The following is a 60948-nucleotide window of genomic DNA, read 5'->3' as shown; positions in this document are numbered from 1 at the left end:
AGCTAGATGTGGAGTGACCTGAGCTATGTTGGCATCTGCATCCTGCCTTAGGCAAGCTACTGAAATGATGTTTAGAGGTCAGCTGAGAACCCCCCTTTTTCCTCACTCCTTTGTATTGACACTGCACACCCAGCCACTTACTGTAGGCTGTCCTTTAGCATGAAACTGACTAGCATCAGCATGATTTGTGGCCATCAGCTGCCAGACTCCCACCAAGAACAGTGTTTACTAGGAACTTCCTAACTCTGTTTCTCAGTTTTTTAAAAAAGCACTTGCAATATAATGCAGTTGGGCATGCCTGAACATCAGAGTGTTTGCTATGCAAGACTAATAAGCATAAAAATGTGTAATTGCTCTTCTAAAAATAAATCACTTCAGGAGGTGGCATAATATCCTGCAAAACTGAAGTCCAGATTAAACTGCACAGATGAAGTCATATGGGCAAGGTCCACTATTTACTGAATGTGATTCATGAGTTTAACTTAATACACCTTTGATATTAACTATTTGAACAATTACTATGACTGTTAGCAAGATTTTAGTGACTAATTATCTTGAAAATGCCTATTCTATCAAATCATCCCCCATGTGAATTTAATGCATCATTTATTTAGACTATGCATTTGAAGACTGTTGGCACTAGTCCTAATTGTAGCAGAATAGTTTTGTTCCAGTCAAAACTTTCTTAAAAGGGATGGTAGAACAGCTCAAACTTGACAGAGCCAGATTATAAAATGGCTTGGATGAAAACCTTCCGAGTTCCAAAATTCTGTAATTGTCTCCCACTACATACACTTAGAATATACAGGCAGCAGATTAGGTAACTCTGCCATTTTATAAAATAAAAATGAGTTTTAAAAGTTTTGATTCCTGATTGAGTAATTGTACTCCAGACACGCAGTTGTGCATGTGTGGCCTCTTTGGCAGTCAGTTAAATGGAGACTGCTTTCAGTTCACCCTTTCCACACATTATGTTTCTCCCTCCACCTGCACTTCTGGGACAAACAGCCCAAACATTTGTAAGTTTTGACAAAACTTCATGGCTAGCACATCCCAATGCCGCTCCCATTGTAAGGGTCAGACATAGACCTTTAATACCATAGTAGTAACACCATTAAAGATAAATTGCCATTTGCGTATTAAAAGAGGAAAAAATAGCTATGTAGAGCAGTGCTTCTCTGCTAAAACGCTTCTTTCCCAGATCAGACTGAATGGCAGGCTCGCTTCATTGCTTCCCCCAGATTTGTAACAAATGCCAAAGGGTCCAACAACTGCTCCAGTTGTGGTGAGAGAAGTGATGCGCTGACTGTTGTTTTTCAGGCCTGGGCTTCAGAAGTTTTGGGAACTGTGCTTTGGCTTGAAAGTACAAGTATTTGAAGGCCAGGAAGTAGACTACAACATGGGAGCAGCAAAAAGAGTAAGAGTTGATTTAGCGAAGAGAGATGAAAAGCTGTAACTTGTTTTTTTTTTTCCCCACTAAAATACCATTTATATGAGCACATCTTGCAGAATTGTTGGTTCAGATTTATTCCTCCATTGAGCTCAGCGGAATTACAGAAATTAACTAGAGCAGAATTTGGTTGTTTTTTGCAAGTTTTCATGTACAAAAATCTCAACTTTAAATACTTAATCATGACTATTGCCTGTAATTGTCAAAGATAACTAGACATGAGACACACTGGTAATTAGTTTAAGGATTCTGCCACTGAAACCCTGCATAGACAATCTCAACCAAGCTAGAGTCTCCACAGTAGAATGTAGTTTGGCCAAAGACCAAAGTTGGTACTTGTATCTCACCCTTCCCTCACTGACATCTTATTCATCTGAACATCAGCCAAACTGTTATTGTGGCAGCCTTCATTGATCATGACCTTTTACATTCACACACAAAAGGGGTAAATTCCTTGAGTTGCAAATCTAGGACTTCATTTGTCGACTAATGACCTTGAAATTCCAATTCCTCCAACACCACTTATTGGCAAACTTGCCAGTAGAAAAGCACTGGCTCCCAATCAATATATAATTGGTCATGTTCCTTCTTACAAGAAGTAGGCTGTTAACATTGGCTTGGTTTAGTAATGGAGTCTATTAAATGGAAAGGAATTTTGTGAGGCCTGAAACTCTGCAAGTAACATTTTAGATGCTTCAGTGGCTATGGTTTCCCCATTTTGGAGAATGTATTACTAGTAAATGCATTCAGGGTGCTCCTGGAACTCTTGGCTGTTTCAATCAGCCCATTTCTTTATTGACATATGTTTAGTTTCTTTCTACAAATCAATAAAAATACTTAATTCACTGCCTACTCTAGACACCATATGGTGCTTTGAATTATACACCGATGAAGGAAAGGATGGTTCTGAGATGGCAAACGTCCTGCTTGTTTTATCTACAGCTGGTTTTGTAATGAATAGCTGGCTACTGTGCCAACAAAATGAATGTAATGGAATACTAAACTGAGTTAAAAAAGAATAGTAAAGGTTTTGCTTTAAGTTAAAAGATTTTGAAAGAAAGTAGTACATGGCTGTTGAAGTTACTAAATTTTAAACACAGTTACTTCAAGATATAAATGCAGGCTCTCTTCTTTTTCCTGCTGAAGTGAGTTACAACATAGATACCCCACTAGACGTAGGAGGAAACAGTATTCCGCTAGATCAAAATGAAAAACATTAGCAAACTTTTATCCCATCCCATCAATGTTATACTCAACTGCTGCAGAAACTAAGCAACAAGTGAGAACACAATCACTGCATTTCAGGTGGAAGCTATCACAAAATCCATTTAGAATGGCAACAAGATCCATGTTAAGTATGCAGAATTTGTCACACAAGAAAACAGTCTTTTACAGTTGATGGATCAAAGCTTCCTCCTATAATTGTTTTGAATGGTATATATGACTTAGATTAACTTTTGAGGCTTGTTTGTCTACTCCAGTTTTTCCCCTGGAGGCCAGGCTATCTATATAATAGTTTTAAGAATGCTCCCTTACTTATATGGGAACTCCTTGAGAAATGGGGTTTCTGAGCAGTATTACTGACCACATGAACTTCTGATGTCTGAATTCCAACACTCATTTTGGCATGGATAATTGAGGAACAAGGTGATTGAGAAAATTACCAACATCTAAAATTTAACCAACCTGGCCCTTTTCCTTTAAGCCACATCTTGATAGCAAAAGGTTTTATTGAATGAAGCAATAACCCAAGTGACAAATTTAGGATTTTTTCTTAAGTGGAACTAAAAAATGGCTGTTTCTATACAGGCAAATCACAAAGGAAAGGTAGCAGGACAGAAAACAGCTGGCCAGCAGAAAGAAATGCAAGTCAAAGTTAAGTTTTGTTTGTTTTCATATAAGACAGTATCTTGGGAAGAGAGATAAGTGAGCTCATTAATAAATGAGGGGATGAAATTTCTGATGATACAGATACCAAATAGTGAACTGTTTAAATCCATTTTTAAACAAGAAAATAGAGTACAGATAGTTAGGAGATAAGACGTTATAAAATAAGCTAATATTTTATAAGGTAATACTTGTGTATTTTAATGTTTTCCAAGTCAGCTAATTTAGGATGATATGCTTCTGAGGGCATCAGCTAATATTTTTGGAACAAGGAGATATAAAAAGTAGTAGTAAATGTAGTACCAATTTCCAGATTAGTAGTGAGACTCAGGCCTGCTCTAAAATTAGATCTAAAAATTGGATCAATATAGCTACATTACTCCAGGCTGTGAAAAACTGTGTGCCCTGAGCACCGTAGTTACCTTGACCTAACCCCTGGTGTAGGTGCAGCTAGGTAGACAGAAGAATTCTTCCATTGACCTAGCTACTGCCTTGCAAAGGGGTGGATTAACTACATTGATAGAAATCCCCCTTCTGCTGATGCAGGAAGTCTCTCCACTATGGCACTGCAGAGGCACAGCTGCAGCACTGTAGCATAGACATGCCTCAGCTACTATCTTGAAAGTTTAACTTCTGCCTCTAGTAAAATAATGGAGGAAGTGTTAAGTCACCAAAGATCTACAGCAGGGGCTCAAACTTTTTTTTGCAGGGACCCCCTTTGAAAATATTTCAGGTTGTGAGATATCCCCCCCCCATCCCAAAAAGTGATGACGTCCCCACCCCGTCCCACGCCACCCTTATTGGCCATGCGCAGGGTTTGGCAGCACATGATTCCTTCCTAATGACCACTCAAGGGGTCATGAGGTTCTGAACCCATTTGAGAACCCCTTATCTAAAGGGTAGTGAGAAACCATGAGCAAGAAGCAGCATGAGGATAATTCTGCCAGACTGCCTTTTTATTTATTTTTCACAGCATCACAAAGTTATTGGATTAAGGAAATGGATGTAGTTAGCTTTGATTTTAGTAAAGTGCTTAACCATGCTTAATCAATTTGTGCTGGTTAAGACTGTTCAGATTGGGTAGAAACAGTCACAGATACACCTGTTGAAAGCTCAGACAAAACCATACTGTTTAGCAACAGTGTAGTTAGGTAAGTGTGGAAGGATAATCACATAGGTTGGTGCTAGGTCCAGATCTGGCAGAGGAAGTTAAAGAATTTCAAAAGTTAACTTACACGGGGAAGTGGAGATACAGAGGAGAGGATTAAAAAAAAAAAAAAAAAAAAGTTCAAAAATAGGGACAGAAGAAACTAATCGTACTTGGAAAATATGCAAGCTAGTGCATTAGGAGAAAAATCTAGAGACTGATGGAATGGAGAAATCTGTAAAGCAGTAGTGCTAAAAGATGTCAAAGACTAATAACAGAGCTAATGAGAAAAGTTTAGCATGAGATATAGTAGCAAAAAGACAAATACAATTGTGGGCTGCAGTCTGTGTCCCAGAGCAGGAAAACAGTAATTCCCATGAGGCTTGGGTGAGTGTACATATGAAATATTGCAGTAATGTGGTGCCCATAGTTGAAAGACAAAGGGTTGAGGTATCAGAGGACTTCAAGGGATTTAGAAGAGATTTTTTAAATTATACATGAATAGTTTGAGATTCAGGAGATAAATTTGCAGCAGTGGAATATACATCAGGCTTTTAGTGGCCAGGAGTATTACTTGGTATTTAAGTGCTTAGAAACGGTTGTAAAAAAGACAACAGCTATCAGCACAAGTAGCTTCAATAAGGTTTTGGAAGAACAACACATGACACAGGTTATACTTTGAGGATTATCTGTGCCTTTGAACTATTCATATGAATAACTAACTTTCAGGTATTTTCATGCAACGCATTAATATGTAAATACAAAATTAATTCACCTGAACAACTGATTAAGTATGTGTTACAGGTTTGAGGACATATATCCTAGCAAGACTGTCTGCTATAGTTCAGCCCTTAAAGTAATTGCATGGAATTGTTACAAATCAACAGTAAGTGGTTTATAAAATGTAATTTTATTTAATGTTACTTTGCTGTTACATAGGGCATAACATTTTCACAAGGCTTTTTTGGGACTACAATCAATGATTAGCAACACACAATAGTGGTCCAACTCTCTAAATAACAATCACTGGACAAACTTGACACCTTCTCACATGTGCACAAACCTGCATGGAAAAGTACTAATTTTATACTTGAACATGTGAACTTGAATAGGTTTTCCCATTCCAGTGTATTAAGAAATGACATGCACTTTAGTCTGCCAAAAAGCACCGTCTGTATTCCAGCAGTCCCATGCTGCTTTGAGTACATAGTAAAGTGAATACCAGAACTACAAAGGCAGGAGTGTAAGTGACTTTTATTGGGAAGGGATATCAACTTATAAACAGCAGCAACTGAAGACTGAGTAAGAAGAGACCCTCATTTTCACACCAACATACAGTAGCCCCTGCATTATATTACACAGAAGGCAACTCAATCTGTAATTCTCAATCTAGAAATACCAAACTTTACATCTGGCCCAACATTTCCATAACCCTCATGAAAAGAATATACAGTAGCATGTGAAAGTCAGTTACTGAAAGGAAACCCTGCAGAATAAGAGGGAATGTGGAGAATTAAAAAGCTATGTTGAACACTCTTTAGTTGCAATTAACTACATTTTAATATTTTTACTGTAATACAAAACACAGTCAACTTGCAGGAACTGGTTCAGATTTTTGTTTTTAAATACCAGGTACACTTTAGTCCGCTACATAAGTGTTTGGAAATTACTTATGTTTATATGAAATGAAGCTATTAATACTTTTCTACAGCAGTAACCGCACACAGGGAAGGCCAGGACAAACACAAATCAAGGAATGGAGTTTTCCCAAAGCTGCAGTGTGAAAAGACTATAAACTGATTTCCATACACATGGATGGGTTCTCTTTGCTATAGGAAATCCAAGTGGAGCTATAAGGAATGGAGACGTGTAAAAAGGTTTCTTGAGACGGGAAGAGAGAATGACACCCCATGTGCAGTTTAGTTTTCTGCACCTTCTGCAGCATCACATTCTTCTCCTGCACTGTCTGATGTCCATAACTAGAATAATAAGAAAAAAATCCAGATCAGCATGCAAACTTACTCACTTACCAACTTTGTTAGCACCAAATTACCTATTCCTAAAGTCCAGGACTAGATGTAAGGAGTTCTGTTGCTTTAACTTGCAGAGCTTCAACTAGCTTACTGTGAGCATCTTCTCATCCCTGGGGCACAGCTATGTACATAACTGTTTAAGATTTAACTAGCCAAAGTGGACATAATGCTAAACAAATACAGATCTGTGTGTTTAATATATGGCACCCAATTATACTATTGGCACTTAATACATAATCTGTTCGACTGGCACCTCCATAAAAAAAAACAATGTTCTCCAGAATGTGACGATATCCCTCTCTGGTTTCACTTTTAACTCACAAGTCAAGGTCACAATTCCTATTGTTAAGGAAAACTACAGTAAGAAATATTACTGGAGCATATAGCTGTCTCTTAAACAGTTAACATGGTATACAACTAGTGCACCTAAAAAGTTCATTCCAGTTTTAAGTATTAAAAGTCCCAGCAGTATTCCCCATTTAAGTACAGGGAATAGTGCTGGAACCAGTAATACCTTTAAGACAGCACTGAACTTTTTTCATTCGTCTTAATGACTGAAGATTATCATTTTTTTCCACCAGACTTATTGCCCTATCTACTAAATCAAGTCAGGTGCTGGTCTTACAATGAAGGTGAAGTTGTATTTAGCTATATGGAAATTGACTAACATGCTATTGTTTTAGTCAAAACCAAATTTGAAGCTGCCACAGATTAGTTTAATGCAATTTAGTATGAAAAATTAAGTTTAAATTAGACATCAACCTGTGTATGAGTGTAACTCTTCAATACAGCACATAATAGGCCTAAATATCAAGATGCTCAGTACTAGATAAAGACCATGTTTTGGTTTTAATCACACAAATGAGGTTTAAATATAGCTATTATGCAATTACAGCTAATGGAACAATTAGCACATAAAAGGGCAACTTACTGTTAGGTTGTCTCTAAGCAACTGCATGATGAGAGTACTGTCTTTGTATGAGTCTTCGTTCAGTGTATCAAGTTCTGCGATAGCCTCATCAAAAGCCTAGAATAATTAAGTTGTTTTTCATCTTTACATTGAGGTACTGATTATGAATATTCTTATATTAGTGTTACTAAGGGTGGATATTAAAGGGACAATTCAAAATTAATTTTAACCTTTTCTATGAAGACAGCTTTAATAAACAAGCATGCAGCACTGAAGAAAGTAAAAAGATTCAAGGCAAGAAACCTTAAAACAGCACAAATCTTGTATGTTTAAAATTCTTACAGTAATAAATTACTGTAAGCTAAAGTTGACAGTGTCCCTTTAAGTGAGTTGACAGTAGGCACTTGCAAATCAAATACATAAATAAAACAGGATTTTATTGTACAAGACATACTGATAAATGCACATTTAGATTAGCTTCCATTAATTAGAATTACCCCCCTTCCAAAAAAAAAAAAAAAATAAGAAGAAGAAGATACAATAACTTACTGTCTTAGCCAGTGTGCAGGCAAGCTCAGGATTGTTGAGGATCTCATAGTAAAATACAGAAAAATTAAGAGCTAGGCCCAAACGAATTGGATGTGTAGGTTGCATCTCTTTCTTGCTGATGTCAAATGCCTCCTGATAAGCTGCCTGTGAATTTTCTATTGTTTCTGTTGAGAAACAGGAAAATTTCAACATAAAAAACAGGATGATATAAGGAAAAATGCAAGCTGAGCCATACTAGCTTTAAATATTTTAAATACCTCCTTAACAAAATGCATACCCTCTCATTACTTAGGCTGAAACAAACAGTTGCATTGTCTTAATGAAGGTTGTGACAAACTGGTGCAACTGTGAATCGACATTTATAGGTTCAAACTAAACAGATATTACACACACAAAAAAGTTAAGATTAAGGTTGCAAAGTGAAGGACTCAGGATATCCCAGAATTAAAGTTGCCCATGTAACCTTAATTCAGCCCTCTCATGCATATGCATTATGAAACATTTTTTAATTATATTATCACATACCATTTTTCCATAGGACCCTGCCTCATTCAGTGCACAGGATGGATCTGCTCTGGGGATTCATCAGGGTTATTTATTAAAGGAGGTTGGTATCTACAGCACTCCTGCTTCATTTGTTGAATATGTTGGAAGGTGTGTGTAGTAAATAAAGCAAATGATTATAAGAAAAAGAGGAGGTTTTCATGATCAAGGCAGTTTAATACTGCCCTGGAAAATTGGATTCTATCCCTGCTACTGCCAGCATTTCTATGATGGTAGGCAAATCACTTAACCAAACTTTTCACAAGTGGTCACAAGAACTATGTTCCTCATTTTCTGGGTGCACAAACTGAGATCTTGTCATCTGATTTACAGAAGTGCTGAGCACTCATGTCAATGGGAGTTATGCTTTGAACATATGAAGTGCAGAATAATTCTAAGAACTCAATCGGGTATTAAGTGTATCTAACTGTGCAACAAAATTAGTGAATACTTTTGACCATAATCATTATGACTGTTCCCCATCACTAAAACGTGGATAATACTCCCTGCTCCTCCCATCTCACAGGCATGCTATGAAAATAAATTCAAACACTTGTGAAGCTCTCTACTACACACTACAGTGATAACTGCCAAAGAAAATCCCATGAGGAAATAATGGTCTTCAGAGCAGGGCTTGAATGGTGAGCAGTAAAGACAGGGTGCTACCCACTGAGCAACAAGGAGAAAACTAGAAACAGCTTCTCATTTGATGAGCACAATTCATTCTGTGCACTGAACGAGGGCAGAGGTCCTATGGCACAAATAATACGTAATCATGTAATTAAGACTATCATACTGGAACTTATTAGACAGTTTGTAAGCACCTAGAGGATAATAGGGTTGTGAGGAGTAGCCAGCATGGATTTCTCAAGAACAAATAATGCCAAACCAACCTAATTTTATTTTTTGACAGGGTACTGACTAGTGAATATCGGGGATGTAGATGGGATACATCTTGATTTCAGTAAGACTTTTGACAGTCCCACGTAACATTCTCATAAGCAAACTAGGGAAATGTAGTCTAGATAAGTTTGCTAAAAGGTGGATACATAACTGGTGAAAGGCCGCACTCAAAGAGTACACCTTTCTCTGCAGTGTGGGGCATGGGTCACTTGCTGGTTTGAACTCAAGTAAATGGTGAATTCTCTATCTTTAAAGTCTTTAAATCAAGATGTAAGGACTTCAGTAACTCAGCAAGAGGTTATTGTCCTATTGCAAGAGCGGGTGGATAAGGTTCTGTGGCCTGCGATGGGCAAGAGGTCACACTAATGATCACGCTAGTCCCTTCTGGCCTTAAAATCTGAGTAGTATCAATGGTTCACTGTGAAACTGGGAGGGGCATATTTGTTGAGATCCTGCAAGGTATCATTCAATATTTTCATTAATGAATTAGATAAAAGGAGTAGACCAGTGGTTCCCAATCTTTTTGGCTCAATGGCCACAAATTTTTACAACCCTGAAGGGCCACCAATCTATCAACTCAAAAAAATGTATTGACGTATACACCACTGAGGACTACAAATCACTACATATTTAAAGTAAACATTTTGTTGCTACTGTGCTCATTTTTACATTCACTATTTTATACCTACAAATTACTCACGGTGTGACTGTCACTACACACTGAAGCACATGGCCTGGCAGCTAAGTCACGATGGATGTCCTGCTAAGTGCAGGCCAAACCGGAGGGCACTGATTTTTAGGATCCTGCCCCTCTTCACGCATAGTGGGCCCTGGCTGCTCTGCCAGCAGCCCCCCCGCCCACTGCAGCCAGACAGAAAGAGTTCAGTGAGGAGGCTGCCTCCTTGCTGATCTCCTGTCCCCGTGGCTGCAGCAGGGAATCGCATGTGTCCTGTAACCCTGTGTGCTCCACCTGGGTCCCTAGGCAGTGGCTACCCTTCTGCAGCCAGGGGGATGGGAGATCAGTGCTCCCCTCCCTCTGGCTCCAGCAGGCAACTCAGGGCCTAGGAACCCAGGCAGAGTGCTTTGTCCTGCTTCCTGCTGCAGCTGGGGGGAGGGGGAAGAGAAGAAGTTCTGATACCCCATTCCCTTGGCTGCAGCAAGGAGCCTGTACTGGTCTTGTAGCCCTGCGGCAACTTGCTCTCAGCGGGAGGGGAGTAGCTGGCCATTTTGAAAAACCCTGTGGGCCCTGGGTTGGAACCCCTTGTAGTAGAGAGTAAGCTAATAAAATATGTGGATGAACCAAGTTGGGAGGGGTTACCAGCACTCAAAGTCAGGATTAGCATTCAAAATGATCTTGACAAACTGGAGAATTGGTCTAAAAATCAACAAGATGAAATTCAATAAAGGCAAGTGCAAAATACTTCACTTACCAAGGAAGAGTCAAGTGCACAGCTACAAATTGGGGAATAACTGGCTCCGCAATTGTACTGCAGAAAAGGATCTGGGGACTACAGTGGATCACAAATTGAATATGACTCAATGTGATGCAGCTACAAAAAAGGCTAATGTTCTGGGGGTTTATTAAGAGGACTGTTATATGTAAGACATGGAAGGTAGTTGTCCTGCTCTACTGGGCACTGGTGAGGCCTCAGCTGGAGTGCTGTTTCCAAGTCTGGGTGCTACACTTCAGGAAAGATGTGGACAAAGAGTCCAGCTACAAAAATGATAAAAGCTTTAAAAAACCTGAGCTATCAGGAAAAATTAAAAAACTGGGCATGTTTAGTCTTGAGAAAAGACAACAGAGGGGAGGGGGGGGGGAACCTGATAAGTTTTTATAAAAATCCTTAACATATTTAAAGAGAACAGCAATCAATTGTTCTCCACATCTACTGAAGGTAGGACACACAGTAATAGGCTTAATCTTCAGCATGGGAAATTTAGGACCAGATGCTGCACGCGGTGGAGGGAAGGGGGTGCGGGCGACGACCTACTGCAAGAGTAGTTAAAACTCTGGAATAGGCTTCCAAGGGAGGTGTTGAATCCCTATCATTGGAGCTTTTTAAGAACAGGTTAGACAAACCACTGTCAAGGATGGTCTAGGTATACTTGGTCCTACCTCAGTGAAGGGGGCTGGACTTGATGACCACTTGAGGGCCCTTCTAATGCTATATTTCTATGCATATGCACAGGCAACCTGAATTCCGGCATTAACTTTTGAGTGCTTGGCTTTGCAACCTTGGAAATTGTATTTTAACCATTTGTGTTTAATTTCCTTGTTTTTTAAAAACCAAACTAAAAGCAAATTCCACCCTGTGGCATCATATTGACACCCACATGGGTCATCAGCAGGAACCATTAGATTCACCACACACCTCTGCCACTTGAGCTAATGGAATAACTGATATGTATCAGTAATAGGTCGTCATCTCTGTGGACCAGCTCTAGAGGGGGATAAGACATTGCCAATAGGTTTCACAGGAATGAACTGACAGGAGTGGAATAGTGAGAGTCAGGAATTGTGCCCCCCCCCCGAATTTGGAGGTGTATGTGCTTTAATGGGCATATTTTTTTTCTTCCTGCTTCCCCTCTCCACCAAAGCTTGACCCCTTTTGCCACATACCCTCCAACCTGTCCCATCTCTTCCTCACACCTGGCTCCTTGTTCCAGTTCCAATCTCTTCACTCAGACCCAGTCTCCATTCTTCAGACTTTTCATCTCTCCCCTACTCCAGATTTCCCTCCTTGGCTCTCAGTGTGTCCTCATCCTGAGAGTTCCAGTCTTCCTCCCCATTCCTGCCAGTCTCCAGCCCCAGTCTCCTTGTCCCAATATACTTTCCCATGCCACCATTCCAAAGTTCTGGTTTTTGTCTCATCTGCATTATAGTCAGGCAGCTTCTTCCTCTATGCTGCCTGGGGCCATCAGGGGGATCACTGAGAGGACAGGAGACAGTTAACACTCCCATTTGAGGTGCATGAATCCAGGCTGGCATGCAGCAGCCCAGAGCTGCTGTTACAAGGAAAGGGCTGCTCAATCCCGGGCTGGAGCATACTCAATGCAGATGGAACCTTCAGTGAAGTTAGCTGTTAAAAACTAAACAGTCTCTATTGAACATGTGAGAAGTACAATTTTTCAAAGGCTTATAATTTAGCCAAATTTGGGTAGATAGTCACAGGGATGGGAAAAGGTACACCCCTGACACAAAGGCCACCTCCTGCCAAATTTCAAGTCGGTGCTCCAAAGCTTTTCAAAGAAAAGTCATCAGAATTTTATTGCATTGGCAAAGTATTTTTCTCTAGAATTGTTTCTGGAAACTGCTGAACCATTTTGGCTGAAAATTTCTAATTGAATTTAGCCTGAGGCAGACAACTGACACAGAAAATTTTAATCTAAATGGTTAAAGTTTGACAGTTATAAGCCACTGAAAACGGTCTTATTATGGGAAGCGTCAGGGAATGTTAATACCATAGGCACAGCTGGTGGCCTTGCCTATAGAAGTATCCACATAGGGATTTGCATCAGTTTAACAAACTGGGTTGTAAACCAAGTTAGAACCAGTGCAACTTCTGTGCTTAGACAAGCCCTTATATTAATTTTTGGAGATTAAAATGTAAGTCAGACTATCATCATGGAAGCTGAACAAAGATAGTGTTCACAGTTTGATCATCATTGAATGTAGCCTTATACAAAGATTTTTTCCTTGATACTATGTTGCTGGCTTTGACTTTCTGCTACAGTCCTGTTGGGGCCAAAGGCTTTAAAAGTTTTAGACTTAGTTCTCATTTACATTGAAGGCCTCTTTATACCATTTTACAGTTGGACCCACTTTGAAGTCCCTTTATACTGCCAGAAAAGTGTAATGAGGCCTTTGTGTAAACGATAATCAGCTCCACATCCTTTCCTCACAGCTGGTTTAAATGGATTCAGCTGCAACTGGCTGACACCTATCAGCAAGCCAGTCTGTTCAATGGCCAGTCAGAGATCTTGATAGCCCAGCTCCTGAGGGACTGGCAAACTCCCTTCTCTATCATGGCAGAACTGCAGGATTAGCTTTTGGTTTGAGTTGTGTGAAGTTAGCACTAATTCTTAATATCTGTCCAAGTTTTTATACTGTCCTTGCTGTGGCATCTAGGTACCTTACAGCATAGTTCTCTTACTCATTCCAACATGTCTTCTGAACATCTAGTTTAACTGTTATGGTGAACAATTTTCTATGGTCCAGAGAACAGGTGTTGACTGCTTACAGTGTCAGGATACCCTGTATCAAGTGACAGGAAGTTTTCTTACACCCAGCAGTAAGCCCTAATGGCTGCTGAGGTTTCTGAGGGGCTATGTTCCTTCAAGATCACCATAAGTAAACAGTACACTCCTTTTTTCATTCTAGTCTATCTCTATTAGCATGAGACAGCAGCTCACCATATATTTTCTTGACAGCGTATTGGATTACTATTACTCTAGTATCACTTTGTCCATTTAGATAGTAATTTTAAACATTTGTCATCTTACTCATGGTATGTCTACACTTAAAGCATTACAGCAGCACAGCTGACTGCTGTAGCACTTCACTGTAGACACTACCTACAGGGACAGGCGGGATTCTCCCATTTGCATACGTAATCCACCTCCTCAAGAGGGAGTAGCTAGATTGACAGAAGAATTTTCACATCCCTGAGACACACAGCTATATCAAAGTAAATTCTTAGTGTGCACCAGGCCTCAGCTGACTTAAGGAGTCTTGACTTGACAGTTAAGTTTTGCCCAATTAAAACTACTTCAAGTTGGTAGTGTCAACATTCCTGGAGAGAGAATCCAGACAGAAAGATTTAGCTTCCTCTTTCCCTATCTTTAGCCCACTTACCCCGGTGAAAAACAAAAATACAAATATAGCATAATTAAATAATTAAATTTCAGATAAGCTGTTTTTTCAATAGCTATTCACATGGGAGAAGGTGGGGGAAGGTAATACTACACTAAATTCCATTCCACCATATAATGAAGTCTTTCAGTGCAGAAAACTTCAGGTCCATTAAAAGTCACCCTAAACTTTGAAAATTGGCAGATATCAGATCCAAACCCTGTCCTCCCATTTTATTGGGTGCTATATGAGTTATGATTCGGTGCATTCTAGGTCCCCTTTCGTCTCCGCACCACCTCAAACAGAAGTAAGTGTTAACTACTGGAGCATGATTGAACACCATATGCTTACGTTTTCTGTCATCTCCACATGCAACTTCAGCAAGGTATCGGAAGTAGTCTCCCTTCATCTTCAGGTAGAAGACCTTGCTCTCTGGATTAGTTGCATTAGCTATTAAAAATTTGTCCAGCAGCTCCTAAAGCAGGAATAGGAGACATTAACATGTTGCATGCACTGCAACGGAAGATCCTCCAAATACAGATTTAGCTAAAGTATTTAGCTCAAAGAAAGAGTAAAAACTGGATAGTATTTAGAAATTCTTCAATGTCTTTTAGACAAACATTCACTTAATGATCACACTACTTGCATAGTAAACGCTAAAAAGGCTAGAAACATTTTATAGTCTCCAGTTTAGTGAACAGTCTAAAACGTTGTGGAAAGAGTAAAAGTAAGTTAGAAAAGTGCACAATCTAGTAGCAAATGGTAAGCCTGCATATATGCTTATTCATTAAAAAAGAATCCATTCATTCCAATGGAAAATAATTTCAACTGAAGATTAGTCTGAGACCAGTCCATTTCACTGGAAAAAAACAATGCATTAGAAATTCAAGTCTCTTTAAAAAGAGAAAATGTTTAGTTTCCACTACATGGCCAAAATCTGTGAACAGGATTTTATTTACTGTTTTAAGTGATATTCATTAGTCACTTATGACTGAATACTTAGATATGGGGTATCAGCTTGTCTGCCAATTTGTTGTAGGTATCCTGCTAACATGACATCCAGATTCAAATGAAAGCTTGCTTCCCACAGAAAACAGTTTCTAGTCCTCATGGTTATAAATATAACCTTAAAATATGAACATGTGTCTGAGCCTGAAGAATGCTGTATAAACCTGAAACAGCTCAAACACATGAACTACCCCAGTAATCTTAATGGGGTGTTAACTGAAACAGTGGAGCAATTTACAAGCCAAATGTTCAAAGGTACATATGCATCATGTATTCTTCATTTGTAGATGACACTGATTCAGAGTGTTTAAAGGCCAGAAGAGATCATTAGGCTGTCTGACCTCTTGTACACAACAGGCCACTAAATTATACCCAGTATCCTGGTATTGAACTCAGCTTGTGGTTGGCTAAAGCATATCTTTCAGAAAGGCATGCATGCAGTCTTGATCTGAAGATTGAGATGGAGAACCCACATTGTTCCAATGGCTAAATCAACTTCACTGTTAAATTCAAAATTAGAAGAAATGCACACATTTTTGTCTGGTTTCAACTTCCAGCCATAAGTTCTTGTTATGCCTTTCCCTACTAGATCCCTTTAATACCCATATTCCCCCCAGTACTTTCACACTAATCAAGTCACCTCCATCTTTTTGATAAGCTGAAGAAACGGAATTCCTTAAGTCTCACTGCAAGGCATTTTCTCCAGCCCTCGAACCAACTTTCTGGCTTTCTGCTCCCAAAATCCTTTTTAAAAAAAAGAAGTGGGCACTGGAACTATACATAGTGTTCCAATATCTGTCTCACTAGTGCCATAAACAGAAGTAAAGATCATCTCCCTAGTCCTACGTACTCCTGTTTATACATCCGAGGATCACATTAGCCCTTTCTGCCACAGCACTGCAATGGGAGTTCATGTTGAGTTGTTTTTCCAATATGACCCCTAGATCCTTCTCAGAGTCACTGCTTTCCAGGACATAATCCCTCATTCCGTAGGTATGGCCTGCACTCCTTGTTCCCACATGTATGGCTTTACATTTGGCTGTATTGAAACATTTAGTTTGTATGGGCCCAGTTTACCAAGTGATTCAGATCTCTGTGTGACTTACCTGTCATTTACTACTCAAATCTGTGTCATGCTCAAATCTGCTCAGCAGTGATTTCATATTTACTTTCTGATTACTAATGAAAATTTTAATTAGTACTAGTACCAACGCCTGCTGAACCTCACTGGAAAGATCCCCAATCTGATGATTTCTCTATTGAATTTTTTTTTTAAATCTGTCAGTTACCAGCTCTTAATCCATTTAACATGTTCTCATTTGATAGTGTATAGCACTAATTTTTTTTAAATCAGAATGTCATGCTGTACCAACTTAAAAACTCCTTACAAAAACTAAGTATATTACATTTACTCAGTTGCCTTATCAACCAAAACTTGTAATCCCAAAGAATGAAATCAGGTTTGAACAAAGCTAATTTTCCATAAAACCATGTTGACTGAAATTTTATTTCTATTCTCTGTCAACTGAATTTTGATCACCTTTCCCATTATTTTCCCCAGGAATGATGTCATGTTAGTCAGCCTATAGTTATCTAGGACATCAGGCCTAACCTCTCAATATTGGCACAACATTAGCACTTTTCCAGTCTTCTAAAACTTTCCAGGTATTTTAAGATTAAAAATTAAGAGCAATTCATTCCCCTCAGCCAACTCCTTTAGGTCTCCGGGGTGCAAGCTGTTCAAACCTGATGATTTTAAAATGGTTATCCCTAGTAGATAGTGTCTAAACATCCTTCTTGTTACTAATAAACTGGATACAACTTTATCCTTTTGATAGGAATACATCATCCTGCTTCTTTCCAAATACAGAACAGAATTATTTAACACTTTTTCTGTATCACTATAACAATTTTACTATTGCCATCTAGTAACAGGCCTATACCATTGTTAGGATTTCTTTTGTCCTATACATACTTAAACCGCTTTTTATTGTCCTTAAGCCTGCCACCACAGATTTTGCTTGATTGGATAAGGGAAGCTAAACCATTTTCTGCACTTCACAGTAATAGATATAAGTCAGTAGTTAACTAACTACTCTGTTTCCATTTGTTATGTATTTTTTTAATTTCTAATTGCTTCCTTCATTTTACCACTGAACCCAATGACTTGATCCAAGTTGTCTTCTCTCTTGCTTGTGGCATTTTAGACATATACTGAATTTTAAGAACTTCCAATTTTCTTTCAGTTTCGTGTCCACATTTTGCTTCCAGTGCATTTTTCTCAATTTTCATGTCACAATCACTAATCCTGACACAACCACCAACTTCCAGTTCAGTGAGAATCTTTATCATAAATGTGTCCAAAATTACCTGCACTATATGTGAAAGAAAGCATAGAGTCAAATATAGTAAAAAACTTCAAATGAATCAAATCTCTATGGACAAGTTTCATGCTTGAATACTAGAGCAAAGCAGTAGGAATATATTACTGACCACCTGACCAGGATGGTGGTGATCTGAAATGCACCCAAACCTTGAATACGGCATGCTGTTCTGGTTGCCTCATCTCAAAAAAAAAAAGCATGTTAGAATGGGAAAAGGTACAGAGAAGGACAACAAATGATTAAGGGTATGGAACAGCTTCCATATGAGGAGAGATTAAAAAGACTGGGACTATTCATCTTGGAAAGGAGAAGTCTAAAGGAGGATATGATAGAGGTCTATAAAACCATGAATGATGTGGAGAAAGTGAATAAGGAAGTGTTATTTACCCATTCACATAACACTAGAACTAGGAGTCACCCAATTAAATTAATAGGCAGCAGGTTTACAAAAAACCTAAAGTAGTACTTTATACAGCAACAGTGTCAATCCGTAGACCTCATTGCCAGAGAATGCTGAAGACCAAAAAGTGTAACTGGATTAAAAAATAATTTGATAAGTTAATGGAGGGCACGTCCAAAAACAGCTATTACTCACAATGGTCAGGGATGCAACCCCATGCTATGAGTTTCCCTAAACCTCTGATTGCCAGATGCTGGGCCTGAATGACGGGATGGATCACTTGATAATTGCCCGGTTCCGTTTATTCCCCCTGAAGCATCTGGCATTGACCACTGTTGGAAGACAGGCTGTTGGGTTAGATCGACCACTGGTCTAACCCACTATGTCCTTTATGTTCTTACTTTGTGTTGGGTGCAGCACCTTGTGTGTAAGGAAAAAAAACTTTCATCACTTTTAGAAATTTATGTTTTACTGCTAGCTCCGCAAGACTACCACCAATACATTCTCCAAGCTTAAGACCCCCATGGCAATATATATTTCCACACATTACGTGATCTGACACTGCTATTTTGAAGGCTACAGAAACCAGGGACCTTATCAAAGAATCTATGGCCAGTCACTGCAGCACAGAGGCCTCTTATATGATCCACTGTGAAAAAGCCCCCGACAGAGAATCAAGCTATAGGCTCACCATGCCATTATCCCCAGCAGCATGACAGCAGCACAGCATTCCAGTGTTGAACACTGGATTTCTCTGAGAACTGTACCCAAAGCATCTTGACTATAGGTGGCTTTATTTCATTCTTCTGCACAAGCGGAGACACACAGTTTTCAATTATTTCTGAAATAAGAGTTTAAAGTATTGCAACGAAGCATGTAAATTGAGTAATCGGCAAATGTAATGGCTAAAGGGCAGAAATGGTGATGGAATTAAACACTACATTATTCTTCCCCAAGCAATACTACTGCATTTAGCATCTACCCATTACTACTTAAGAGCCATGTTCTACCCACTATCTTTGTGATACCTCCATAATGCCTCAATGTAATACTAATAGATAACTCTGCAGTCATGGACCATAATTTAAAACTAATTCATCCCCTTCCACAAAGCATCTGAGATCTCTGTTCAATTGCTCTGAAAACTAAACGGTCAGGTTAGCAGAAAGTGTTCATTAAGATTGCAAATTGTAGCTAGTTTATTAAATTTCAATGACTAAGTAGACAGTTTATTTTAAATCTCAACTCCCGAAATAGCTACAAATATGAAGTTTACACTACAGTTGCTCAATAACCTACATGTTAGTAATAAGATTCAAACTTATTTTTTGCCCTATTGGCAAAGTCAATCAAAATAGGCTATTGGAGAATTCAGTTAAGTTCACCACCCCCTCAATGTCTGGTGAACTGCCACTGCTGCCAAACTAGCTGTATAACGCAGGGCTGTTTGGAATAACAGCTTTGTGAGATAAAGTCACTTTTTGGATTACTTGCTCTTAAAGATATGCTCTAGAAAAGCTTTCAAGATGCTATTAACCATATTTAAGCTGCTGCTTGGAAAACACTACATAAATATAAGTTTGTTTAAAGATGTACACTGATAATTTCCTGATTTGATGAAAACAGAGAATTAACTTCTGATTGCCACAAACCCTGTTTACACTGAGATACAAGATTTCCTCAGAGCAGTTCACCATGGCAGTTACCACCAAGTATTATCACCTGTATATTACAGGAGTTGTGCACCACACATTTAGCATTACAATCTAAAAGTGAGTGAAGGAGAAGAGGATGCGTATCCAGCCTCCAGCATCCTCCCAGACCACAAAGCAAAAACTCGTAGACTTCCTCACCCCAGGGAGGGAAAAATACTTCCATGGACTAGAAACTGGCTAAGAAGCAGGAACAAGTTGGGATACATGTTAAATTTTCAACACAGTAACAACATGTTATCAGTGAAGTACCCTAAGGTTCCATATTAGGACTACAATGATTATATTCATGAGCTGGAAGAGGCAGAGAACAGTGATGTACCAAAGTTTCAATGCAACAAGACTTATCCTCAAATTTAAAGACTGAAAAAGTTCACAGGATCAGGGACCAGACCATGGCAGACAAATGCACAGCATGATGAAAGACCGAGTTCTGTGTTGCGAAGTGCAAGATAATGAACACTGGAATTAATATGAACTATTCACACATACTACTGGGTTCTAAAGCAAAAAACAGTAGTAAGATATACATCTTAGATGCAAGATGCTGAGAAAAATCAAGAGAAAGACAGAGGATAATGCTGGGCATAGAAGCCATTAGCACTATGGAAACCAGCAGCCAGAACATTACAGAAATGTATGAATAAGTACAGTTACCAATTGGACTGGAAGGTGGTGTCAAGATGAGCTGTTGCTGGAATTCAAGAGAACTCAAGCTACAACTGACATGCAAACTTTTACCAAGCTCCTTCAAACAGTCAAGAAGGAACTGATTAGAACATTCAGAGGACAGAATTTTGCTACAGGTTAGTTGGGAACTGGCTCATGGTCTACAATCCTATGTCAAAAAGTAGGTGGGATCTGCCAGTCTAACACTCCAGAAGTGAAAAATCCCTCATAGAAGATATTCTTTAAAACCACACATTTATCAAAGCATGTCATTTTCAGGTTTGTAACAATATTAACCTTTCCATTCCCCCTCCCCACCAGAATCACTGATGTCATCAGCTTGATGAAGAGTTAGTTATTTCAGCAAGTAAAGCTATATTAAAACAAGGGATTGGGGAAAGGACTTGATTTTGTCAGTTAAATTGGCTTATGATTTCTATAAACTGAAGATTTATTGGAAACCTAGTTTGAAACACATGGTTACAAAAATACTTGAACAGCTATCTACAAAAGGACATACCTATTACTTTAATACTTTCAAACTGAAGTGTGTCATGAAAGTTACAGTACTCTGAAGCTACTGAAATTGCATGAAGTAAATAAGCCTATAGGGAATGTAATTAGTCTCAAATATTACACAAACAAGCAATTTTTTTCACCATTCTTGGTACATTCCAAAACTAAATATAAGTGCTAAAAAGCATGTTTCTAAAGCATGCTCAGAAGCTGGACTGATGCTAATAATTTAGTTATGTCTATTGACCAAATAAATGTTGGCTTTTATCCAGTATTAATCTTACAAGTCTTTCTATATTGTATATAGCATATTTCAAATGAAACTGAAATCTATGTTATGTTATAGTGACTTTTCATCCATAGAGCTTCACAGAAAAGGGTGTCATCTCTCTTCCCCACCCAGACACACTAAGATGGTGATATAGAACAGAAGTGCAGAATTCAGTGACTTGCTGTGTAATTTTTTTTAAAGCAAGTCAGTAACAGAGCCAAGAGCAGAAACTAAGTCTGACACCTATTCTTTTGCTCCATCCACATGGACATGCTTACCTTTCTGTAAAACATTTAAGGTCTTATGAATAACTCATTTTATGTACATTGTCACTTGTGAAGTGACCAGTAATCTAGATCACAGGTGGTATAGATGGTACATGATTCCTTCTTTTCCCCTCCAAGATTTGCGGCATTTTTAATCAACTTTATGTAATGAAGACAAAAGGTTCAGGAAACTTACTGGTGCTGTGTCTAATATATTCTATGTTAAAATAGAATATATAACACACATTTGCTATTCACGTCTATAAAATGTGACTGTATGCCTGTCATTTTATTTGGCCAAGGAGACAAACAGTTTATGCACCAAGTTAGGAAGTGGGAGGGCATGTTTATCATTACCAATATTTAATATCATAAAATGAATGCCCAATCAAGGATCTTCACACTTTACAAGTTTTAATCAAAACTTGCAATACCCATCCATGAGACACATTTGTCTAATTTTATAGAAGGGGAAGCTGAAGCCCAGGGGAGTTTGCCAAGATCACCAAGGAAGTCTGTCAGAAGCAAGAACAGAATTTAGATCCTCCAACTCTTAAACCAGTACTCAAACTACATAATTCATCTAGCAAGTGTGCTAGAACAATGAAAGCACCAAAATGAGTCAACTTCAAGCACAAAAATATTCCAAACCAAGAACTTTCCACTTTCCCTATTTATACAAGTTCTTACTGCATCAAATCATCCTCATGATGGGATGTGGCCTCCTTGCCGATGATATGCCACCTGGATCAATCTCTAGCGAGGTCCTTAAGGTGTCTGGCTAAATATTCACATCAATTCTATTATTGGAAATCATGATGTGACTGCTGACTATGTAGTGGCACTCCTCAGTAAATGTGCTTCAGAATTTGCTGATCTTCAATATGTCCATACCAAGGAAGCCATTGAAACTGAACCAATACTGATAGAGACAGTTGCTGCGTTCAATTTTGAATATCTGCATTTTTATCTTGTTCTATCACATAATATTGAGCAGCTGATGAAGACGAGAATTGAGAACATCAATCCTGGTGTGTTTCAGCCTCTCTCACACCCCACATTTCACTTCCATGCAACAGCGTTGGTGTAGCTTGGGTTCTACAGAACTGCAGCACTGTAGTGAGCCTGATGTCACAACATCCTCATAGAGGCCACCAAGGGACCCCAAACAAATAGCAACAGTTGCTGCTGCTACATAAGTGTCTGCATCTTTTGAGAACCCTCCAGAACTGTTTATGATGCTTCCCAAATATTTGACAGCTGATATCTGCTCAACATCCCATCCCAACACAGTAATACTGGGACAGTTGTAATCTGGAGCTGCAAGCAGCTTGATGGCAATGACCAAGGACTTAGTTTTACCTGGACTTATCAAAGCAATGTGCACTGCTTCTTGCCCAAACACATCACCCATCAGTGGCAGCAATTAATCAATCTGAGTCAACAAGACAATGTCATCAGCATATTTGAGATCTCGAAGCAGAAAGCTGTTCAGCTCAATGCCACTGACAGCTGCTGATTAGTTATACATCAACTAATCAATGCGAATACTGAAATAAATAGATGAACATGATGGTCCCCTTCTGACCTTAATGTCTATGGGTCTCTGAATGATGGTGATATAAGGCAGCCTTGCCATACTCCCATGAAGATAGATACACAGCATGCTTTCCTGTCATTACTCAAGCACAGCTTTGTTCTACCCTGCAGAATATTGGTTTATTACTTATTTGTACAACTGTGTGCCTAGGAGCCCTAATCATGGACCAGGACCACATTGTACTGTCTACCTTCCTGATCACAGGTGGTCTCCAAGGATTCCCAAGGGAAGGGTGAGCTAGTGAGGGGCACCACAGTTAGACTGTTGTGTTTTAAATGATCCATAATCTCTTGGGTCTTATGTGATTAAAGCAAAGAGCAATGCTGTTAGAATCTGTGTAAAGAGTCTATGTGTTAAGTGTTTACACCTACCTCTTTGTCCCTTGGAGAGGCAATGGGGGGGGGAAATCACACCTTTAAGTGGAATTCTGGGAGAAGGTGTGTTTAAACTATGGGGGAATCAGAAAGTCAGTACTGAGCCGAGGGGCTAGGCAACTGGACAGCAGGTTCCAGCTTTCAGGAGGAAGTGGCAGACAGAGATGAGAGATGAGAGCCCTGCATGTGTCCAGGGATCCCATGACTGAAGCAGTAGCTAGGTTTCATTCAAGCCTGGTCTACACTAAGAAGTTAGGTCACATCACATAGTGTAAAAAATCCACTGAGCAAAGCAGTTAAACCAACCCAACCCCTGGTGTATAGATGCCCTAGGTTAGTGCAAATAAGTGATGGCCACATAAACACTACCTTATACTGAAAACCCACCAACCATTGTACGTACCTATATGCCTCCAGCTTCCACCCAGGACACACCACACAATCCATTGTCTACAGCCAAGCCCTAAGATACAACTGCATTTGCTCCAATCCCTTAGACAGAGAAACACTTACAGGATCTCTATCAAGCATTCTTAAAACTTCAGTACCCACCTAGGGAAATGAAGAAACAGATTGACAGTGCCAGACGGGTACCCAGAAGTCACCTACTACAGGACAGACCCAACAAAGAAAACAACAGAACGCCACTGGCCATCACCTACAGACCCCAGCTAAAATCTCTCCAACACATAATCAAGCATCTACAACCTATCCTGGAAGATGATCCATCACTCTCACAAACCTTGGGAGGCAGGCCAGTCCTGGCTTACAGAAAGCCCCCCAACCTGAAGCAAATAAATACTCACCAGCAACTGCACACCATACAATAGAAACACTAACCCAGGAACGTATCCTTGCAACAAACCCTATTGCCAGTTCTGCCCGCATATCGACTCAAGTGACACCATCACAGGTCCCAAACACATCAGCCACAACAACAGGAGCTCGTTCACCTGCACATCTACTAATGTGATATACACCATCATGTGCCAACAATGCCCCTCTGCCATGTACATTGGCCAAACCAGACTGTTTCTATGCAAAAGAATAAACGGACACAAATCAGACATCAGGAATGGTAACATTCAAAAACCAGTAGGAGAGCAATTCCATCTCCCTGGACACTCAGTAACAGACTTGAAAGTTGCCATACTTCAACTTAAAAAAAAAAAACTCCAGCACGAAACTGCAGAGCTGGAACTCATATGCAAACTTGACATTATCAGCCTAGATCTCAATAGAGACTGGGAGTGGCTAGCCCATTACAAAAAATAATGTTTCCTCTATTTACATTCACACCTTCTCATCAACTGTTGTGAATGGCCTCATCCACCCTGACTGAATTAACCTTGTTAACACTCGCTGTGATGTAACTCACCCATCCTTGCATGTGTATATATACCTACCAAACTGAAGTTTCCACTTCATGCATCCGACGAAGTGGGTTTCTGGCCACGAAAGCTTAAGCCCAAATAAATGTGTTAGTCTTTAAGGTGCCACAGAACTCTTGCTAATATGAATGAAGTTGCTTTTGATGACATTAATACAAGAAGATTAAGGCTGCAATTTTCAAGTCAGCCTAAGGGAATTGGGTGCCTAACTCCCTCACGCTTCTTTGAAGTTATCGATTTCTCATAGTGTACTTTCATTTTGAAGAGTTCAGGATGCTACAACATTCAGAAGATTGCACATAAAATCCATGTTTGGTTCTATTATTAGCACTTGAGTTATTTGGTTTTAAGCTAATTAAAAGGGTGATGTACATTAATTAACATTCTGCATTTACCGCCTCTACTCAGAATGGCTGAAAGTTCTTATTTTTGCACCACCAGAAATATGTTGAGTCATCTTGCTTTTATAACTAGGCACAGATGTTAAACAACACAAACAAAAAAAGCTACTTAGAAAAATGAGCTGCTCAAGTCAGTATTTAGTTTCAAGCAATAACGAGTGTGTTAGTATCCAGAATTCCTGCTGTAATAATGTTACCCTCTGAATGAAGTTCAGGTTACATTAAAGCTTGATTCGCTTTAAACTGCATAAACACTGTTGTGCCATTTAAGTTACTTGTACTGACTCCACCCCAAGACCTCAAAGTTTGATTTTGATTTGTAAGTAACAGCATCTTAACTATTGGAACATTAATTTAATTTTGTAGAAAGCACTTCAAACCTACTAAAGCTTGAAATCCCTAAGTATGATATGGGTAATTCCCATACACTTTTTATATCTGAGCACACAAGATAAGGCTTTTATCATTTCTGCTTCAGAAAAAAGAGCTCAATAGTATCAGCTTAGTCAGCAAGAGATACTAGCTTCAGTTTTAATACTATTTTCTTCAGCATGTTCTCATAATTAGTATTCAAGTGTTCTGTATTTTTAATGTCTAGGTTTCTAAAAATATTGCCATCCAGTCATCAAAAGATGCTACTTATGACAGAGTAAATAATGCTAAGAAAGTATTTAAGAACAGTTAGCAAAAATATATACAGAGATACTCCACAGAACTGTTTTCCACCTCTTGCAGTCCAAAGTGAAACTATAGGGGCTGCTGAAGTAGCTTAATTAGGCCAACTCACCCACTCAAAATTAGCTTCAATGATAGTATTAACAGCAGTTAAAAGATGTCAAGTTGTTTTAGTTTCATAGCAGTGTGGATTTAGAACACTTGTAGTTATGCTTGTATTCATGGAGGATTGCATTTTTCTGTCCCCCCAGCCAAATGTTTGAACACAACTGCCTATTTCAGGCTGAATGTCAGGCTTGGTGTACACTACAGATTTAGGTTGATGTAAGGCAGTAATTATGACAATATTACAGCCTTGCTCCCACTGATGTAAGTGCCCTACTACACTGACATAACTCCAACCCCTGAGGCAGTGTCCTTGGGTTACTTACATTGGCATTTGCTGTCATGCCTGTCAATTTCATAGCTCTGCAGCAGGGGCTCACAGCTGGAGCCAAAAAATTGACAAGAGACTTAAGCTCCTTCCTATGAAATTGAATCTGGGGAGGGGCTCTCTGTTGGTCCCCAGACCCATTTCACAGCAGGAGCCTACCAGCCTCTCATCAATTTTACAGCTCCAGTTATGAGCCCCTCCCTCTGAGCCAGAGGCAGCTGTGAAATTGACAAGAAAGGCAGGTTGGCTCCCTGCTGTGAACCCCAGGCTGGGCTCAGCAGGGGTGGAGTGGGGTGGGAGGCTCCAGCTGTGAGCCATGCTACTGCTCAGGCTCTCAGCTCCCTGTGGAGCTAACCAGCAGGAGCCTGGACAGTAGCATGGGGAGCAAGGAGCTGACAGCCCAGGCAGCAGCCGGGAGCTCCACAAGGAGCTGGGAGCCCAGACTCTCAGCCCTCACACTGCCCCTCTTAAGTCAGCACAAGTGCTCCTGGTGAGGACGTGCACCACTGACAGAAGAAGGGTCGTGTGACGTGAAAAACCGCAGTAATTACTTCTGTGGGTATGTCAACTTAAGTTTGTAATGTAGACATGCCATTAGACACCTTGAAGTCCCTGGACACTGCTCACTATGACTGATGCATTTTAGTGGTCACTAACTTTTCCAATAAAGCAGATAGAACCCCTGGCTCCAGTCAGTAAGGGTATTTTAACTTCCGTAACAAAATTTCGTAAGAGGCAAGTCCATCCTTACAGATCCAATTTTTGTGCATCCGTTTGTTGTTTGAAGACATTAAGAGGGGGATGAATGAATCTATTTAAGACGAGGCTTTTATCACCAGATGCCATAAGCAATTTAGGTATCAAGTGAAGTGATTTTTCATTTAATTCCTTTCCAATAATACTGGAATGGCCTTTATTTAGAATAGTTTAAAATGACCTGACAAAGTTATGCAGAAAACACATGAACAGTTCAATATGGCACAGAAATGGATAAGATGACCTAGTTTGTCTTTTCCATTTTGATTCTGAATGCTTGCATACATAGTTTTAAGAACTGGCAGCCAATGCTTAGGATTGGCCAAGGACTAAATATCTGGAGTTGCACTTAAGCAAAATGCACTAGAAGCTTTGGTTGTATGATGTCTGCCCACACTATGCCTACTAGTCAAAATTATCCTCATTCAGAATCAATATTTACTGGTTACATTTCTATTACAACTACAAGAAGAAAAATTAGAAATTCTATGGCTCCAGAACAGTCATGTAAACCAAAATCGAGTGCTACTTGGTTATACAAACTCTCCCTACCATAAAATTTATCAGAGGAAAAAACTGAAGCCACTGGCAGCCACCAAACCATAGAAGTTATATGGAAGGGGCCTTGAGTTAACCAGTTTCTCCCTGCCAATATAGAAGTGATTCCTCAAAATCACATTCATTCTAGTTTTAGAATAACCTAAATAATCAGGGTTCCACTACTTCAGTTAAAAAAGTTATGCAATGAAGTTCAGATCTTTCAGGAAAGTCTTCCTGATGTTGAGCATAGATTGTTCTTCATTCCAACACTGCTAGCTATACCACCATTTGCCATACTATCCATGATATTTCTATTCTTCAATACTTGAAGTGTAATGTTCCTTCTCAGAAATCAGTCATTTTATATATTAAGTTCTTCTAGTAAATTAATCCCTTCAGATCTTGGCCATTTAAAATGTTCAACTCCCTCCATTAAATATCTTTTGTGATGTGATCCCAATCACATGTGATGTTTAAATCATAGGTATATACCTAGGGCCTAAACTCCTGGGGTCTTGCAAGGACAAACATCTAACTATGTTCTCATTACAGAAATCTGTTTTTAGCTCTCACCAGTTGAAGAAACCTCTGAAGTTGTGACTCAAGTAACTGACACAATGTCTGCCTGAAAGTCTGCCAGAGCTATTAACCGAGCCATTTGTCTACATGAAAGTTATACCAGTTTAACTAAAGGTGTTGGTTCAAAGCCAATTTAGTTAAACTAGTGCAAAAGATTATGTGGACACTTCCATTTAAGTCATGTTCATTTTGGTTTCATGTAAACCATTCCCAATCAATTTAAATTAAACCAAATTAAGCCGCTCAAGCAAAAAAAAAAAAAAAAAAAAAAAAAAGTGTCTACACACAGGTTTGCACCAATTTAGAGCTAATTTAAATTGAACTGGTCTATACAAAGCCTAAGCAACCTTTCCAACTCTGCCTCCTATTTTCATTATTTTGTTGAGTGCAGCATTTCTGAAGTGGCATTTTTGTGTGATGATTGCCACATGACTCCTGCGTCAGTTAGCACCAGAATATTGGCTGACACAGCATAGTAGGCAATCTACCATTAGATACAGGAACAAACACATAGAAGAGTCATCTAATTAGTAACTAGCTAAAATAAGGACAAAAGGATGTACAAACAGCCTTTTGACATTACGATAGAAGTTTATAGCTCAATGGACTACTGTTTCAACAGGCAACTTTATGGCACACAATTTCTCAAGCAAGCACTAGGAGTCCCCTAGTTTAAGCCAAAAAATTATGGCAGGAAACTTGTTCTTTTACCATTATGGTACAGAGTTTGGACACAGAAACCTTCACATCCTGGTCCAAAGCCTGTTTCCCATGTCTTACTGCAGTGAGTAGAGAGGAGTATAGTTTTGGAAGAGTCATTTTGGTATTATGCTAAAGTATTGTTGAACTGTGCCATTTTTTGAAAGACATTACTGAATCAGCCTTTTATAAAAATAATTGTCAGGAATTCTTAGTTTTAGTAGATAACACCAAAGTCTATCTACAAAATTATAGGTTAGATTTGCTCCGAAGTCATGACAAGATTATCTGAAACACTGATTTATTTACATCATAACTAGGAGTTTCCATGTGTTCATTTTAGTGGACTCCCCTCCATACATTTCAACATTAACATCCCCAGTACTTACTAAGGTAAATTTCTTTATGCATACAAGAAACCTGCAATAAAGTCTCATCCAACATTTGCAGAAGAGGGGATTCAAGTGAAACTCCTGAGGAAAGTGTTTTTTTCCTTACTAGGAAAGGTACACAGGAGGACAACATCTTGGTGGAAATACTGACATCAGGCAGGATGTTAGGTTTTTTAAAAATAGATTAACACTATTTTAATAGACAATGGTATATTTTAAAGTCACAGAATCATAGAAATGTAGAGCTGGAAGGGACCTCGAAGGGACTTCAGTATATCATCTAGTCCAGCCCATGCACTGAAGTAGAATCAAGCAGGGTAGATTGATTTAAACTATCAAGTGGGAAGCCTAGATTTAAACCAATTTTAATCAACAACGCATACATAAACTTCTTGTTTCACATTACAACTAAAAGATTGATTAAACTTAGGGATGAACTGTAGAGTCAGTGAATTGAAATAATTATTTCAGGTCAGCCTGGGAAAATTTTCCAATACGCCTAAGTGAAAGTGATCTTAAGTTTCTACTTGCCTAAGTCTCTTCTTGCAAAATTAGAGCCATATTGTGCCATATTTATAAAGCTTGAGCTCAAAAGTTAGACATCTTTCCCACCCATCCCCAATTCTCTCTATATAAAGAAAAGCAGACTTTAACTCAAAGTTTTTAATAGATGTTCATGGTTCAGCATATTTATATTTAAATGTTTTAAAGAGATTACAAGTTTAGACCTTACCATATTTTGTATTACAATCAGATTTCATTTTAAACAGATTTATTTTTAAAAGAAAGATATAATTTAAATAAAAATTGTATTTTAGATTGTCAAAAAAAAAAACCATTGATTTTTAATCAACCCTGGGACCAAGTATACCAAGACTATACCTGACAGGTGTTTGGGGGTTTTTAAGAACAGATTAGACAATGACAGGGATTCCACAACCTTCCTTGGAAGCCTATTCCAGGCTCCTTAACTATCCTTATAGTTAAACAATTTTTCAAAGTCCATGGAACTTCCTTCAGTAGATGGATAGCCTGCTCCTTAGCAGGGAAAAAAGCTTATGCCAGTCACTATGTTTAAGTATAGAAGTTGGAATTAAGTAATAAAGCTACAGAAGTTAAAGGTCACAAAAGCACAATATTCTTGAAATGGAGATTTAATATTATTTTGTTTGTACTGCCTATTCTGTCAATTTATGAAAAGCACTTTAGAACGCTAAAGGCCATCACAAGTCTTAAAGAAATCACAATCACTAGATCAGAGGTAAAGTTCTGTCATTGATAAGAAACTGGCAAAGAAACAAAACAAGAATAAATGGTAAGTGACATGATACTGCACAGTCCCATATTATCAGGGTTGAATATATTCACTGTGATCTAGAAAGGACGGATGGGGGAATGAGATGGCAAAATTTAAGTCAGAACTGAAGACTGAGATCTGGTTTACACTAAAGTTTACACTAAATCCACACCTCTGAGCATGTAGTTAAGCTGGTAACCCCCAGCATACACAGTGCTAGGTTGATGAAAAGAGTTCTTCCGTTGACTTAACTACTGCCTCTCAAGGAAGTGGATTACCTACACTGACAAGAGAACCTCTCCCAGCAGCATAGGTAGTGTCTGCACTGAAGCTGTACAGCAGCCGTAGCTGCAGCTGTGCCACTGTAGGATTTCAAACGTAGACAAGCCCTGAGGCACTCAAGAGCATTCACAAGTATGCGAATGCAGAGCACCATTGTATAGGAAATATAATACTGAAAGAGGAAAAAGTAAAGCACACTGGAAGGAATCATTTTGACAACTCAGACATTGTTAGGTTCTAAATAAGTAACAATTCAGAAAGACCATTTGATGTCATTGTTGACAGCTCAATAAAAGCTTCTGCTCAATGAATATGGCTGTCAGAAAAGCAAACATTAAAATGTCTAAAGTATGGCTTAGGATTCACAGAAATTATAATTTCATTATATGTCATTAGTATGATCTAGAATGGAACAATTCACTCTGGTCATGCCTTCTCAAGGGAAAAAAAAGCAGCAAGAACATGTTCAGAGACATGTATTGAAAGCAATTAGAGATGTGGAAAAGCTTCCATATTAGGAAAGACAAAAAGATTAGATACACTAATTCAGTAGAGATGAGTACATACAATAGCAAAAGGTATACAGAAAAAAAGTCTACAGGACATTCAAAGAGGAGGAAACACATGAATAATTACAACATGCAGTTACATTAGACAGGATAACATTTAAAAGATATAAACCCTCATGTTTCAGGGTATATCATAATTGCTAATGGGATTATGAAGGATTTGCTCCTATTGGTTGTTTATTAGTTTCCATGATAGATTTATTATCTTTGAAATATTTGATATTGGAAAAAGGATACCAGATCAGAGAAGCCTCTGATCCAGTATGGAAATTGGAATGTTTTGCTGTTTCACCAGTGCTATTTTAAAACTTACAGTGATCCAAACGAGTGCCTTGGTGGAGAACTCAAAGTTTATCATCTTCAGTTTTTATAACTTCTGGAGCAGTGGTTGGGTTCCCAAATATTTTAATGTCATGGACCCCCCCACACCACCCCTTTGGGCTCACCTCTGTTAATGTGACTCCCCCCCGGGGCAGTGGTGTCAATTCCAATATTTCTGGGGGAAGGAGCAAATTTTTCATTCCTATATACCCCAATCCACATCCAGCACTACTAACCCATTCTGAAGGAGGGAGTTGCCATTGCAGCCCAGACAGAGCACCCCTACTCCAGCAATGGCAGCAACACAGGGTCCCCCCCTCCCCGCCGGACTGGGGGCTCACTACCACCAAACCTTGGAATTTCTGGAGTGGCTGGTCCCTGGCAGAACCCAAATCTCTATGCTTTTGATGTCTGCCCTGGGATGGGATCATGAACAACTTTCCTAGTAAATGGCATCCCTGCCATGCCACCCCTGCCTCTCACAACTCCTTATACCTTCCTGCTGTCTTGGGACTTCCCGTGGCACTGAGAGAAGCTGCTGTGGGTTCCAGCAGGACCACCCAGCAGGCAGAGCAGATGTGAGCTGCGCTCCCTCCAGGACCTCGGCCTCCCCCACCCTGCTCCTTACCCATCCTGGCTTGCCATTTTGCACCCTCCCCTCCCCACCACCAGTTACCCTTTCACCACACCCCTGGGGATTGCAACCCACAGTTTAGGAAATGCTGTTCTACAGTGTTACCTTTTTTCATTTCCATTTCTTTGATGGACTTACAAATTCTCCCACTTCTGTTACTACAGGACATTTTTGTCACAGTCTGGAGTGGTTCCCGGTCTGAGGCTGTTCACAACCAGGAGCGTCAGCCTAAGAGCAGACACCTATACTGGTGGTATGTTCTATAATTACATTTCACCAAGCCAGTAACAAATGTGAACTGTAACAATCTTACCATGGAGTTACAGACAGTTCCCCCTTAGGCTCTCCAGTCTATCTGGTCTACCAACAGCTTCTTTGGTAGGTTTATGGTTGTGTAAATAATCATCTGTCCAGCAAGCAAACAGAAGTAAAATATTGAAATACTAATAAAATGTAATTTTTCAATTATTGCAAAGTTCAAATTTTCCTTTTTCCAGAAACTCTTTCCCTTAGATCAGGGGTGTCAAACATTTGGCCCATGAACCTTTTTGATGTGGCCCGCGTGAGTCGTGCTGCTGCCGAAAGTTTATCTGCATATGGCATTGCCCCTTTAAGAGAGGGCCCACTTTAAGAGAGTCTTAAAGTGGCAATACCATCCTCCACAGAAATCCCTTAAAGCAGCAACAGGGTCCCCCGCGAAATCCTGCCGCCAAAAATGGAAGATAGCCCAAATTTTTCGGCGGCAGGTACTGCTCGGCCCCCATGAAGGGCACCTTACATGAATTTGGCCCACCACTATCAGCGAGTTTGACACCCCTGCCTTAGATTGTTCTAAAGAGCTTAATTTTTTATGCTTGCATACACATATATGGGGAAGTTTCCCCCAAAGGGTGTCAGATGAAAGTTGTCTAACCTGGTGGGAGTCATAGCTTAGCAGCAAGACCCTTGTCTATCAACATGTTGGTTAAACCAGTAGGATTAACCAATCACTTTTTTAAAACATTGATTTAATATGGTTGTACACCAGGCTTTGATTGCCGGAACTGTGTTTTCCTCATTTACTGACAGCTTTCATAAATTAGTTTTACTAGTTCAGAATAACCTTTAGACTGTAGAAATTATGAAGAGTCACCCAGACAATAAAAGTAGCCATTTGCAGAGCCCTGCGCAGATACACAAATGTGGATCCGCATCCAATCTGCATCCACCCCAATCTGCTTACCTCCGACTGACCTCTCTTTAGGAAAATAAAAAGTATAAATGCTAAACACAAGTAAACAGATTATTTAAATCAATGTTTCCTGCTTGCTGATTTAAAATCATTGATTTAAATCAATCCACCCTGTAAGAAAACTATACAGTAGAACCTCAAAGATACGAACACCTCGGGAATGGAAGTTGTTCGTAACTATGAAATGTTTGTATCGCTGAATAAAACATTATGGTACAGTACCCTGCAGTCAGTGTCTTCCAGCTGAGGCTGGGAGAGATCTCTGCAAAGGTGGCACCTGGCAGCACTGCCTGGTTTGCAAGTAGTCCCTGCCCTATTTCTGTTTCTTGTCTTTGGGCTGAATGGGGGGGAGAAGGGGGAAAGAGGAGGGGCGCCGCCCTGCCCTGCAATCTTTGCACTACAAGCTCCAGTCCTCAGCCACCTCTCCTCAGGGCTCAGCCTGCTCACAGCTTGCCATGGTCCATAGGCAGCATGTGGCAGGGGGTTGGTGCCAGCCTGCTGCCAGCAGCCCTCCCTTCCCTGCCCCTTGCACTCCCAGAGGTGCTGGCAGTATCCAGGAGTGCAGCCATGGACAAAGTTTGGGCCACATCAGTGCACAGGCTGTGGCTCTTTAAAACTCCTACAGAGCGCAGCGGACTCCCACTCCAACTCCAGGCTAGGCTTTGGCTGCAACCTTCATTTCCTTGCCTTGCAGCATGAGCTGCTCTGCTATGGCAGAGCTTGGAGGAGGGTGTGTGTTTGAAAACAGCTTCCCCCTCTAAGTGGGCTGGGGTTGGGTGGGAGGGGGTGAAACAGAGCCTTTGGCTTCCAAGAACAGCACAGACCCCTGACTGTTTCTACTCTGCACAGTATTTGCTTTCTCTCCCCCCCTCCCCACTGCTGTCGGACTGTTTACTGTACTTCCGGTTTCACAGGGTGTTCAGCTGATCGGTCAGTTCACAATTCTGGTGTTTGTATCTTTGAGGTTGTACTGTACATACAATTTAAAGTAGGAAAGATTTCTCATGAGATGAAGTTTTATTATTCAGACTGTATAAATGCATGTGTATATTAAAAGTGCATTGCCTATCCTTTCTGCCCCATGCATACCACTTTCTAAAATAATCACCTAAAATAACCCAGAGTATAGGAATACTTTGAGTTAGGTGCACTCCATGATTCTTCATCTACAGAATCTAAAATTTTGGATTAACGTAATTGTGTTTCTAGCCTTTATGGTTCAAATAATCATGAACAAAGGGTTAAACTCATGCAGTGGTTGCTTCAGGCAACCTGAAACAGCTTTCAGATGTACCCCAGTTGTCTTTGGGGCAATTAACTCAAACTCAGTGTCAATGTTACTGAAATAAACAATGAAATTAGTAGCAACAACCATCTAAGACTTAGACTCAAACTGCTTTTGACACTTTCCCAAGTGCCAAGATACAATACTGTCTTCTATTCAAGCGGCCAAACCCTATGGATTACATTAACACTTGTATGCATTTCCATACAAAATTTTACAGTTCACTGAAGAACTAGGAGTAACAAAATATCAAACATGGAACACTGATTATTGAATTAGTGAAATGAGTTATACAAAAACCTTAGTTTATTTCTGAAGCCATCATAAAAGCCAAGGGTCTCTCCAGAAGAATTCAGATAAAAATTGCCGATTTGTAATATGGGTTTTAGATTACGATGAAGTGAAAAACAGTAGATTCAGATTGAAAGCCTATCCTGTGTCTGTGATAACTGTGTTACTGCTCCAGCACATGTCTAAGGATCTGAGAGCTAATGATCATCTCAAATTTTATTAAATAATGCTATATTACGTTCTTTTGAAAATGTAAATATATTAAAAAACCTCTGACTGCTTTTAATACACAAGATTAGGATTACTGCATAAATTCATTGTCAAACCTGACTTTTGAAGTCTGCTGTTACAAAAACCCAGTCATCTAAAGAAGGGAAGAAATAGAGAACCAGGATTTAAAGAGCTAATTAACACTGCAACCACCAGTTCAGTTTTAGATCCACAAGAAATGTTCACATAAAAAAAATTAAGTGAATGCAAGTTTCCAATGCCTATGTAATAAACTATAATTGGCAGAGGCTGCAAACCTTCTTTTCACTCCTGATTCCATTAGCCTTCACTATGAGTCTTAATTGCTCAAAGCAGAAGTATTACTCAACAAAATGATGTTTTGGGCAGCTTGGGGAAATGCAAGATGTCCTAATGCATACAGTTTCTTTCAACTATTAACGTTGTAATCTTATATTAGTGTTCAATTATGTCTAAGCATTTTCTCTTGGAGAGAAAGAGTAGTTCTATAGACCCAACCCTAAACTTGGTATTGTATGCCATCTTATTCAGTAAAAATTAGAACCGCCCTAAAAGAAAACCAAGCCAGAGCGCATTTAAGGTTAACAGCTCAAATCACGTTACTAATAGCCCATCTAGATTAACAGATTCCCATGCCAAAAGGGAATACTGGGATCATCTAATCTGCCCGCCTATCAAACACAAGCCACAGAATTTCCTCATAATACACTCTAGTTCATAAGAAATTATCTTTTAGAAAATCATCCAATCTTGATTTAAAAATTGCCAGTGATGAAGAATCCACCAAACTGTTTCAATGGTTAATTACACACTATTAAAAATGTATGCCTTATTTCCAATTTGAATTTGTCTAGCTACAACTTCCAGTCACTGGATCATGTTAAAACATTGCCTGCTAGACTGAAGACAATATTACCAAGTTTGTTCGCCATATAGGTACTTACAGACTCTGATCAAGTTACCCCTTAACCTTCCTTTTGTTAATAAGGCATGTTTTCTAGTCCTTTAATTTAGTCATTCTCTTGGCACTTCTCAGAGTCCTCTCCAGTTTAACAGCATCCTTCTTGAATTATTTTAATGACCAAATGACTGTGCCTCCTGAGGCATTTTTAAAAACTAGTAGCCACCATGTTAGTCTGGTAAGAAAGTCCTATCAGCCATCATGTAACGAGCTTTAAGATGAGAGAGGGATGCCAATCAAGGAACAGCATATAAAACTAAGTACCTGACCTGTACAATTGACTCAAAGCAGCTACAATTTGAGGGATTTTTTTGTTTTAAATATAAGAGGTGTGAAGAAAGCAAGGAATATTAGCAACTCAAAAGTTAGCCATTTTTAAATTTTAAGATGTCGTTTCAGTACTGTCCCCACTTTACTATACCAATTTATTTGCAATTTAAAAATCTCTTCTCTGTTGCCGTATGAAAAGTCCCAACAAACTGGGTACACAGAAACTAATATATACAAAGTGCTATCTAATGTAGAAGGAGTTAAAACACAAATTAAACATCAAGTAGTGTACTTGTGAGAAGCATTATTTTTAATCTGCTATGTCCCTTGAAGGCTGAAGTACTAAGGACTTTGAAGATGGTACAGGGTATATCAGAAGCCTATCATATTGTGAAAAATCTGCATTCCCTTCTCCCCTCCACACAAAAAGCAACAAAGCTAGGAATCAATACCAATATCAATGGCATACAAGTACCAATCAGAAGGTTCTCAGCCACCACTGTACTGTTTACACTCTCCTACACCATACTTCAATTGTTTCTCAAAGGAGGGATGCACAGCTTTCCATAGTATGGTGCAGTTTGGAAATAGATCCATTCTTTAAAAAACCTGAAAGCTGTAGCCATTAGATGCACTGGATGATTGCATATGCAACGATGTTCATGGGCTAGAGCTTTGAGCATGCCATTCAAGTTTTCAATACTACATTTAACCATACTCATGAAAGTAGGAGTTGTCAGAGGACATCAGCTAATACGTTCCTGGGACTATCTTTTGAGCACACCCAGGAATTTAAACCTTATAAAAATGTTTGGCAACAACAAACAAATGGATTTGTTACTTTACCTTTAAAATGAATAAAATTTTAGAATCAATTATATAGAAATTAAATTCCATAGGCACTGAGTCTGAGGAATTGGGAATCTTCAAAAGCACTCCAGTGACTTGGCACTTGTGCTCCTAAATCACTTAAGCACTTTCAAAAATTCCACACGGTTTTAGTCATTCAACGGTATTCATTAAAACAGTCAAGCAATTCAACCGGCTTTACCGAAAGTTTCTCAGCATACAGGCAACAAATGACATTCAAACTGCAAGTTTTCTGCTAAAGCCATATGGTAACTGTGCAAATGCTTTTGTTTCAATCACCATTCTCTTGCATGAAGGATTAATCCCCCTGATATCCGTTAAAACAAGATATCTTGATGAAGTTTAAATTGCATATTCTCCTGTGGGGAAACAATTGGCACCAATAAGGCTATATCACATCCCAGTGCCACACAGTTATGACCAGCTCTATGCCCATTGACAAGAGTTGTATCATGTGAATGTGTGAATGGGTTGCAAGAGATCTGGTAAATTTAAAATGATATTAACAATTACAATAGGACTTCAGAGGAAATATTTCAGTGGTGATAAGAACAATTAAGTTATTTTTATTAAAGCAACAACTGATGAGTTGTACTTTACAAAACATCCTGGCGCACTCTCCGTGTTACAGCATTTTAGTTAACAATTAACTAGCATGCAAAATACTGGAAAGATTATTGATAAATGCAGATTTTTCAAACAGCATATATAAATTTCTGAAAGATGTGTTTGTACAGACAATGACAAAGCTTTTGTTTGTTAGTAATATAGCTAAGCAACAGCAGCCACCTACTCCACCGAACAGATCCACCCTTTTTAGATCCCAACAGTTTAGAGACTGACAAGCTACCCTTCCATATTGTTTGCAAGCAGTTATTGTATCTCTCTCAAGATAGATTACAGAGAAGTTTTGTACTGAAATTATTAATATTTCTGGAAACCAATTCACTTCAAGTTATTTTGAAATTTGATTAAAAGCTATGATGTGCTGAAGGGGGCTCAGTACAGCACTTTTTTTTCCTGCTCTGATTCATATGCAAGCATGGTAAATTTGTTCTTTATAGTGGCAGTTTCAATCTTTCAGTTGCTGACTCATGGAACAGAGCAGTGGCAGAATGAAGGAGCTAAGGGGAAGAAGAAAAGGGGGTAGAAGTGCAGATGGTGCTGGGAGGGAAAGCTGCAGTATCAAGGCTAGCAGTAAAAACTGATAATAAGCCTCTTCTCTCCACAGCAGGAAGACTTGATGCCAGGGAACAGGAAAAGCATGTGGCTTTGTAGGTTGCCATCTTCACTACTTCCTGAAGACTTTAGGGGCAACTGAAAGCAGGAGGCTGCCAATGAGGACCCAGATGAGAGTAGAGGGAGCAGAGATAGTGAAACTGGGATAAATGCAAGCAACAGCTTTGTGAATGTTATGCATTTGCACTAGTGCCGCTACACCTGTTACTGACCACCAATTGCCTAAATTGGGGTAACTTCAGCATAGACAAGACCCAAAAAGGACTCACTGCTTGCATCTCATTCACTTCCAGAGCCACTAGAACCCCATAGAGAGGCATCTGTTATGATGAAGTAACAACCAGGATGAGATGGTTTAATCACAAAACTTCTTGAGAATTCAATCTAACAGGAAGTAAGGGGCACAAGGGGGTAAGGTCTCAAAGTCTGAAGGCTTGGCCGTGTCTATAAATCCCAACACACTGATGGCTAGATTGGATCACAGAAGAGTAGAGATGATTTGAGGGAGCCCCATAGTAAAATATTGGCAGTTCATCAGTAAGTCTAATTAGAATTCTGTCACAGGAAGTGAGAATCAGTCTAAACCTGTGGTTTATGAGTCATGCTACTTACAAAAAATGAAGCTTTAGCAAGTTTTAACCATGCCTGAAACAGTACAAGTTTGCTTAAGAAATGAAATACATTTTAAGTCTGTTAAGGAAAAAGAATTAGTTGTTTTGACTGATTTACCAAATAGTTTCAAATAAATCTTTATAATTAAAGACTGCTTAAAATTGTTAGACCGTATTTTTAATTCAGAAAAAAATTCTAAGTGGCAGCACGCATTGGAATGTGTAGGAAGTATTTCTGCACAACCCAGAAAAAGGTTCCCCTTGTCAGATGAGCTGGAACTCTTGGCTTGAATTTGCTTCTCAATTAAAGAGCAATAAATAAATAAATAAATAAATAAATAAAAACAAATCTCCTAACCCAAGTGAGTATATGTTTACCTCCTGATTAAACCAGAAATACTCAGAACTTGCCTCTTCCTGTCCTAAAATGCATGAAATGCTAAATACTACCTGAAGTACTATTTTACCATTATATTGGTAATGAAGTATTCAAGATAATTTGCTACGTTTCCAATTGCATTACACATCTAGCTTTCTGCAGCCAGAATTTTTGATGATCATGTGGAATAGGTGCTGCACTTTCTGCACCACTGACAGATTCAGCCCCCTCCATAATGCAGCATATTTGCACCATCACAAGCATCTACAAGACTGTAGGGCACAATCAAAAACAAAACAAAACCAAGAGACACATTTCTGGACTCTTGTATAAATATTCATCTGCAACACCTCTTACAAGCTTAAAACTTTGTAGTTTTGCTTTATTGCAAAATGATTGGCTTGTACAGTAGAGATGCCGCCTGAAGACTGCACCTGGAAGTGCCAGGAAGCCTACTTTTATACAGATTTAATATACAAGTCTTCACTTATAAAAATATTTTACTTCAAGACCCCCTCTAAAATTATTCACACTTCTTACAAGTCTCTTGACCTGAACACACACAAAAGTTTGTGACCACAATCAACTGAGCACCTTCAAATCAGATATCATACTTGGTTAATCTGTATGCTTTACAATGGTTTTATTAACCAAGAACCACAAAAGGAAGAAAGAAGCTCCCTTGTTTTACCTGGCAGACCCCTTATTGCAGACAGATTAGTCTATTTACATAATAGTGCAGGTAGACCTAAACTCAAATCCCCCTGTAACTCCCATAACTACAAGACAGTGCTGCATGTTGATCTCACATCCCTCGCCACCTCATCCTCCTTTCCCACACTTAACCATGGCAATGTCCTCTCATCCTTCAATGGGGTGGTGCAATAGCTTGCCCTACCCCAGCATAGAGTTGCACATAATCTCCCACACCCAAACCTACATGTCTGACTCCCAAGCACCCAGTTGTGTACAGATGCCTTGTCCATCACTTCCAGAAGGGTTGTGACATGTATCCCCAGATCCCCAACTCACCAGCACAGTGGTGCAGATGGACCTGAGCTCAGACTCCACCTTCTCCCGATAGTCCTTGACAAGCTGCATCTTCTTGTCGTTGGTGTCTGTTTTCTGCTCAATGCTAGAGATGACCCTCCAGGCAGAGCGCCGCCCACCCACTACGTTCTTGTAGGCCACTGAGAGCAGGTTGCGCTCCTCATTGGATAATTCAGCACCTTGTTCGGTTACTGCCTTCATGCAGGTGGCCATATCATCATAGCGCTCAGCCTGCTCAGCCAGCTTGGCTTTCTGGATCATCTCGGTCTTCTCCATGGTGGCTGGCAGTGGGGCAAGAGCAGCAAGGCGGAAGGAGAAGCAAGGGCTGTCACACTGTCAAGAAGAGAAGGCACCTCAAAACCTGCCAGGGAGGAAACAGATTAGCCATGTCTCTGGGAGCCAAGAGCTGCAAGACATCATATTTTGCCCCTCCTCAAAACTCAGAAGACACTAAACCAACCATCACCCCAGGAACCAAGAATCACAGGCCACAAAGGGACCCCAACTCTACACTACCCGAAGAACGAAGGAAGAACCCTATAGGCCTATATAACCAGCCTATTTCACAGGGGATTGGTTATAGGGGAGGGGAAGGACACCTATCTCCAGGACCTCCAAGGAGGGTTGATGACCCAGAAACCAGGACAGGAAAAGAGACAACTCAATCCCTCCCCACAGGAGGCCAATCTAGAGACTAGTTGGTGGAAAGAGGCACTCTAGCTTCCTCCCAATGGCTTTTGTCTCCACCTCCCTTTTCCTCCTCCCTCCCCCCTTGTGTGCACTAGCAGGGCTTGCAGCCTGTGGTTAATGATGAAATATGGGGGAGAGAAGGGGAAGAAATAGAGCTGGAAACCATTAAGTTACCCAAAGGGGCCACCCACAGAAGCCTTGCCCAAACCCTTCCCTCTATGTATGGGGGTCTGAAAGGTTTGCCTTGAAGGTGGGAGCCATGGGGGGGTGGGGGGGGGGTAGGAAACACGGGACGGTGGTAGAACCACCACCGGCCCCAGCGCAGACACAGGAGGAGGAAGAGGATGCGAGTAGCCCAGAGGACAGGGGGAGGAGAAGGCTGTTACCTAGTGCGTGTCTGGGGACACGAATGGCTGCAGAACCAGACGGCCGACGGGTAGCAATCCGTGCTCCCGCAGGGCAAGCAGGGGCAGGACAGACAAGGGTGAGGGACGGAATAAGGGAACCTTTGTCCCCTAGCCAAGGAGAGGGCGCGGGAGCCGGCCAGGAGGCCACCGGGAGCCTTTCCCGAGAGCACAGGGAGGGGATGAGGCGCCGGCCCCAGCGCGAGGAATGGAAGGGGTCGGTTTCACGTCCCGGGCGGGGAAGCCCCTGCTCGAGAGTCTCCTCCGCGAGGACGGCCGGGCTTTATGCCTCGAGTCGGGCGGGAGAGGGCGGGGACGGCGGAGTCCCATCCCCCGGGGAGGGGGGAGCGCTGCGCTGTGCGGCGCGGCGGGCAGGACAGACTCGCTCTGGCAAGGTGGGTGGGGTCTGCAGGCGCAGCCCGGGGCGGGCGAGCGGGGGGACAGGCAGCTCCACACGCCTTGGGCCCAGCCCGACGGTCTCCCGAGGAGGACGGGGCTCGGCAGCTCTCTCCGGGGCAGGGCGCGGCCCACAGGCGGCAAGGCGGGAGGAGCTGCTGCCCAGGGGGCCCCCGGGCGGAGGGGAAAGCGCGGTGTGCTCCCGGCCCCGCCGGCTGTGAAATGGCGGCGGCGCTGGCGGCATCTCCCGCTCCCCGACGCGGCCGAGGACTCCGCGCCGCGCTCACAAAATGGAGGACGCGGCGACCCCTCCCGCCCCTCTCCTCCCCTGGCCGACCTCGGCCCCGCTCACCTGGGTCCGCTCCGCTAGGCCGGTCAGGCTGGCGCCGCTGGGTCGGATGCGCTCCGCTCGGGGCTGGGGCGAGGAAAAAGAGCCGCTCCCGTCTCAAGCGAGAGCCAGCGCTAAAGGGCGTTGGCACAGGCAACCCTACCCGCTGCCAGACCCGCGTACACACGGCCAATCCGAACACCTGCTCCGCGCCGGGGCCCAACCCCTGCGTGCGAATACCCAATCCAGATGCAGCGCGCCACAGCGGGGGCGGGCACAGGCAGGGCGCAAGCTCGGTTGGCCCGTGGGCTGCGGCTGGGGCCACGGGGTTTCCTCCAATTAGATCCAGGGTGAGCTTACGTCACTGTCACCATGGTGATGCTGTTACAACCCCCCTCCCTTCCACGCCCAGCCCTGGCCCTAGCAGCTGGATCTGGGTGAGGCACGAGACTGTGCGGAGGCGTGGCTCGGCTGGGCTGGGCTGCGCTGCTCGTGCTGTTGAGCCTGGGCTGGGCTGGGCTGGGCTGGGGGAAAGAGAGACTCGGAGGCCGGAAAGCGGGTGGGAGTGTGCACTGATAGAGGGGTGCTGGGGGTGGGTGCTGCGGGGGCAGCGTGCACTGATAGAGGGGTGCTGGGGGTGGGTGCTGCGGGGGCAGCGTGCACTGATAGAGGGGTGCTGGGGGTGGGTGCTGCGGGGGCAGCGTGCACTGATAGAGGGGTGCTGGGGGTGGGTGCTGCGGGGGCAGCGTGCACTGATAGAGGGGTGCTGGGGCTGGGGCGGTGCTGGGGGTGGTTGCTGCGGGGGCAGCGTGCACTGATAGAGGGGTGCTGGGGGTGGGTGCTGCGGGGGCAACGTGCGCTGATAGAGGGGTGCTGGGGGTGGGTGCTGCGGGCGGTGCTGGGGGTGGTTGCTGCGGGGGCAGCGTGCACTGATAGAGGGGTGCTGGGGGTGGATGCTGCGGGGGTAACGTGCACTGATAGAGGGGAGCTGGGGCTGGGTGCTGCGGGGGCAGCGTGCACTGATAGAGGGGTGGGTGCTGCGGGGGCAGCGTGCACTGATAGAGGGGTGGGTGCTGCGGGGGCAGCGTGCACTGATAGAGGGGTGGGTGCTGCGGGGGCAGCGTGCACTGATAGAGGGGTGGGTGCTGCGGGGGGAGTGCAGCGCTGTGATGGAATGTGTTGTGAGTGTTATTACTGGAGGGTAGAGAGGTAGATGGGGAGGTCAGTTGTTAAGTCAGTGCTGTTGGGAGGTTTGGGTGCTGTGGAAATAGAACGGGTTCAGAAGGATGGGTGCTACTGAGCATACGGCGATGGGTGTTGAAGTGCTAGTGAGCTGCTGGAGGTGGGTTCTGAGGTGGAAGGGAGCTGCTGTTGGCATTAGTGGCTTCTTTGATGTATAGGGTGGTGAACGGTATTGCAAGACAATAGGGTCTGCAGGTAAGTGATGGAAATGGTAGGTTATGCTGGACAGTTTGGTGGGGGTGTGCTCAGGGAAATAATAGATGTTGGGAGGTGTGGAGAACGTGTGTGTGTTGCTGGTGGGTAGGTGGGTGTTGGAATGTGTCAGGGGAATGGGTGAGTTGTGGGAGATGTAAAGGAATGAAAGGTGCTGTTCAAACCCAAAACTTATTTTCTCCTCCACCTGAACAGTAGCTTTTCTGTTTCTGTTCTGGGTTTTGATGGTGATCAACAGGAGAAGTGACTGAGCAAGGTTTTTAGGCTTTTTTTTTTTTTCTCTCTTTTGGAGTTGGTGAGGATAGTTGATGAAGGGGTATTTCAAGAGGGATGGATAAATTTATTTGTTTCCTTAGGTGAAGATGAAAGATCCATAGGACAAATAAAAAATAGTGGATGGAGTTTTCCTTGATTCTAGACCATATGACCGATCTTTGACCTCTCAATGGCAGGAACATGGGGTTGATGATGCGGACAAGAACTCCTCCCTTGTCGAGAGCGAGACACTCATGATGGAGGGAGTTGTCCTTCTGCAGAGATTGGTCTGGGATAGGAGGAGTTTCTGGGGGTAAGAGACCAAGGAGGGGCCAGAGAGAAAAAAGGTAGGAAAGGAGGTGGGATAAAATTTCTTAACGTAATGATGGTGTTTGAAAGAAGTTTGATAATCTTTCATGTAAAAGCAAGAGCCTCAGGAAAAGGGAAGGATTTTTTTCTCTCTGTTGATTGGGAGATAGGGGATTAACAGATATGGGTTTTGCAGCCAGCCCTGGAGATCCTTATTCTGACAACCAGCTTTGCAGCTGTGTCCCTTCAGGATGTCCAAGAAGGTGGAACAACTGTGCTGTGCACTTTGGATACAGACGCTTGGACTGAGGGGCTTGGTTGTAAAGATTAAGGTTCTTTGAACCCTGTGGTAGTGGGTTGGGGAGACAAGGCAGGAAGAAATCCTGGTTTAAACAAGAAGTTGTTCAGTCTCTATTCCATTGGTTTCATCTAGAGGTTGGGGACATCAGTGGACAAATATTCCAGTCTTAGGCTCATGGTGTTATATCTAAGATTGGTGTTTAATAAAGTATCATCTGTCCATAATTTAATTCAAGATTAATGCCTGCCCCACCAATCTTGCATGCATTCTCCAAATGCTGGTTAGATGGTCCTGCTGGACCAGCTTGAACGTAGTTGATTTGAGGCAGGCATTAGGCACAGCTTAATCCTAAAATAAAGTGAAGAGAGGGTGTGGTTGTGCTCTTTGCAGCCAATCTGAAATGCAAGAGGTCTCCTACCTCAAAGCTGAATTAGACGCATATATGTGTGAGAGTCCTGTGATTTATTTTCATGGGCAAATCATCCTGCTGCATTGCAAAGTCCCTGCATGAGCAGATATAGTTTCTCACTACAGTGGTTTTGGAATCACTAAGGATGACATCTTGGATGATGAGTTCTCTGTATCAACTCAGGATTTCATGGATACCATGGAGATGAAGGAATTATTGGCTCAGATTTTTGATTTAGTGTGTGGCTAGGACTGGAGATTAGGCATTTGGAAATTAGATCTATATCATGGACTAATCATTACCTACCTCTTGTGGTTTGAGTTTGGGACGAATATATTCTGCCACAAGGGACCAGTTGATAATACATCCCATGAAGTTAATGAAACTGGAACTCTTCCAGAAGGCCCTAAGGGAAGATATGACTCATCCAACAGACTTGGGGACTTGATAGGATTTTATGTTAATCTATTATTTTCAGTCACTGGTAGGGGGCTCTAATGTCCTCGCCTTCAACTATGTTCTCATTCATCACCTTGATTTACAGATTAAGTGAGAGCGAGGACTGTTAGCGCATCCGTGACAGAAGTTGTGGGCTGAAGCTGACCAAGTGTCCACCACAAAGGGTTTTTGAATTCTTATGTCATGCCTCTGGTGGAGACAGACGAATGCCTGCACCATGGTGTCTGCAAAGTGCTGTTCCGTGGATTTTATTTGAGTGAGGACATTTGGGTTAATCTAAACTACCTTCAATCAATGGCTCAACTGAAAAGGTTAGGAAATGTCAGAATTAAGGCTGCTCATGCAACTTTAAGTTGGTCCTCTTGTGTGTATGCATTATCATACATTTCTTAAGCACACAATAAAGTGCTGTTTTTCCACAGGACCCTGGCCTTATTCAGTGCACTGGGGGTGGACGATGCTCAGTGAATGGATAACTATTCAATATTTCTTTTTATCCTCCGCATTCAGTGTGGTCCTGTGCATTGTTTTAGTACATGCCATCCGAACCCTGCACTGAATACAGAATTGTTAATTTCCTCATGGGCTTTTCTATGATGCTGTTATTGTCAAAGCTTAGTTCTTAACAAACTTTAACTAATTTTATCTTCACAACACCCTTGTGAGGTAAGATGTTACTGTTCATCCCCATTTTATAGATAAGGAAAAGAGGCATGAAGATAAAAGTAAAAAAAGGTCAGCATTTTTGAGTGCCCAATTGGAGACCTGTAGGTCCTGATTTTTCAGGGTACTTAGCATTAAAGAGCACTCTGTGTTCAGAACAGAACTCCCATTGTTTTTAGTTGCACTTGTGAATGCTCAACAGTTCTGCAAATCAGACCCCAGCTGTCTCACATTGAACATCCAGAAAATGAGGAGTGCACAGTGGCCACCTATGAACATTTTGGTTTGTCATTTGCCTAGTATCACATAAGAATTCTGTGGCAGATGCAGAGATAGAATCTAGTTCTCCAGGACGGCATTCAACTGCTTTAACCATGAGACCCTATTTTATCTCCCTGCCTCATTTATGACACACTTTCCAAAGGAAGTTGGATGGGGGTGCGCTATGCTACAGTGGAGCCTATTTCTGTTTCCTGGTACGGTCACACCTCCAAGCAGAGTTCCTCCAGGTGGTGTCCACTGACTCCCTAGACACTTTTGAGGAGCGGTGGGCACTGTTGGAGGCTCTCTCCTCAGTGTCCACTTTTCGTTATCGGATTTTTACCCTATGACCTTCGCTCCCCACCTTTTTTTTCCTTGTTGTCACCAGTGTTCATTTGTGGCCCAGGTCCACTGGACCCTCTCCCTCAGATGATGGGGAAGGCCGTTAGCATGGGTGGGCTTAGGTCCATCTTCCCTCCCAGTTCCACAATAGGCACACACCTTCCAGTTTTTGCAACAAATGAAGCAAGAGTCCTACGTACAGTCAGTTGCCTCATTCACTACACAGTCATGATTAATCCTCAGAGCAGGTCCAGCATATGCAGTGAATGAAGGAAGAATGTTGTGGAAAAAATAGTATGTGATCATATAGTTAAGAACTGTCTCACAATGCATATGCAAAAGAGGGCTGAATTAAAGTCACATGAGCGATGCTAATACTGGCATTTCCTAACTTTGAGTGCTTGACTTTGCAACCTTAATAATAATCTTTTAAGACCATAAGAATGTCCATATTGGGTCAGATCAGTGGTCCATGTAGCCCACTACCCAATCTTCCAACAATGGCCAATGCCAAGTGCTTCAGAGAGCATAAAGAGAACAGGCAATCACAGAGTGATATATCTCCCGTCGTCCACACCTAACCCCACAACAATACCACAAATCTATTGATGTTCAGGACATGTGCAAGGTTCACTCTCTGTTTATGCAGGCTTTTGAGAGGGTAGGGTGTGATGCAGCTTGGCAGTTGTGGGCAAAGTGAGGTACTGTTTTGGTTTGTTATGGCTCTTTTTTTGTTTGGGGTAAAGGAGAAGCTTTGAGCTATGTTTTGTTATGCTATTGCATTCTTAAATCAGGGCACAGGTGCTAGAGTTTGAGATACATGCTTTTCTAGATATTTTACGTTAAAATGCTTAAATAAAAAACTATACATGTGTAGAACCCAAGGCAAAGGAAAGAGATGACTGAGATGTCATCTGCTACCAAATCACTAATGTAGGAGTGACAAATGATTACATAAAACCCACTGTGCAGCTCCATCCTATATTGCATCTACTGGTCACGAATACTACAAGGCAGTTTTTGCTTCGGTAACACTTGCATAACTTCATTATTGGAATAAAGTGGGTGCTTCCAGGAGAAGGGGCTGCTGTAGGAAACTGGTGCCAGGGAGGTTGCTTCTGATGCATAGTTGCCTCTTGCTGGGAAGATGGGTCTCAGGAGCTTGGAAGTTCGGTTGGGGAGGTGGGTATAGGGGAAGGTGCTAGTATAGATTGAATTTTGCTGGTGGGTGCTGTTTTTACAGTTTGATTTGTGCTGCTGAGGGCTAGGTTGTGCTGCTGAGTATTGATTTCCACTGTTTAGGGTGGGTGTTGCCATGGGGTGATATTGATGACTGTGCTTGCAAACAAAATCCCTAGCCAGCCAGCCCGCCCTAAGTCTAAAGCGCTTCCTTTTCCACCATCATAATAATGGCAATGTTAAATTCTATCCCTTACTCCCTGGTGAAATGGTTATTTCTTGGTTATAAGTCTCCAGCTCTTCCCATCATGTTTCTCCCTCTGTTGAGTGTGGAGTTAAACAGTGGGGAAAAAAGCCATGGGGAGTAAGGGCAGAAGCAGAAAGTATCCCTGTGAAGTCCACCTCCCCAGCAGGTGTAGACCTCTCTGTCCTCCACATGACCAGTGTGAACTGTGAGAACAAGAGGACCATGGCTAGGCACAGATTTATTTCCCTTGCCGCACAGTCGGTGTAAAAAACACAGGTAAATTAATGCTGGTTTGATACTGCGCTTTGTGAGGCCCAGCAGAGGGGACTCCAAAGCACCAGTGCTGAGCGATGCTGAGCATGCTGCTACTGCTGGGAGGAGGGCCATGAGAGAACAGCAGTAAGACAATTCCTCCATGAGGATCCATAGGGCTCAAAACAAGGTTTCTGCAGATCCTCACTCATTTTTTTTCTAACCTGGCCTAACAAGGTGAGGTGGGAGTGGAATGGGAGAGCATGGAGCCAAACAACTACCCACAAAACTTGTCTTTACATGGAAGGGAAACATATACTGTAGTAATGCCTTTTTCTTAGCTATATGCAACTTGCTCAAAAGATAAAGATGCATGAAGGGACTGAGCTGGCAACAGTTAGTGAGGTTTTCAAGTTATAGCCTCCTGTAACTTTCCCAACAGGTGGCAACAGTAGGGGCTATGATTTTGGATAAATGCAACTTATTTCCCCCTTATGGTGATTTGATTATTTTTACATCACAAATTATTAATTCTCTGTTTAATTATAGGACTAAATTGCAAACTTGCCCATTTTGTGGGGTTGCATCATTAAGCTCAGTCATCTCTGAACAGTTCATTGTGGAATGATACAGAATCATACAGGGCATGTATCCCAATAGATATTTTCATTTATAAGTTTTTGACTCATTTGCTACATTGCAAATGGTAATGACAGGTGAGAAACCAGATAGCAGAAATGAAAGTGCATGAGACATAAAAATGAAGTGTGCAGGACAAACAGCATAAAATCCGCACACATTTTGCATTTTCACAGGGGACACAGAGAAACAAGGTTTAAACACATGGAAATGAGTTGGTACCTGTGTAGACTTCATGGGTTGGTGGATTAGTAATTTTTGAAATAGCTCCTCCTCCTCTTCCATCCTTTGCCTCTCCACTTCCTCCCCTTCATGTCTCCTCAACCTCTCTTTACAGCTACCTTATGAACAGTTTGTTCCCCAGTGGTGAGATTGTGACATCAGAGATAACTGGTTGATGCAACAGTTAAGGGGCTCATGGCAGGACTGTGAAGTCATAGGTGAGTGGACGATGTGAGTGAGGGGAAAAGGACATATACACAGACCAACACAGCTAATTGTGTGTAAATGTATGTGCTTTTTGAAAAGCATGTTAGAAGAACAAAATGAGTCCAGGTGGTATTTAAAAATGTTTTTTGACTGCAATCAAAATAATCACTTAGATACTGGAAGGCTAACAGATATCATTACTATAATTGACCAAGAGCCAAAATTTGAAGTTATTCATTAAAGACTGAGTAAGGACCCTGGGTTTGGATCACTGTCATTATGAACCCTGTAGATTTATTATTTTGACTTGGTAGGTACTTGTAGGTAAAATAAGGGCTTGTTTACCTGGGAAAATTTGCTAGCAAGGCATAATTGCATGGAATACTTGTATCGCTATAGCTATTCTGGAATACCTTCCCCATATGGACACTATTCTGGAATAAAAGTGTCTTTATCCCAGAATAAATTACTCCCCTTGCAAAGTAGAGTAATTATTCCAGAATTAAGTCACTTTAATTTCAGAATAAAGCATCCACACGGGAATCACACCAGGGTAGTTAGAGGTATAATTGTTTTGCTATAGCTATCCTGCTCAGTTTCTCCACGTAGACAAGCCCTCATAGTGGAAGTAAGGAGAAAGGAGGGAAAAAGGGAAGAAAAGTAGAGTATTGATACCTGTGGAAAGAGGTGATACAGATATCTATTTTTGGTGAGATTTATGGTCTTAAAATACAATTTATAGAAGATCTCAGATAAATAATTCATCCAGGTTGTTTTTTGTAAAGAATTTTCTCCATCATCAGTGTTGAGCTCTCTGGCTCCCTTTGGTTTATATCCCACTTTAAACCAATGGAAGCAGGATGTGTATGGGTCTTATTTTTTCTCTTGGTATGTAATGAAATAACTAATTCTTCCCTAATTATAGGATTCTTGGTTATGAATTAATTTACGGCTTGATCCTGCATTCCTTGTAGAAAGACCTTGAATTTGGGGGTGCATCTGGTCCTTATTTAATTATGATTATTTTTCTACCAGACATAGTTCATAATAATACCTTACACATCCCTAGAACTGAACAGAGGGATTCTTCATTGAAAAGCCAAGCACATCTTTTTCTTTTAAGGCTGTGATGCAATTTGAAAAGCCAAGGAAGGAACACAATAATAGCTCATTCAATAAATGAATTCTGTGGAGAGGTGTAACTGGGTAGCTGACAGTGGGGGAATTAGGCAGTGATAGTTTTGGATGGAGAGATGCATGTGTTAAAGGGATCATTGGGTGGGTAAAATGCTTTGCATGCAAAGCATGTATTCTGACAGTGCTAAACATATGCAGTCCTAAACAGGGCCACTAGCATAGGGATGGATTGCAGGAGATAACAGGTCTTTTTCTGTTCTAATTTTCATGATTCTATCACAATTGAATACTGGAGAAAATTCAAACAGGAAATTCAGAGAAATCATGATTTAATTCTAGTGTTTGTTCCACTTCTGTGTCCTTATAGATTTCCTTTCCCTTCAGCTAAAGGGCTCCTAATCCTTCTCAAATTATTCCTAATGTGTGTAACTTTTGCAAAACATTGCAGCTGTCATTAATAGTTAGCCAGCATTGCTCCTCTTCTGGGGAACAGGGAGTTCTACAAATTGATTTTATCTTTGTAAATTTTAATAAAATTATTTTTAGTGGTTATTTGGCTGTATGGGGGTATCATTAAGATTTCATAATATAGAATACATTTCCACTGGAAATCCACATGTGCCCAGATCTTGCCACCTATGGAACAAAAAAACCTCTGTCCTGACAGCCAAAAGCCAAATAAACACAAATTACTCACTGTTATGGGATATGAGGAGAATCATGTTTCAGTTAATCAGTTTTATTTTTGGTAGGTTCTCAGATTCCATGGTGATAAATGTGATATTAAATATCTAGATCCATTTCAACTTCTAAACAATAATTAAGACTCACTTCTTTACACTTACATTCCCACAAAACTATCTGAATGGGCTGGTGAGCATCCCTTGGAGTAAAAAGAGAAATCCTGTCCTTGTCCATTCTCCACCTCTTTTCATTAAACCATTTGAATATACATCTTCTGAACTGAATTTTACTTATAATTCTGTTATAGCCTGAACAGTTATGGGTGCAAAATACATCACTAGATCCCTAGATAAGAGGAGAAAGAAAATGAGAAAAGAGTAAAAAAAGGAAAAGCAGCTAACCAAAGGGTGGTAGAGAGTATTCTTTTTGGATAAGCTTTATGCACATTTGTAATTTTTATTAGGTGCCTAGAAATCAAGGTGATGGGCACATTACAAATGCGTAATGGCTTGATTCCTGAGTTGCTCAGGACCCTCACCTCCCATTGATTTAAATGGGTTTAGGCCACTCAGCACCTGAAATAAGGTGCTCAGTACCTTGCAGGAGTGGGCCCTAAGATAGAAGGATATCAACAAGGTCATAATAAAAAGTTACCTTTCCAAGGGTGTGACCTTCAACTCTGAAAAATCCAGGAGGATTCCTTACCCAACTATTCATTCAGTCCGTCCTATGATGAGAACCCTGTTTCACTATGTAGCACTAATACAATCAAATGGAAAGGTTTTCCCTGCAGTTGTTAATATTCCATAGTACTCAGCACTTGCTGTAATCAATGTTGGTGCCAACAGTCCAAGTACTAGCTTCTCTCTGACTGGTCACAGGTTAGACCTACCATAGCACCAGACAAAACTAAGGACTCCAGTATCATCATGAAAGGCAGCACAAGGGGCTGGTAAAAAAGAAATAAACAAGAAGCTGAAATACATGCAATAGAATTCAGCAGCAGTGTTGTCCTTCCTGGTTTGTTAACTCTAAAACAAGCAATTTGTATGAGAGAGAAAAAGAAACAGGAAGTTATGAAATAAGAGCTGGGGTGCACAGCTAAAGCAGGAGGTTCTTTACACATGACTTAACCTTTTATCTAGTAACAAAGATAGTGGAGTTATCAGTATCAGGGATAAATTGGGGAGGAGGATACTTGTAAAAGACCGAGGCTGTGTCTACACTAATAAGAGGTATTTTTAAAATATTAGCTAACGTGATAACATGTTAAAATCCCAGTGTAGACAAGACAGTTGTTTTTTGGTAAAGGTAATCCTGAGGGGGGGGAAGGAGTTTAAGGTTTAATTCTACCAGCTAACATATGCTACTACTCGTGCCAATGGTCTAAATGCATTTTTTTCCCTAGTGAAGATGAGGCATGAAAGGGCACTCTTAGATCCTTGTAACGGGGTGGCACCCACCTCTCAAGAGCATCCTTGTGGCCGAGTTTGTGTCTGCACTCTCTAGGCAGTGCTCTGCGTATCTGCAGGGATCCCGGCTGGCAGTGTTCACCTTCTGAGGCAGGTTTTTTCTAGTGACTCACCCTTTGGCCAAGTCACACACAATCTGTATGTGACACACAAATCAAAATACACCCCTTCCATGGTAAACAGTTCAACAGGGACTATCCCAGTACCATGGTTGGAAGGTCTCTTGCAGCAAGCCCTCCAGGGCTCAGTCCCTTAAACAGTCAGTCCTCAATAAGTCCAATAGGACCTGTCACCAGACCTTCAGTTACTAATATCTACAGCCAAGTCCTGAGCTACCTTTCAGTGTCTTTTGACCCTGGTATGGGGCTGTGGCCCCAGGGCTTCCTTCCAGGAGACTCTTTGTCTTGATGGCTGGTCTCTGACCCCAGCTTTCCAGCTGAGTCACATTAGTTCCCTTCTGGGAGTATATCAGAGTCCAATAATACTGTCCCTCTTCAGAATCTTTGGTCTATTTCTCTGGGCCTGTTATACTCCCCCCTCTGGGGTTAGATCACTCCAAATGTGGGGGAGTGGGGGGGCGGCCAGGGACCCTATGAATAGCAGCCACCTGTTACATGGCTTTAACCAGTCACTTTGCTGCTACAGTTCCCTGACCACTTCCCACAGGCCCCAACACCTTCACCTTCTGCTTCACCCAGTGCTTAATTTTTGCCACTGAACCCCGGAACCTCTAGGGTTGGCAGTTCATATCCCCAGCACCTCTGGGCTTGCCACCTCAGTTATGAAAGTAAAAAAATTGCTTGAGCCCCAGCATCTCTTTCATTACAGATTAAGCACTGGCTTCACCTTTACTGTAGGATTCTTTTGTGTTTAGTCCCAGCAAGCCAGGAGCACCTCCCCTGGTGCATGCCAGCTACTGCTCTGTTCACAGTCCTGCAGTTCCTTCAGCCTGCTAAGAGCAGGCTCCAGGCAGCAACTAGATGATTTGGGCCCTGCAGCTCCTTTTATAGGAGCCTGCTGGGCCTTGATTGACTGCTCTTTGCAGCCTCTCCCTGATTGGTGGTTTCTTCTGCAGCCTCTCTGTGCAGCTTGGAGGACTAACTTCCACTGCTCTTTCTGGGACAGGGAGAGGTAGGACCAGGAGGTCTGCAGCTGGGGGCCTCAGGTCCTGAACATCCTGTCACAGTCCGACATTTGAACACTTCCTTTAACATACTTTGGTTACTAGCTGAACCACAGAAACCTGCATTAGTCTAATTTGTTCTCCTCAGTACTTTGACAGGGCTTGTTCATCGGCAGTTTTATTTCTATTGTGACACTTCCTGGTTCATCTGCACAATCCAGGTGATATGCTCATGCAGCGCTGTGGTGCCTGCTATCCATGCACTCTCTTCATTACGGCCTTGTCTTCACTATGAAAAAAGGTGTGGTGCTCTTTGAGTGCTTGCTTATGTCGATTCCATGTTAGGGGTGTGTGTGTGCCCTCGCGCATGGCTATTGGAGATTTTTTTGCCTTAGTGGTATCCGTAGGGCCAGCTCTGGCGCCCTCTGAAGCCCCGTGCTCATGCAGCGCTATATGAGGTGTCACTGGCCCTGAGCCCCCTCAGTTCCTTCTTTCTGCCAGTGAAGGTTGTTGGAACAACTTTCTTCTTGCGTTCACAAGTGCCTAGTGATTCTTTCATAGATAGTTGTTGATAGTTCTTGTAAATAGTTTGTTAATTAGTAAGTTAGAGATAGTGGTCGCGTCGAGGACGTTCACCCAGTGACGGGGCATGCCCCAGTCCCCAGGTTTCAAATTGTGTTCTGTTTGCCACAAGCCCTTCCTGCTTAATGACCCTCATGACAATTATTTAAAGTGTTTAGGGGAAACACATGTGAGGGATAAGTGCAAGATTTCCAAGGGCTTCAGGCCATGGACTAAGAAAGACAGGGACATTCACCTGAAAGCCCTGTTAATAGAGGCGGCACTCAGACCAGCCTCAGAATCCCTCTGCTTGGACTTGATGCTGAGTACTTCAGCGTTGGTGTGGAGTGCCCTGCTAGCACCAAGCTCTTCTCAAAGCTGTTTGCCTGGCTGGTGGCAAAAGAAACAGCACACCAATTGAGGCTGTTCCCCCGTGCTGAAGAAGGATAAGAAGGCAGGGTCGGGCAAAGGACCCATGTCAGGCCAATCACGTGCTCTGCAGCAGCTAGAGCCAGCCTCTCCTCCCAGGGCTGAAAGCCCTTTGAGGGAGCCACCCCCAACTCCTGGGAGCAGAAGGGGGCCCCTTTGCCTAACAGTGCCCTTGATGCCAGAGGCCTTTCAAGCAGCCAGGGACTTGATGGCCCTGCCAGTCCCTCTCACTCCGCTGGCCTTACTCTCGGCACCAGAGCCAGTAAAGTTACCATTGTCCTCCTCATCCCCAGATGAGGTGGTGGCCGGCCCAGCTCCCCCAATACTGCCAGATGAATTTTGGGCCCACCAAGAACTCCTTAAAAAGATCACATCCAACCTGGGCTTGAAGGCTGAAGAGCTCACAGAGCCTATGGACGGCCTCTTTGACTAGCTGGTTTAGCAGCCACCAGGATAACTCACATTACAGGTGCACAAAGGGATGCTGAAGCTTATCAAAGCCCTTTGGCAGACCCCAGCCTCCCTGCCACCAATATCTAAAAGGACCAAGAAGAAATATTATGTTCCAGCCAAGGGATATGAATACCTATTCTCCCACCCACCCCCTGGATCCCTGGTGGTGGCTGTGGCAAACGAGAGGGACAGGCAAGTTTGAAGCCTAAGAACAAGGACACTAAGAAGCTGGACTTGTTTGAAAGTAAGATTTATTCCACAACTTGTCTTCAACTCATATACTGTTGCATGAGCATGGTGCTCCCAAGAGCATCAGAGCCGGCCCTTCGGATAACACTAGGGCAAAAGAATCTCTGACAGCTGTGCATGAGGGTACGCACACACCTAACATGGAATGGACATGAGCAACACATCTTGAAGAACAACAGTTACAGAAGGTTAATAACCATTTTTTTCTTAACGCAAGTTAGCTAACTAGTATGTAGATGCCAGATCCGCTGGAATCCCTGTAATCCTCAGGCACCCTGCACCTTCTGCCATTTGGCACCAAGAACCCCCTGCGTAACGGGCATGCACTCACAGCAGCACTGCTGTGTGACACAAGAGTGGTGTACCCCTGGCAGCAACTGTTGCAGTTACAGCATTCAGCAGTTCCCTGAATGAGCAGCAACCAACTCAGTCCCAGCTTCAGAAAGCACAGACCGTTTTCACTGTCGGGGCTGGCCTGTGCATTTTTGGTTGGGCCTAGGAAAAAATGTTTGCCACCCCGCCCCAAAAATAACTGATTCGTCTGTTGTGATCATACTGTTGTGGGCAGGTTTGGACTAAGAACTTTGAGGATGGTGAGTGAGCTCATTCTTTGGGATCCACGTCATGCTTACCCAACTCGTTTTATATAAAAAGCATGATGTTTGTGTGTGAGATCTCACAGACTCTAAGGTCAGAAGGGACCAATATGATCATCTAGTCTGACCTCCTGCACAATGCAGGCCACAGGACTTCACCCACCCACTCCTGTAATAAACCTCTAACCTATGACTGAGTTATTAAAGTTCTCAAATCATGGTTAAAGACTGTAAGGTACAGAGACTCCACCAGCAAGTGAGCCGTGCCCCATGCTACAGAGGAAGGCAAAAAACTCCCAGAGCCTTTGCCAATCTGCCCTGGGGGAAAATTCCTTCCCAACCCCAAATATGGCGATCAGTTAAACCCTGAGCATGTGGGCAAGACTCACCAGTTAGACACCAAGAAAGAATTATCTGTAATAACTCAGAACCCACCCCATCTAACATCCCTTCACAGGCCATTGGCATATCTACCACCACTAGTCAAAGACCAGTCAATTGCCAAACTAGGCTGTCCCATCATACTATCCCCTCCATAAATTTATCAAGCTCAGTTTTGAAGCCAGCTAGGTTTCTTGCCCCCACTGCTCCCCTTGGAAGACTAATCCAGAACTTCACTCCTCTGATGGTTAGAAACCTGCATCTGATTTCAAATCTAAACTTCCTGATGGCCAGCTTATATCCATTGGGTCTTGTGTCCACATTGGTGCTGAACATAAATAATTCCTCTCCCTTCCTGGTATTTATCCTCTGATGTATTTATAGAGAGCAATAATATCTCCCCATAACCTTATTTTGGCTAGGTTAAACAAGCCAAGCTCTTTGCGTCTCCTCTCATGAGGCAGGTTTTCCATTCCACGGATCATCCTAGTAGCCCTTCTCTGCACCTGTTCCACTTTGAATTCATCTTTCTTAAACATGGGAGACCAGAACTGCACACAGCTTCCTGATGCAAAAGCAAAGGCCTGCTGCATGTTCCTTTCCTCTTCAGTGCTCAGTTTGCATGATATACTGGTTTCCATTTCCAGGGCTATCATTGCCAGGAATGTTTCTATGAAAGCTGAGATTCTCTTCCCAAAGGCTGGTGACGTTAAAAGGGTTCCTATGAGAGCCCCCAGCTTGTCAGTGTTCCCATATAGGTTTAGGCACCGTAGCAACCTGTTTTAACCTTCCACATCTCTGCCTATCAAGTTCTGTTTTTTCTCTTCCCACACCTCTGGCCCTCTGCAAGTTCTGATTTTCCTGTTTCACTTATCCAGCTCCTCAAGAAACATAGGAATAGTCAGGCCATTCTTCCATAGTCTTCAGAGAATGTCTGTTGACAAAATAGGGTGACCAGACTGCAAGTGTGAAAAATCTGGACGGGGGGCCTGGGGTAATAGGCGCCTATATAAGAAAAAACCCCAAATATTGGGACTGTCCCTATAAAATCAGGACATCTAGTCACCCTATGACAAAGCTTCCCTACTCCCAAAAGAAAGATCTTCAGGACCTGCCAGTGGATACACCAATGAAGACAAGATGAGACTGCTCCCAATGACATGCCATGACTTGGTACCAGGTGAAATGGCTGTCCCGCATGATACCCTGCCATTAAACGAAAGGCTAGGCTGGATGGAAAAACCCAGAAGTGATCTTTAAAACCTCCAACATGGACATATTTATGATTGAGAGTGTCCTTTTAATAATGATACAGAGCTGTTTCAGTAACTATGGTTATACTGGAAGATATTAATGGCTGCTGTCAAGCAGGTCTTTGATCTATAGACACTCCCAGATTTCATTAAAGACAAAGGATGTGCTAACTACCTTTCTGTCAGGCTAATGGACAGGCCAATTAAGCCTCTTTATGGAGTGAGATATCTGGAGACAATTAAAGCTACTGCTCAAGGCAACCAGCCACACGGTGAAGCTGAACAGGGTTAAACCATGTGGTCTGAGGAGTTTCCCTAGGACTAGTTCCAAATGCAGGAGCGAGAACTGGATTATTTGGAAACCTGTATGTGTGACAGACACAGAGCTGATGGGGAAAACCAGCAGACTGCTTAGAGAGAAGCAGTCATAAGCGTGGCTCTGAGAGGGAGCAGAGCTCCTTGGGGAAAAGACCTTGCTTGAGAGGCTGGCTTGGAAATTGTGGCCAAGGAAACTACCTGCTGTTTTTCATTTCTACTGTGTTCAGGGAAACAGACTGTGTGTACGTCCTTGGTCAGTGAACAGGACTGCACCGAAGAACATATCTGACTCCATCATCAATTTCTCCTCATCATGGCAACAACCCAAGAAAGCCATGAATATTCGCTAAACATTCAGGCCAAGGGAGAATCCTCTTATGAGTAGTTTTCATTTACGCTGGGATATGTTGGGGTCTGCACCAATTAATTGGTACACCTTTGGGATAAACTAGTATGCTAAATATATCCAAATCTCATAGGTCTCCATTTTCCTTACCTAATTGGCATCACTAATTAGCAACTTTGTTGGCCATTTCAGCAGCATTTTCAAGTACCTGGCCTGGAGACTGAGCTCTCCTCTTCCCTCTACTTATGGCTCCTGCATATCAGGATAGAAGTACAGCGATGGATCTGCATGGAGACGCTTACGCTGTCCCTTCCTATGTCGTTGTTGTTCTGCATCTGGTCAGAAGATTTCATCACACTATTATTCTCCCTCCCCCCCCCCAAAAAAATAAAAAAATCAATGTATATAATAGAGAATCAATTTCTGGTTCTAGAACACAACAAGGAATTTAAGGGGTTGATTACTAGTTGTGGGTCCATTTGTAGTCCATTTGTATTAGCATGCATAGTCTGAAAAAGTCAGTGTCCATTTTAAAAAAAAATGTGGCAGACGGTCATACCCATGCCTGGAAGGACTTCCTGTATGGAGCAGTTTAATGTTTGAGCCAGCATGGAGAAATGGTTCTACTTCAGACTTGGTCAAATGGTTTTCCCTTAATAGTGGGCCAATTTTTTGCCGACAATGCTGTTAGGAATTCCAGTTTTATATTCAGTGTTTTGAACTGCAAGATCAGTTCTGATGCTTCAAGTAGCTGATTTTGATTCTGAATAAATTTGTAAGAGAAGTCTTTTGCCTGATTAAAGGAAATTAGATTTGAGATTCTTGAGAAACTGCAGCTAGTCATCACTTTGGCAAAGTCTTGGACAAAAGAGGCTCTGTAGATTTCAGAGGTGTCTACATGGGTAATAGTCTGAGATTTTCTTAGACAGAAGCACAGATAAGGCTTGTGGGTGCTGATCAAGGGGAAAAATCTGGTTTGTTCAGTGATGGTGTATAATATGGTAAATCTGTGTGAAACACTCGAGAGGTAGTTAATTCCCAAAATATGATACAATGAGTTTAATACAACAAGGATATTAAAGAACCCCTTTCGATACTTTAGGGAGTAATTAAAAGCCATGATTCTTTTATCAAACCTTTACTAAATATGTGCACTTTATTCTTGTGAAGCTAATATAAGGATTTAAAATATAAAGGACATGTATAATATGGTCTAAGACTTCATTTAGGACATTCCCATAGAAACAAATGACTATAAGTGTGTTAGTACTTCACAATAATTATTTGGTGTGGGCAAAATTCACCATTCACCTGTATCTAGAGGATCACACAAAGCATACTAACCATTTAAGTCCGACGTAAAGGGAACTTAAATGGTGTATAGACCTGGCATCTCTACAGAGGTGAATTTCACCCTGCATGTAAAATGCCATTTTTGGAGGGCTGCTTTTGCTGAATTTTCCCATCTATTTCACAGTTTCTGGGCAAAAAGTCATATACTTTCAGCATCAGAGGGATGGGATGAAAAGTGCTATTTAAGAGAGCTAGGTGTTATTGTGTATGAGTAGCTAAAATTATTGCTTCCATCTGATGAGACTGAATTTCCCCCATTTTGTGTTGTCTATTCACCCAGGTTTGCTAGGGCCTATTCAGTTCCTCACAGTCTTATCTCAGCTATCTGTTTTGACTGTCAAATAATTTTGTGTCACTTGCAAGTTTTTCTCCTCTCTGTTCATCCTCTTTTCCAGATAATTAATAAATACATTAAACAGTTTGGATTTTTGGGGCTCTCCACTGCTAACTTTTTGCCACAATAAAAATGAACCACTTAGGCTCAGATCCACAATGGGATGTAGGTGTTGTGATACCGAGCACTGCAATGCCTAACTTCTAGATGCCCAGAGAAATCACAGGAACAACACCACTGTGAGGCAGGTTAAGTGCTTGGGCTCCCTATAGAATACACAGGGAGACATAGGTGCTTCAAGGTGTGGTTCACAAAAGCTAGCACATTAGGTGCCTAAACTAAACTAGCCAACAGCATGCCCC

The 60948-nt window shown here is 41.7% G+C and overlaps 1 protein-coding gene across 1 annotated transcript; it reads right to left on the bottom strand.

Annotated features, from left to right (window-relative positions):
• Positions 1-5375: 5375 nt before the first annotated feature.
• YWHAQ (tyrosine 3-monooxygenase/tryptophan 5-monooxygenase activation protein theta) lies at positions 5376-42883 on the bottom strand. The gene is made up of 6 exons (XM_067544783.1): positions 42722-42883; positions 40862-41240; positions 14626-14749; positions 7977-8140; positions 7449-7544; positions 5376-6463 (listed from the first exon to the last, which is right to left on the bottom strand). The coding sequence occupies exons 2-6, from the start codon at positions 41153-41155 to the stop codon at positions 6404-6406; spliced, it is 738 nt and encodes a 245-aa protein (XP_067400884.1). The 5' UTR covers positions 41156-41240; positions 42722-42883; the 3' UTR covers positions 5376-6403.
• Positions 42884-60948: the final 18065 nt, after the last annotated feature.

The sequence above is a fragment of the Emydura macquarii genome, unplaced genomic scaffold (assembly GCF_026122565.2).
Source record: "Emydura macquarii macquarii isolate MOO-44397 ecotype Brisbane River unplaced genomic scaffold, CSIRO-AGI_Emac_v2 contig_1027, whole genome shotgun sequence".
Taxonomy (NCBI): Eukaryota; Metazoa; Chordata; order Testudines; family Chelidae; genus Emydura; species Emydura macquarii.
The sequence above is the reverse complement of the archived record's forward strand: the minus strand, read 5'-3'. Positions and strand labels throughout refer to the sequence as shown.

Bases quoted from the DNA above. Each gene is read 5' to 3' on its own strand.
- YWHAQ (XM_067544783.1), bottom strand. From the start codon at position 41,155: ATGGAGAAGACCGAGATGATCCAGAAAGCCAAGCTGGCTGAGCAGGCT. The intron at 14,750-40,861 runs GTGAGTTGGGGA...TTCCTGCTTTAG, and splicing joins CCATCTGCACCACTGTGCTG to GAGCTGCTGGACAAATTTTT. The intron at 8,141-14,625 runs GTAAGCATATGG...GTTTCTCAACAG, and splicing joins ATGTGGAGATGACAGAAAAC to AAACAATAGAAAATTCACAG.